The 72,089-nt window shown below is 44.9% G+C and overlaps 1 protein-coding gene across 1 annotated transcript; it reads right to left on the bottom strand.

Annotated features, from left to right (window-relative positions):
- Positions 1-18,793: 18,793 nt before the first annotated feature.
- On the bottom strand, positions 18,794-50,128 carry LOC142759104 (vomeronasal type-2 receptor 26-like). The gene is made up of 6 exons (XM_075860972.1): positions 50,055-50,128; positions 47,110-47,401; positions 39,109-39,930; positions 21,371-21,586; positions 21,096-21,219; positions 18,794-20,975 (listed from the first exon to the last, which is right to left on the bottom strand). Exons 1-6 carry the CDS (start codon positions 50,126-50,128, stop codon positions 20,068-20,070), a joined length of 2,436 nt encoding a protein of 811 aa, XP_075717087.1. The 3' UTR covers positions 18,794-20,067.
- Between the last annotated feature and the right edge of the window lie 21,961 nt (positions 50,129-72,089).

The following is a 72,089-nucleotide window of genomic DNA, read 5'->3' as shown; positions in this document are numbered from 1 at the left end:
CATATCCAGCCTGTTATTATGGGATATCAGAGGACATTACAGGGAGGAGGAGAGGACTACAACTCCCAGCATGTCCAGCCTGTTATTATGGGATATCAGAGGACATTACAGGGGGAGATATAAGAGGAGAGGACTACAACTCCCAGCATGTCCAGACTGTTATTATGGGATATCAGAGGACATTACAGGGAGGAGGAGAGGACTACAACTCCCAGCATGTCCAGACTGTTATTATGGGATATCAGAGGAGATTACAGGGTGGAGGAGAGGACTACAACTCCCAGCATGTCCAGACTGTTGTTATGGGATATCAGAGGAGATTACAGGCAGGAGAAATGAGCAGAGGACTACAACTCCCAGCATTCCTCTGGCTCCAGCTCTCACACAATCACTAACAACCTATAGATCAAGAAAACATTGAATCCTTCACTTCTCAACACAGCACAGGAGCCCCGCCCCCGCACATAGCCCGTCCCCTCACAGAGCCGCGCCCCGCACATAGCCCATCCCCTCACAGAGCCCCGCCCCCGCACATAGCCCGTCCCCTCACAGAGCCCCGCCCCAGCGCATAGCCCGTCCCCTCACAGAGCCCCGCACATAGCCCGTCCCCTCACAGAGCCCCGCCCCCGCACATAGCCCGTCCCCTCACAGAGCCCCGCCCCAGCGCATAGCCCGTCCCCTCACAGAGCCCCGCACATAGCCCGTCCCCTCACAGAGCCCCGCCCCCGCACATAGCCCGTCCCCTCACAGAGCCCCGCCCCAGCGCATAGCCCGTCCCCTCACAGAGCCCCGCACATAGCCCGTCCCCTCACAGAGCCGCGCCCCGCACATAGCCCATCCCCTCACAGAGACCCGCACCCGCACATTGTCCGTCCCCTCACAGAGCCCCGCCCCCGCACATAGCCCGTCCCCTCACAGAGCCCCGCCCCCACACATAGCCCATCCCCTCACAGAGCCCCGCCCCCGCACATAGCCCATCCCCTCACAGAGCCGCGCCCCCGCACATAGCCCATCCCCTCACAGAGCCCCGCCCCCGCACATAGCCCGTCCCCTCACAGAGCCCCGCCCCCGCACATAGCCCATCCCCTCACAGAGCCCTGCCCCCGCACATAGCCCGTCCCCTCACAGAGCCCCGCCCCCGCACATAGCCCATCCCCTCACAGAGCCCCGCCCCCATGTTGCACGATTATCGTGACACCTCCTTTATCCATCAGAAAAAGAAATGGCGACAGCACACTGCGCACACTAATGCCACCTAAGCCACTAAATATAAATAAATATGCATTACTGCTAAATCTACCTACAAATGGGGAGGCTCTTAGTGCACATTTTGATCAAAAAGTGTTAGCCCACCTGCCACGAGAAGGCGACCTCTGTTAGGTGGGAGCCTACGCTGCACATACACCCAGAACTGGGACTAAGGCCGGATTCAGACGAACGTGAGCGTTTTGCGCGCGTGGCAGCAGCGTGACAGCTTCGTGTGTCCTCCGTGAATACCACGCGGGCTGCACGGACGAAAATCACGTTCGTCTGAATCCGCCCTAAGCCTTCATATATATCTGGGCACTGGCGTAGCTATAGGGGTCGCAGCGGTCGCAATTGCGACCCGGCCCCGAAGCCAGGGGGGCCCACGGCCCCCCGCACCACATCAATAAAAAGTTACTATAGTAACTCGGGCCGCGGGCCCCTGTTACTATAGTAACATACTTTACTTACCTTCCTGGTTCCGGATGGCAGCGGAGGTCCTGACGTCAAGCGCTGTGCGCAGCGCATGACGTCACAGCGCTATGCCGCCGCGCACAGCATCGAGACTACAGAACTCCCGCCGCGGCCGAAGAGGAAGGTAAGGTTAGCCCTGACTGGCGGGGTCTGACTCCCGGGACCCGCCAATCAGCTGTTTTGAAGGGGCCGCAGCACTCGTACGAGAGCTGCTCCCCTTCATTCCTGTCACTTCATTCCGGTCACACTGTGAATCCGTGTCGGCGATTCACAGTGTGAGCGAGTAGTGAAATGAAGGGAAGCAGCTCTCGTACGAGTGCTGCGGCCCCTTCAAAACAGCTGATTGGCGGGTCCCGGGCGACACATCAGCTATTGATGGCCTATCCTGTGGATAGGCCATCAATGTTTAGGGACTGCACAACCCCTAAGCCTACGATGTAGCAGGCTTAGGGGGCCCATGAGACAGGATCACAGATTGTGTGATCCTGTCTGCTGGGCCCTGTATCTAAGCCAATCACATGGTAGGCTTAGATACATGGCCCATGCGTGATCCTGTCTGCTGGGCCCTGTATCTAAGCCTACCACACTGTAGGTTTAGATACAGGGCCCCAGCACACAGTAATCTTATACTGTATAAGATTACTGTCTGCTGGACCCTGTATCTAAGCCTACCTTGTGGTAGGCTTAGATACAGGGTCCCACAGACAGTATCACACATGGGCCCTGTATCTAAGCCTTAGGGTATGTGCACAGACACTAATTACGTCCGTAATTGACGGACGTATTTCGGCCGCAAGTACCGGACCGAACACAGTGCAGGGAGCCGGGCTCCTAGCATTATACTTATGTACGACGCTAGGAGTCCCTGCCTCGCTGCAGGACAACTGTCCCGTACTGTAAACAGGAGAAAACAGCACCGTCATTTCAGCCGTAACGGCATGTGCAGGCGTCTTTTGCTGCGTCCATTACGGAAGTAATTGAAGCTGGTTTTCCATGAAGTCCATGGAAAACGGCTCCATTTACGTCTGAAGAAGTGACAGGCACTTTTTTACGTGCCGCCTTTTGACAGCGACGCGTAAAAAAAAATGACCGTCGGCACAGAACATCGTAAGACCCATTCAAATGAATGGGCAGATGTTTGCCGACGCTTTTGAGCCGCATTTTCGAACGTAATTCAATGCTAAAACGCCCAAATTACGTCCGTAAATAGTGTGTGTGAACCCAGCCTTAGTGACGCCCCGGCTGCTAGTGCTGCATTGTTGGGTCACTTAGGAGACCCAGCGATGCAGCTGAAAGCTGCGGACCGTCGGCCATGAGAAGTTTGCGGAGGGGGGGGGGCCCCAGTAAGAATTTTTGCATCGGGGCCCATGAGCCTCTAGCTACGCCCCTGTATCTGGGGATGGGAGAAACCAGCACTAAACTAATTAAAATCAGCCAGGGCAGAATGGGAGGAGAGCAAGAACAAAAATGGAGGCAGCCACTAACCCCACATATATGAATCACATGAACACAACAAACATTTGAACAGCACATTCCAACAAAATGATACAAAACGTGTATACAGGTGCAAGAACACCTGTGACTGCAAATATACAGCAGAAAAAAAAATGGCGACAGCACACTGCGTCCTTTATCCATATCTGCTCCTCTCCACTGATTAGCTCCGCCCCTCCTGCCCCGGTCACATGGTGGTGACGTCATCACAGGTCCTTCAGCTATTGCCATGTAGGAGGTAGACAGCGCTGGTCGGGTGTTCTCTCTGTTATCAGTCGCCCCTGTATGAGTGTATACAGAGAGCTGCCAATCATTGAGTGACCCCGCCCCCTGGACTCCTACTCCCAGACTGAGCCGGGATTTAACCCCTCCAGTGCCGGCCTCTTTGGGGTAAGTTGTTATTTCTGGATTTTGTAGTGGAACGCGTCGTGTTTTGTGATGACATAATATTCGCTACATGCGACTTATTCACTGACCTTTATACGTTTCTTATTAATGTCGTTCACCGTGCGGTTTAACCCCTTTAGGACACAGCCTGTTTTGGCCTTGTGGACACAGCCTATTTTTTCAAATCTGACATGTGTCACTTTATGTGGTAATAACTCCGGAATGCTTTTACCTATCCAAGCGATTCTGAGATTGTTTTCTCGTGACATATTGTACTTTATGTTAGTGAAAAAATTTGGTCGATAAATTCAATATTTATTTGTGAAAAACTTCAAATTTTAGCAAAAATTTGCAAAAATTTGCATTTTTCTAAATTTAAATGTATTTGCTTGTGAAACAGATAGTAATACCACACAAAATAGTTACTAGTTAACATCCCCTATATGTCTACTTTATGTTTGCATCATTTTTTTTCACGTACTTTTATTTTTCTAGGACGTTACAAGGCTTAGAACTTTAGCAGCAATTTCTCATATTTTCAATAAAATTTCAAAAGGCTATTTTTTCAGGGACCAGTTCAGTTCTGAAGTTGCTTTGAGGGCCTTATATATTAGAAAGTCCCCATAAATCACCCCATTTTGAAAACTGCACCCCTCAAGGTATTCAAAACCACATTCAGAAAATATTTTAACCCTTTAGGCGTTTCACAGGAATTAAGGCAAAGTAGAGGTGAAATTTACAAATTTCATTTTTTTTGCCGAAATTCATTTGTAATAAAAAAAAATCTGTAACACAGAAGGTTTTACCAGAGAAACGCAACTCAATATTTATTGCCAAGATTCTGCAGATTTTAGAAATATCCAACATGTGGCCCTAGTGTCCTAATGGACTGAAACACAGGCCTCAGAAGCAAAGGAGCAGCTAGTGGATTTCGGGGCCTCCTTTTTTTAGGAATATATTTTAGGCACCATGTCAGGTTTGAGGCGGTCTTGTGGTACCTAAACAGCCGAAACCCCTCCAAAGTGACCCCATTTTGGAAACTACACCCCTCAAGGCATTTTTCTAGGGGTATAGATAGCATATTGACCCCACAGTTTTTTTGCAGAATTTAGTGGAATTAGTCTGTGAAGATGAAAATCACCTATTTTTCTGTGGAAACATAGAATTTTTTCATTTTTACAAGGAATAAAGGAGAAAAAGCACCCCAAAATTTGTAAAGCAATTTCTCCCGATTACGGCAATACCCCATATGTGGTCGTAAACTGATGTTTGAACCCACAGCAAGGCTCAGGAGGGAGGGAGCGCCTTTTGGATTTTGGAGCGCAGATTTTGCTGGATTGGTTTTCAGTGCCATGTCGGGTTTGCAACGCCCCGGAGGGACCAAAACAGTGTAAACCCCCCAAAAGTGACCCCATTTTGGAATCTACACCCCTCAAGGAATTTTTCTAGGGGTATAGTGAGATTTTGGCCCCTCAGGATCTTTTTTAGAGCTAAGGTGACCAAAAAACAGCGATTTTGGCGCTTTAAATTCTTTATTTATTACAGCGTTCACCGTGCGCAATAAATTACGTTTTAATTTATTCTGCCGGTCGGTACGATTATGGCGATACCATATGTGTATAGATTTTTTTACGTTTTGCAGCGTTTGCACAATAAAATTAAGTTTCTATAAAATAATTTATTTTCTGGGACACGCTATTTTGAGCCGTAACGTTTTTATTTTTTCGGCAAAAAAGCTGTGGGAGGTCTTGTTTTTTGCGGGACGGGTTGTAGTTTTTATTGGTACCATTTTGGGGTAAATGCGACTTTTTGATCACTTTTTATTCTATATCTTGGGAGGGGTGGTGACCAAAAAATAGCGATGCTGACAGTTTTCCGTTTATTTTGTTTGCGGCGTTCACCGTGCGGAAAAATTAACATTATAGTTTCATAGATTGGGTCGTTACGAACGCGGCGATACCAAATATGTGTACTTTTTTTTAACGTTTTCATTTTTTCCCTATAATAAATGACTTATTATAGGAAAACAAAACCTTTTATTTTTACACTTTTATAAAACATTTTTATTAACTTTTTTTTACTTTTTACACTTTATATTTTTGTTTATTAACTTTTTTTTTTACTTTTTACACTTTCTTTTTTTGACCTGCAGCTCTGATCGCTGCTAGAATACATTATACTACCTAGGTAGTGTAACGTATTCCAACTGTCAGTGTGACGTCACAGTCACTCTGACAGTTGGTCTACGAGGATCAACAGAGGCTGATCCTCATAGGCTGACATACATGGCAGACCTGGGGGCCGTTGTCTGGCCCCCGGGTGCCATCACAAGCATCAGAAGCCCCCACGATTGCATGGGGGCTGCTGATGCGCTACAAACCCGCTACATGCGGAGATCGCAATCGAGCCCCGCATGTAACGGGTTAATTGCCGAAATCAGCGGCGATGAGCCGCTGATCGGCAACACTGGAGAGTGTCAGCTGTCGGGGACAGCTGATCTCCAAGTTCCCGATGCACACTGTCGCCGACAGTGTGCATCGGGAACGGCACAGTGACTTTCTGTCACTCTGACAGGAAGCCTATCAGGACCAGCCGAAGGTTGGTCCTGATGGGCTTCTGTCCATGGCAGACCCGGAAGCCATTGTTTGGCTTCCGTTTGCCATACTAACTATCGGCAGACCCCGCGATTTCGGACGGGGGTCTGCCGATATGTTAGAAACCCCTAAAATTCGGCGATTGCACCCGATCGCCGAATTTAAGGGGTTAATGCGCCGAAATCAGCGGCAAAGGACCGCTGGCCGGCAAGAGGGGAGTGTCAGCTGTCGGCGACAGCTGACCTCCTGGTTCCCGGTGCACACTGTCGCCGACAGTGTGCACCGGGATTAACTCAGTAACTGTACGTCCTCGTGCGGGAAGTAACTTCCCGCAACGACGTACAGTTACGTCCTGGTGCGGGTAGGGGTTAAGGGAATGTTCTCACGTAGCGAATACGACCCACAACACGCAAGGAAATCACCCCGAATATTCACCCCAGATGGTGGACGTATAATCCCCCCAAATATCTACTACAGAAATACAACAAGGCCGATCCTCACCTCTCCGAGCGTTACCATAGCAACACGTCCCGTCTCTTCCCGCTGCGTCCAGGTGACCCGTAGAATGACCTCTCTAGCCTGTGATTGGCTGCAGGTGTCACATGACGCCTTCTTTTTTCTAGACGTGTAACCTGCAGCGTTGCTGAGAACACGCGGTGGAGCCGCAGAGGATTCTGGGTATAATGGCGTTTCTTGCGGATCTTGACGTTTCCATTGAACTTAATGGGGGAATTCGGCAACAAATGCAGCGAATCCGCGGTATAAATCCGATATCCTGCGTGTCTATAATCCGCAGCACAGGTTAACCCCTTAACCACCAGGCCGGGTTCTGTTTTTCCCTCTCCGTCTTCTCACATCTATAACTTTTTCGTTTTTCCGTCAATGTCGCGGTGTGACGGATTATATTTTGCGGGATGAGTTGTGGTTTTTCAGGGCGTCTTATAAAATATCACATAATGTCACTGCAACTGTAAAACTTCATTATGGGATGAAATGCGGAAAATTCTGTGATTCCTCCATTGTTTTTTGGGTTTTGTTTTTTCCAGCGTTCTCCGTGTGGTAAAAACGTCCTGAGAACTTTAGTCTGCAGGTCAATGCGATTACGTAATACCAAATTTCTATCGTTTTTCATGATGAAGTGACTTACCCAGACTGATCGTGTGTCCTGTGTGCCCAGAAAATGCCCCGACGCGCGTTTCGCCTGGTCCGCTTTACCAAGGGGTCACTTGATCTACCTGTATTTATAGCCCTATTTCTGGGAGACTATCTCTGTGTTGAAGTGTGAGGGGTCGCTCCCCCATATTACACTGCTTATTTATGCTTACAACATGCTATATAACCTGAGTCATTGAGCAGCGCATAGAACTTACACTTCGCCGCCTCCTCTATAGACTTTCCATGTTTCCCTATTTTTGGCAATCATTTTGCTTTATACCGTGTCGCTGTTCCGGCCCCTTACACTCATTTTTTGGTGTGACATTTCATGATTGTGGCTCCTCCTGATGGGGCGCACTCGCCCTCTGTACATGAGGTTTTGCTGCTACTTTTATGTGTCGCTGTTCTGGGTGTTTCCCATATACAGTTATTAATATGAATTCTCTTATCGTCATTTTAATATGTTTTGTTATTTAATAAAATTGAGATTTTTTTTTCTTCTGTTTGAAATCCCGGCAATAGTATATGATTCCTTTCTAGGTGTATATGAAACAATGACAGTCCAGATGTCTCCGAGCCCAATATCTGGGGGTCTCATGAAGCTGTGCTCAGAGGGGTCTTTATCAACATCCGCACCGGCTTGAAGAGACAAAGGAAACACAAATGAACTCCGTCCTCTCACACATTTCTGTACTAGAGATTCCACATACACGAGCTCAGCGACATTCAGGGCAGGAAGAGCTTCTTATACTGAAATCAATTAAAAGACCTTCTCAGCATTAAAGCTGCTGGAGCGGTGGTCCTGACCAATGACTCGGGAGCCACATGTGACCCGCACCCGCTCCTGTGTGGCTCGCTATAAGAACTGTGAGTAACAACTGTATGTTCTTCATACTATATGACATCCACATTATCACAATACAGACATGACCTAACCCCAGTGGAGTGCCGGTTTGGGTGGTGAAATATCAGTGTGTTAAACTTCAAATTGAGATATTTACCTGCAAATTTAAATTTCATGATTCATAATCGTCTTAGCTGCCGCCATACAGTATAATGCTCCCTTATCTGCCCACATATAAATTGCCAGTGTCCACACAGATAGTGCCACACAACGCCCATGTAGAGAGTGCCACAGTGCCCATGTAGATAGTGCCACACTGTGCCATGTAGATAGATAGATAGTGCCACAGTGCCCATGTAGATAGTGCCACAGTGTCCATGTAGATAGTGCCACTGTGCCCATGTAGATAGTGGCACACAGTGCCCATGTAGATAGTGCTACAGTGTTCCCTGTAGATAGTGCCACAGTGCCCATGTAGATTGTGCCACAATGATCCCTGTAGATCGTGTCCATATAGTGCCAGATTGTTCCCTGTAAATAGTTCCCATATAATGCCACACTGCCAATTTAAATAGTGCCACAACCTCTTTGATTATAGCGCCACCCCCTGCAGATAGCACTACCCCCTGTAGACAGTGCCATTGGGGCTCCCTGTAGGAGTGTAGTCCGCAGCCATAACATTGGCCAAGCTGTGGCCGGGGATTCGGCTCCAGGAGGAGCCCCTGACGTCACTGTCCATATATAGACAGTGATGCCAGGGGCTCCCTCTAGAAGGTGGAACGCTCTGGCCCTGGGATTCCGTTCCTTGAGGGGCCCCTGATGTTAAAGTCTATATATGGACAGTGGTGTCAAGGGATTTCACAAGATAGGAGTCCTAGGCCAGAGAGCTTGCATTGCTCTGGCCAGGGACTCCATACTTGAAAGCCCAACATCACTGTCCAAATATGTACAGTGATTTCAAGGGCTTCCCTGGTCTCAGCACTTAAAGCAGCAATGTGCCTGAGGAGCCCTCGATGACTGGACAGTGAATGCTGCAGCCAGGAGCTGACGGTTTCCTGCTTGAGCATTGGAATCAACTGTATCTGCGTCCTGGGGGCGCAGATACAGTTGACACCAGGACATACCACTGGCCGTCGAGGACAGGGCCCGGCATCCGAGACTGTCCTGCTGAATCCGGGACTGTCCTGCTGAATCCGGGTCGGTTCGGAGGTGTGAAAAATGGCCACTTAGGAACTCGGATTGGTTAGGGAAGCTCTTACCATCTACCCCCAGGGTAAGTCAAAATCAAACATTTATTCCCTATTTCTACTACAGACATCAAATGCAAAGCCTTATATTGTGAGGGTGTAGGCGAGCGAGCTGGACGTGTGAGGGTTAATTTCACACTCTTAACAAAAAATTGTCTGACAATACGGAGCTGTTTTCAGAGCCTCTGATTTTCAGGCGTTTTTGAAGCTGAAAATGAAGCTTCTTTTAATTTGGAGCTTCATTTGAGGCATTTTTCATAGTGTTCAATGGAAAATCAGCTCCAAAAAACACCTCAAGAAGTGACATGCACTCCTTTTTACGGAGCGTCTATTTGCACTCCGTTTTTTTAAAACAGTGGAGTAAAAAGACACCCCATATGAACTAAATGCTGCTTTTCCCATTGATTTTAATGGGCAGATGTTTGTAGGCGTTCAGCTTCCGTTTTTTCAGGCATTTTTCGAGGTGTAAACGCGCCGAAATACGTCTGAAAATACTGCGTGTGAACATACCCTAATTCCCACAGCTGTCATTACAGATTCTCAGGCTGTGTTAGGATTCAAGAAAATTCATCTCAATTGCTTATACGCTGGTATATAACCCCTGTGTTTATGGAAAGATCATATCTGGGCAGTTCAGTCCTACTACTAGCAATGTCTGTCTATGGAGATGACATGACTGTGTGCTGGATTTTATGTACGTGCTAAGCAATGGTTGTGTCTCATACACCTGACCTCAATCATTAGGAGGGGGTGCACATACTTTTGGGCCTATAGTGTATAACTAGTGACTGTTATCTAGTAGTAATATAGACAGACATCAGACATCTTTATATTCCGGCTTCTGCTGACATTTCTGTTACAATCATCATTTCATCTGGAGATTCTTTCTACGAGGTTTGTCTGTGATGTATTTCTGCAGGTTTATCTATAAAAATAAATCTGCGCAGGTGGAGTCTTTTTTCTGGACACTAAACCAGGATTATCCGGCAGCGAGGAGACATCCCTGGTGGCCTCTCATGTAGTTCGGGACCCCAGTCTCCTGATGATCACTGATGAGGACGCTGTTTTCTACATCTCTTCTATATAATAATTGCTCTACAGAATCAGGAGAGGTGACATCCCTGGGGGCCTCTCATGCAGCTCGGGACTCCAGTCTCCTGATGATCACTGATGAGGACGCTGTTTTCTACATCTCTTCTATATAATAATTGCTCTACTGAATCAGGAGAGGTCACATCCCTGGGGGCCTGTCATGTAGTTTGGGACTCCAGTCTCCTGATGATCACTGATGAGGACGCTGTTTTCTACATCTCTTCTATATAATAATTGCTCTACAGAATCGGGAGAGGTGACATCCCTGGGGGCCTCTCATGCAGCTCGGGACTCCAGTCTCCTGATGATCACTGATGAGGACTCTGTTTTCTACATCTCTTCTATATAATAATAATAACAACCTACAAGAGCCGCACAGTTCAAAGTCTTCACATAATCTTTATTATAACATCAATCACAAAATCACAGTAAAAATACCGGAAATATAACAGGAGATAAAATATCACTCTGAAAGCAGTCACGTCCTGGAGTCAATTACTCAATGTATACAGACATATAAAGTGTGATCACTGACATATATCCATACAGTGCAAGATACAATCATGTCTAATACATATAACAGCTTAGTAAAAAAGTACAAATACAAACCAGGGGTGACCGAGTGCCCAATGCGCGTTTCGCCGTTTCTGCGCCTTGTGGCATGCCTCTACTATATTATAAGTGCTCTACAGAATCTGGGGGGGGGGGCAGTCTAAGAAAATGATATTCTGTCCTTACTACATTGTAATAAAGTAACTAACTAAAGCTCCCTTGTAGAGAATCAAAGCCAGATTTGGGGGGTGGGACTTTTCCCGCTTAATTTTGAAAAAAAGAATTAAAATTGGCCGATATCTACTGGATTTGTTGTGAACCAGTGATATAAATTAAGTCTAATAGATCAGGCCGGACATCATATAACAATTCTTACTCCTGGGTCCTCTTCACCTTCGGGCATCGCCGCACTGGGACTGACAGCAGTCAGCATCAAGATTGTGGACTCGTCAGTAAAGAACATTATGTTAATGGCCTGAGGTCTAATTTTCGGGTTCTGGTCTAGAGTCTGAATTAATTTTAAGGTCTGGGGTTTAAATACATTTTGGTGTGTAATCTTGGTTTGGATTAACTTTGGGGTCTAGTGTAAGGTCAACATTAATTTAGGGGTCTTGTATTGAGTCTAGATTCATTTTAGAGTCTGATCTGGGGTTTGGATGGATTTTGGGTCTAGTCTCCCATGACTCTCAGTAACCCAGCCTTTCCCAGGATTACCAATACCAGGCCACGTGCCAGACCTCCAGACCCTCTGTAGCTTCCTTTCCAGACCCACCTATAGGGAATTCCTGATCCTCTCTACCAGGCCACTTACAGAACTCCACCGGGTTTGAACAATCTGCCGTTAATTGTCTCATTCTGACTATCCCCACCACCATATCAGACTTTCCAATGCTACCACGCCTAGAAATAATCTGACAGAACACCGCTTTACACCACAGCATTTTCTGGGAGTCTCAGTACCACACAGGCTTTGTTAACCCTACGGCATCCACCTTTATCCACAGCCTCCAGCTTTCTACTGCTCTGGACCAAGAGAAGCCGCCTCGTTCACCAGATCCTCTGTCTCAATACGCGCTCACTTCTTACTGAGCTCCACTCTCCTCTCTCCCTTTGGGTGACAAAATCCCCTTCCTTTTTTGTGCTCTTGTACTTTCCCCTCCTAACATCATGGTGGTGCAGCGTATCACGTCTGCCCCGCTCTCTTCTGCCAGTACCAGACTCTTTCAGTGCCTATCAGCGCCTCACCTCTTCCCTGTCCTCACTTTAGTCACCTCCCTCCTAATGACAGCACCGCCAGGATCAGCTCTGCAGAATATCACGGCCTGCACCTACCAGGACATGCACAGACAAGAAAAAAGACACAAAAACATATTACACCACACCTGGCGTCCAGACAGCCTCTACAAAGGTGTCCTATTTATAAAATAATACATTTCTCAGTCCATGGGCTGCAGATGGGTGTAGAGTGAATGGGGCAATTATTTCACGTTACTTACAAATTTAAAAATTTATTTTTTACTTGGCTTTTGGGACTTCCTCAAGAATTTACTGTCTTGATATTGTGGACCACACATCGTGTTTATATACAGATGTCAGAAGTGGCTTATCAAGCATTCTACAGCCATATGACCAGCTCCATAGCCTTGTCCTTGAGGTGAATCCCCACAAGTGGTCTTCTCTAATTTGAACCTTTGGGTCACACAAACATGAATTGATTCCGTTCATAAGGATTGTTCTAATTCCCTAAATCGTGTTCCCAGTGTATCATAGACTTATAATTATATTTAGAAGTGACATAAGAATTAATTATTTTATATGACACCCGCGTTTCCACCTTTTGCAATGTGGAAGAAATTGGAAAGTGTAAGATAAGTGAAGATTGTACTGGAGTCGATAATAGAAGAAGCCGCACTTTGTAAGTTCTGTATCTAAAAACATCTGTGTTAGCTACGAAAAATTGGGCTGACAAAATTCTCAAAAGAAAGTATCACCCCTCCGTTATATATCTGAAAAACAACGATCAGTCCTCACTGTCCAGAATTCTGAAATCTCACTTTCCTGGAAGATTATAGTTATTCCATAAAGGAGAAATGGACAGAAGTGACTGATTGAAAATATCCATTTAATTTCTTCCCAAACTCTTTAGAACATAATATATAAAGGATAATTTCAAAACTTTGATCCTCCCAAGACGCCAGATTCCTAAATCGGAAATATTTTTTGGCATTAAATCTGCGGAGTAATATCACATAAATAGGAAGATGACCCCAATAAGATAAAGGGACGGAGGTGTGAGGTCAGGAAGTAATGCTCCAAGTCAGGGATGGAAATCGCCCTCATTCATAGGCGCAGTAAAGTAAAATGGAGTCTCAGCCTTTTTCTCTCCAAATGAACTCAGACAAGATGCTAATAGCCAATCTGAATATCTTCCTATCCAGCCAAGGGGCGAGCTACTGAAAACAAATAATAATTGAGCAAAGACAAAAGTCTTGAATAAACAGATTCTCTCTGCCTTAGATAATGGAAGACTACCCCAGGTCTTAACCCTGGATTTTAATATTTTTATGTAGAGGTCTAACATTTACATCAATAAAAGTCTCTAACCCTGTAAGAAATTAAAAGTCCCAAATATAGAGTGGAAGAACCTGTTTCTACTGCCATTAACTTCAATCATCTCCCACTTCACACCTGCCTATTAGAAAGAGTGTAGACTTTGTCTAGTTTATTCTGAAGCCAGAAATATATAAATCTGTCCACTAGCTGTAATACAAAGTGAAGGTCCTCAGAGGTATTAGAGAGGTACATCAGCAAATCATCTGCGTAACAAGATATTGTTGAATGGAAAACCCTGTCTTGTACCTCTAGAAGGAAAAATAACTCAGACAGTAAACCGTTAATAACTAGCCGAGCCTTTGGATTAGCGCATTGCAACTTGATCCAGCGTACAAAATTATGTCCAAAACCATATTTCTCAAAAACAGCTCAAATTGTAAAGGATCTGCCAGGCACAACTTCTGTGTATACGCCCATAGGTAATCAGTCTGCACCTGAGTCTATGTCTCTGAGACTGACTCCATCTTCCACTACTCAGGATGGCAGGCTAGGAGGCCTCAGAAGTGTTACCTTCTCATAGAGAATACGATTGCGCTATCAAATTGGTACCAGGAGCTAAGCTCCCTAAGGGTAGGATATTTAATCTTTCTTGTCCCGAACGTGAAGCCATGAGAGAGTATATCCAGGAATGCCTGGCCAAGGGTTACATTCGCCCCTCTACTTCTCCGGTAGGTGCTGGCTTCTTCTTTGTAGGGAAGAAGGATGGTGGTCTTAGGCCATGCATTGACTACCGTAACTTGAATAAGGTCACTGTAAGGAACCAGTATCCCCTTCCTTTGATTCCTGATCTCTTTAATCAGGTTCAGGGGGCCCAAAGGTTCTCTAAGTTTGATCTACGGAGGGCGTATAACCTTATCCGCATCAAAGAGGGGGATGAGTGGAAGACTGCGTTTAACACGCCCGAAGGTCATTTTGAATACCTCGTCATGCCCTTTGGGTTGTGTAATGCTCCCGAGGTCTTCCAGAATTTCATAAATTAGATTTTAAGAGATTACCTGGGGGTATTTCTTGTAGTGTACCTTGATGACATACTGGTGTTTTCCAAGGACTTGTCCTCCCACATTGAGCAGTCAGGAAGGTGCTCCAGGTCCTTCAGGAAAACAAACTGTTTGCGAAAACCGAAAAATGTGTGTTTGGGGTACAGGAGATACCATTTTTGGGTCAAATTCTCACTCCTCATGAATTCCGCATGGACCCTGCCAAGGTCCAGGCTGTGGCGGAATGGGTCCAACCTGCCTCCCTGAAGGCGTTACAGTGTTTCTTGGGGTTCGCTAATTATTACAGGAGATTTATTGCTAACTTCTCGGTCATCGCTAAGCCTCTTACGGACCTCACTCGCAAAGGTGCTGATCTCCACTGGCCTCCTGAGGCTGTCCAGGCTTTTGAGGTCCTTAAGAAGTGCTTTATCTCGGCCCCGGTGCTCGTTCAGCCCAACCAAATGGAGCCATTTATCGTGGAAGTTGACGCATCCGAGGTGGGAGTGGGGGCTGTCTTGTCCCAGGGTACCAGGTCCCTCACCCATCTCCGTCCCTGTGCCTACTTCTCCAGGAAGTTTTCGCCCACTGAGAGTAACTATGATATTGGCAACCGCGAACTCTTAGCCATTAAATGGGCATTTGAAGAGTGGCGCCACTGCCTGGAGGGGGCTAGGCACCAGGTAACGGTCCTTACCGACCACAAGAATCTGGTTTTCCTAGAATCTGCCCGGAGGCTAAACCCGAGACAAGCTCGATGGGCGCTATTTTTTACCAGATTCAACTTTTTGGTTACCTATAGGGCTGGGTCTAAAAATATTAAGGCCGATGCACTGTCGCGTAGCTTCATGGCCAGCCCTCCTTCGGAGGAAGATCCTGCTTGTATTTTGCCTCCTGGTATAGTCGTTTCTTCTATTGATTCTGATTTAGTCTCTGAAATTGCGGCTGATCAAGGTTCAGCTCCCGGGAACCTTCCTGAGAACAAGCTGTTTGTTGCCCTGCAATTCCGGCTAAGGGTACTTAGGGAAAATCATGACTCCGCACTATCTGGTCATCCAGGCGTCCTGGGTACCAAACACCTCATTGCTAGAAACTATTGGTGGCCTGGGTTGCCTAAAGACGTTAAGGCCTACGTCACCGCTTGTGAGGTTTGTGCTAGGTCCAAGACTCCCAGGTCCCGACCAGCGGGCTTACTACGTTCTTTGCCCATTCCCCAGAGACCTTGGACACATATCTCCATGGATTTTATCACTGATTTGCCTCCATCTCAAGGCAAGTCGGTGGTGTGGGTTGTAGTAGACCGCTTCAGTAAGATGTGCCACTTTGTGCCCCTCAAGAAACTACCCAATGCCAAGACGTTAGCTACCTTGTTTGTCAAACACATCCTGCGTCTCCATGGGGTCCCTGTCAATATTGTTTCGGACAGAGGGGTACAATTTGTTTCATTGTTTTGGAGAGCCTTCTGTAAAAAGTTGGAGATTGATCTGTCCTTCTCCTCTGCCTTCCATCCTGAAACTAATGGCCAAACTGAGAGGACTAATCAATCTCTAGAACAATATTTAAGGTGTTTTATCTCTGACTGTCAATATGATTGGGTCTCATTCATTCCCCTCGCCGAATTTTCCCTTAATAACCGGGTCAGTAACTCGTCAGGGGTCTCCCCCTTTTTCTGTAATTTTGGGTTTAATCCACGGTTCTCCTCCGTTTCACCTGGTAGTTCCAACAATCCCGAGGAAGAGGTCGTTCATCGGGAACTGTGCACAGTCTGGGCCCAGGATCAGAAGAACCTAGAGGCGTCCCAGAGCGTACAAAAAACTCAGGCTGATAGAAGACGTTCTGCTAACCCCTTGTTTATGGTCAGGGATCTGGTGTGGTTATCGTCTAGGAACTTGCACCTTAAGGTCCCGTCCAAGAAGTTTGTTACCCGGTTTATTGGGCCATATAAGGTCATTGAAGTCCTCAATCCTGTCTCCTTCCGACTGGAGTTGCCCCCATCTTTTCGAATACACGACGTGTTTCATGCCTCCCTCCTTAGACGCTGCTCCCCGTCCTTGGCTCCATCGAGGAAACCTCCTGTTCCCGTTCTCACCCCTGAGGGGGTGGAATTCGAGGTGGCCAAGATTGTGGACAGCAAGATGGTCCAAGGCTCCCTCCAGTACCTGGTCCATTGGAGAGGATACGGGCCTGAGGAGAGGACTTGGGTACCCGCCCGGGATGTTCACGCTGGGGTATTGGTCAGGAAGTTCCACCTTCGTTTCCCCAATAAACCAGGTCCACTTAGAAAGGGTCCGGTGGCCCCTCATAAAAGGGGGGGTACTGAAAAGGATCTGCCAGGCACAACTTCTGTGTATACGCCCATAGGTACTCAGTCTGCACCTGAGTCTATGTCTCTGAGACTGACTCCATCTTCCACCACTCAGGATGGCAGGATTAGGAGTGGGAGAGCCTATCGCAGCCTGGCCAGACGGAGCTAGCTCCCGCCCTCTGTCTATTTATACCTGCCTTTCCTTTTCCTCCTTTGCTTGTGATTCTTCTGGTGTGGTTTCCTGGCCCAGCTACAGCTTCTGTCTATTTGATCCTGCTCCATACTGACCCTGGCTTACTGACTACTCTCCTGCTCTGCGTTTGGTACCTCGTACACTCCTGCTTTGACTCGGCTCGTTCACCACTCTTGTTGCTCACGGTGTTGCCGTGGGCAACTGCACCATTTCCCTTAGCTTTGTGTACCCTCGTCTGTTTGTCTCGTGCACTTACTGTGCGTAGGGACCGCCGCCCAGTTGTACCCCGTCGCCTAGGGCGGGTCGTTGCAAGTAGGCAGGGACAGAGTGACGGGTAGATTAGGGCTCACTTGTCCGTTTCCCTACCCCCAACATTACACAAATGTAGGGCCACTCCACGCTGCTGCAAAAGCTTTTATGGCGTCCAGAGACAGAATGGAGTGGCCCGCTGTTCCCACACGGATCTGAATGTTATAGAACAATCTCCTGATGTTGATGTTTGTAGATTTATTAGGAACAGATTCATTTAGATGAGGATGGATCAGATAAACAACCACTATTGCCAATCTATTGACCGTTACTTTGGCCAAGAGTTTATCACCACAATTTAATAAGTAGATTGGACGATATGCATTCAGTGACAAAACATCTTTCCCCTTCTTAAGAATTAGTGTTATATTTGATTCTACATAGAAGGGGAAGAGCCTCTTGTTCATATGAAGATTCCAAGACACTTTTGAGTTCCGACAACACGGAGGTCTGGAATTTAGAATATAGTTCATATCAGAGCCGATCCCCACAGCAGGCTATGCAATTGATTGCTGCATGGAGTAGGGGTCCTTTAACATTGGCCAATTTTGGCCGTAACTACGAGAGCCGATCAACGAGTCAGCTCATTGATTGGCGCTCGTTTGCTCCTATTACAAGGAGCTATTATCAGTAATGTTTGGGGACGACCGCTCATTACTATGATCACTAGTCGGCATACATTTCTATTGTGTCAGCAGCACGTCTCCCTGTTTACACACCAAGGTGTTCTGCCAACAACGAAAATATCTTATGCTGTATCAACTATACATAGGGCAATGATCAGGAAAAAGCGTTCTGTCAATGCTCATTTGCCCAACTATTGGCCCGTGCAAAAGGGCCCTAGGTCTCCTTGAACATCAGAAAGAGAAGGTCAGGATACATTGTTAAGACACTTCTCCATCTTCCTTGTTTATATCTAGCACCCAGGTCATGTATAGTTCTCTGACAAAAACCAAAGCAATCTTATCCCTATTGTTATGAACTTTATTGTCCCTATCGCTTATTGCCAAGATGTTGTGTCTACCAGCCTGCTCCCAAACATATTAACCAGGAACTTACCTAGCCTCCCGCTTCATCATACCTGCCTCTACAAGAGAAAATCCAAAAACTCAATATAGGAAACCCATGTCAAAAAAGTGAATTTCCGCCTTATTGAGTTTACATTTACGCGGAGTCTCTTCATTAGCGTTTGATATTTTACATTCTACTATTTTCTTGATGAGCAGAACGCTAATAAAGACCAATAATCTCAATAAACTATTTGTCTAGGGGTATCCTCCCATATTGGTATTTAAATTCATACAGTAGATGTTCAGCTTAAACTGTGATTTAACATAAGTTTTACCAAGTTCTAATGTTACCAGTAGAGGGCAGTGGTCGGAAATAACTCTAGATTCATAGGACATATTTTTAATATAAGGTGTCATAAAAATATTTACTAGGGCCATGTCGATACGTGAAAAGACCTCATGAGATTTGTTAAAACAGGATAACATCAATCTATTCACCAGCCATACTCCACCATCATATTTTCCAAAGAAGAGAAATGCATCCTAATGCAAAGTCCCCCCAGCCTTCACCTATCCCTCTCCTCATCCAAAACATTATTAAAGTTGCCTCCCACTATAAGTGGATGTGTGGTCTTGTCCTTTAGAAATAGTTGTAGCTTCACAAGGACCGTAGAAGCAAAGGGCGAAGGGGCCACATAAACACAAGCCATAACACACTTTGTACCCTCTGGGTTGCAGAACAAGAAAATGTACCGGCCCTCATCATATATTAATTGTGAAATAACTTGACACTTGATATCCAGATGTCTTTATACACTCACCCCTCTGGAGGAGTTTGTGTAACAAGAATTTAATAGTTGAATTATCTATCGTTTGGACATTGGGGAAACTCTCTTCCTTGTCAGGTGTGTCTCCTGGAGGCAAACTATGGTCGGAAGGTAGTGTTTTATTAATTCAAATATTGTAACCCTATATATAGTCTACTGCCCGGACCGCGCACTTTCCATGATAAAATATTTATCAACATCTATCATAATAGGAAAAAAAACATACCTCTCCTTCCCTTCTCCTCCCAAACCTTCTCCCCTCCCAAAACTACTAGTTGACCAGCTGGTGTGTTGCCACCAACCACTAGTCCCTACACTGAGCATAACACCTACACTCCACGCCCCACACCAGACCACCGCCAACGCAACTAAGGAGTACAAAACACAAATAGTACGAAACTCCACCTAGTGTCATTATGATAAAAATTCCCTAAACACATCTCAGAAAAACTTTAACAATCACAAACATCCCTTGAATGTAAGAGAGACACGCTGCACTAAACCTGGTAACCAGAACTGAACTCTTGTGTTTTTCCCAATAGAAAAGTTATGTTTAAAATACAAATTACAGAGCTATGTAAAAAACCAACATGTCCAAATATTGTCCAGAGCCTTCCAAGCCTATCATAGAGAATACGTTTTATGGGGTGAAGCTAAAACATTATATTTATCATAGTTATATAAACCACATGTTCTCTATGTTGTCTCATCATCATCCATCATCATCTGAAAGTGCAGACTAAACAATTATCTCATCTGGTTCCTCCCTCCAGTAAATGTGTTCTTGAGTTCAGTTCTGGTCTCCATAGGATAATGTAGCATTTTGGGAAGAATATACACCCTAAAAGTCCAGCACTAGAGGTTAATATGGCAAATATCTCCACAGCCACCATGTATTTCCCTTTGGTACTTAGATAAGCCGGGATCATGGCTACCCAGACACTGCAGAACACCAGCATGCTGAAGGTGATGTACATGGCCTCATTAAAACTGTCCGGTAACGTACGAGCAAAAAAAGCTGTAATAAAACTAACAGCCGCCAAGACCCCCATGTAACCCAGGACCGAGTAGAACCCAATAACCGAGCCCTCATTACACTGCACAATGATCTTTCCCTGATAGGAGTGTATGTCCAGCTCCGGGAAGGGAGGTGCTAGAGTCAACCAACCCATACAGATTATTACTTGGATGGATGAGCAGAACAACACCAGAGAATTTGACCACTTGCTTCCAATCCAGCGTTTCCAGGCGTTGCCAGGCTTGGTGGCTCTGAAAGCGATGCAAACCATGACGGTTTTGGCCAAGACGCAAGAAACGGCTACTGAGAAGAGGATTCCAAATGAGACCTGACGTAGCAGGCAAGTGATGTCCACTGGACGTCCAAGGAACAAGAAGACACAGAGGAAGCTCAGCATGATGGAGACCAAGAGAAGGAAGCTCAGGTTTCTGTTATTGGCTCTCACAATGGCCGTGTCTTGGTACAAAATAAAAGTCATAAGAATCATGAATGTAAGAAAACAAAATATAATAGAAACCAGACAAATAACTAGGACGATTGTGTCATCTGTGTAGGAGAGAAATTCCAGCAATCTGGGAACACAACGATCCTTCTTCTCATTGGGCCAGTCGAGGTCTGTACATTTCATGCAGCTTTCACTGTCTGGGAAATAGAAGAATAAAAAACCTCAATACCACTGAATATTCAGTATCCAAAATGAGGTCAATATACCTTCCCTCCATAATGATCAGTGGAGAACACCTATTTCTAATGTCTTCATACCTGTCAAGTTGGATATTTCTCCCGGGGAGCACTGGACACAATCATAGCAGCAGGAATAGATTCTGGACTTTGAGACTTTCCGGGTTCCTGGTAAACAATTCTCTGAACACTGAGATTGGGGGACCTAAGGAAAAGACAATCAGAACTTATTGTTTGCGTAGATATTTCTAAGATCCTTCTAAGATCCTGAGAACATAATACATTGATCATCTATGATGGAAAGATAAATAGTCTACTGCACATCCTACACTGACCCAGAGCCGCCTTCATCTCACCTTTTTGATGTTGTTCTTCCAGAAGATCCTCTCTACGTTGATATTAAATGTAGAATGATTTTGTATTGGGTTTGTAGATCCAACATATATTAATACAAGCGATCCGTTCTTTAAAATGAGCCAATTCACAATGGAATATTGTGCAGCGAAATCTCCATTTTCATAGAAGAGACGATTTCCATTAATATCTTTTTGGCTTCCCAGATAATGGTGAAGCTGTGAGAATGAAAGAAGCAAATGTGTCTTGTTATTTCCAGAAAACCATTCACATTCATGTTTAATGTCTTTTTCTACTGAAGTGCAAAGAGTCGCTGATAAACCAGAGGGGAACTGTACATGTCCCATAAGACTTACTGTAAAGTATCTGGACAATAAAGAAGCCACTGGTTTGTCCATGTCAAAACATGAAAGTCAAATCTGGTCTTGGCAATGAGATACCTTAAAATATGACACCAGCGAACCTCATCCAGCCACCTCTGCAAGGCAGTGATAGCGGTATGTCACCAGGCTCCGACCGGTACACTGACAGGCAGAGGCTGCTTATCTGGTAGGACATGTCGCTGGATAGGGCTTAGTGTAAGGGATTGTCTGAGCTCTGCGACTGCATATACGTCCGCATCCCATTCTAGGACATGCCCCCCGCTACTACTATAACTTTAGCTATCTTGGAGAACACCGAGGACCACTGGGCTAATACCAATGGTGGATTAAGTAGACCATAGGCCATTGGCTGTTTTCCAAACTAGGCTCTCATTCTCCACCGCCGCCCCGCCATGACTTGTCTACAGTCAATACCATCTTTCTGTGTGAACAATGACAAGTATATGTGTTACGACTCCGCTTTTGAAAGAGCTGTATCCCTACATACTGACAGTCTCCAAGCATGGCTGACCGTGTCGCACTGTGTAGGGACACATCCTCTTGACAATGGGAATGGTAACACACATTTGTCTATTTGCCCTGGACTACACAAAGACTTTGTGGAATACAAGTATTTCCTTTAACAGACATGTCAGGAGAGGTGACCGCACCTCTATAAATTCAGTGACTCACAAGTGACATCTTCTCTGATGGGAATCATTCTTTTTTATTTTCTTCTCCATCTGATTCAAACCATTAGGGCATCTTCTCCTGACCACTGCAGCATTTTCTGCCGAGACCTCTTTTCCCCTCACTACTGCAGCCATTTCCAGCGTCTATATCAGTGATGGGGAACCTTTTTTCTGCCGAGGGCCATTTGGATATTTATAACATCATTCGCGGGCCATACAAAATTATCAACTTAAAAATTTGCCTGCTATATTTTGTTAAACATTTAATTAACCCCTTCAAGACACAGCCTGTTTTGGCCTTCAGGACACAGCCAATTTTTTCAAATCTGACATGTTTCACTTTATGTGGTAATAACTCCGGAATGCTTTTACCTATCCAAGCGATTCTGAGATTGTTTTCTCGTGACACATTGGAATTTATGTTACTGGCAAAATTTGCTCGATACATTAAGTATTTAATTGTGAAAAACACCAAAGTTTAGCGAAAAATTGCAAAAATTTGCATTTTTCTAAATTTATATGTATCAGCTTGTAAGACAGATAGTAATACCACACAAAATTGTTGCTAATTAACATCACCCACATGTCTACTTTAGATTGGCATCGTTTTTTGAACATCCCTTTATTTTTCTATGACATCACAAGGCTTAGAACTTTAGCAGCAATTTCTCACATTTTCAAGAAAATTTCAAAAGGCTATTTTTACAGGGGCCAGTTCAGTTGTGAAGTGGATTTTAGGGCCTTGTATATTAGAAACCCTCGATAAGTCACCCCATTTTAAAAACTTCACCCCTCAAAGTATTCAAAACAGCATTTAGAAAGTTTATTAACCCTTTAGATGTTTCACAGGAATTAAGGCAAAGTAGATGTGAAATGTTCAAATTTCTTTTTTTTTTTTGCAGAAATGCATTTTTCATCAATTTTTTTTGTAACACAGAAAGTTTTACCAGAGAAATGCTGCAACTCAATATCTATTGCCCAGATTCTGCAGTTTTTAGAAATACCCCACATGTGGCCCTAGTGCACTTATTGACTGAAACACCAGCCTCAGAAACAAAGGAGCACCTAGAGGATTTTGGGGCCTCCTTTTTATTAGAAAATATTTTGGCTCCATGTCTGGTTTGAAAGGCTCTTGCGGCACCAAAACAGTGGAAACCCCCCAAAAGTGACACCATTTTGGAAACTATACCCCTTGAGGAAATTATCTAGGGGTATAGTGAGCATTTTGACGCCGCAGGTTTTTTGCAGAAATTATTGGAAGTAGGCCGTGAAAATGAAAATCTACATTCTTTCAAAGAAAATGTAGGTTTAGCTAATATTTTCTAATTTCCACAAGGACTAAAAGGAGAAAATGCACCACTACTTTTGTAAAGCAATTTCTCCCGAGTTAAACAATACCCCGCATGTGGTCATAAACGGCTGTTTGGACACACGGCGGAGCTTAGAAGGGAAAGAGCGCCATTTGGCTTTTGGAGCTCAAATTTAGCAGGAATGGTTTGCGGAGACCACGTCACATTTGCAAAGCCGCTAAGGGACCAAAACAGTGAAAACGCCAAAAAATTACTCCATTGAGAAAACTACACCCCTTGAGGAATCCATCTAGGGGTGTAGTGAGCATTTTTGACCCCACAGGTGTTTCATCGATTTTATTAGAATTGGGCAGTGAAAATAAAAAAATTCCTTTTTCTTCAATAAGACGTAGCTTTAGCTCAAAATTTTTAATTTTATCAACAAATAAAGGAATAAAAGAACCCCAACATTTGTAAAGCAACTTCTCTGGAGTACGGCAATACCCAATTTGTGGTCATAAACTGCTGTTTGGGCATACGGCAAGGATCAGAAGAGAAGGAGCGCCGTTTGGCTTTTGGAGCACAGATTTTGCTGGATTGGTTTCTTGACACCATGTCACATTTGCAAAGCTCCTAAGGTACCAGTACAGTGGAAACTCCCCAAAAGTGACTCGATTCACGAAACTACACCCTTTGAGGAATTCATCTAGGAGTGTAGTGAGCATTTTGACCCCACAGGTGTTTCATAGATTTTATTAGAATTGGGCAGTGAAAATAAAAAAAAACATTTTTCTTCAATAAGACGTAGTTTTAGCTGAAAATGTTTCATATTCTCAACAAATAAATGAAAAAGAGCACCCCAACACTTGTAAAGCAACTTCTCCTGTGTACGGCAATACCACATATGTGGTCATAAACTGCTGTTTAGGATCAGAGTAGGGCTCAGAAGGGAAGAAGCGCCATTTGGCTTTTGGAGTACAGATTTTGCTGGATTGGTTTCTGGTCGCTATGTCGCATTTGCAAAGTCCCTGTGGGAACAAAACAGTGGATCCCCCCCCCAGAAATTACCCCATTTTGGAAACTACACCCCTCAAGGTATTCACCTAGTGGTGTAGTGAGCATATTAACCCCACAGGTGATTGGCAGAAATTGGTGTGCACTGATTTTCGACCATATAGAAGAAGGAATCAGCGTGACTCGCTGAGGTACGTAACTCCCATATATTCACACAGAGAAAAAGGAGTCGGACACGACTATTGAAAAATAGAAAATATAATTTTTATTATAACAATTTAAAAGATGATGACATATAAAAAACTACAGAGGAACCAAAATCAGGTCTGTATAGGGGCCATGTATATAATAGTATAAACACCCCAGATGGTAGTGTCAAAATACACAATACATAGAATTTAACCCCTTAGTGACCACTAATACGCCTTTTTACGTGATTCACTACTGGGCTTTAGGCTAGGCTGACGCCTTTTCACGTCAGCCTAGTCTAAGTCCTGCACGGGTCTCCCGTGCAGGCAGGAGCCGGGGCTCTGCTGTCTGATGACAGCTGAGCTCCTGCTCCAACGCCCGCGATCGAAGTTTACTTCGATCGCGGCCGTTTAACCCGTTAAATGCCGCCGTCAATAGCGACCGCGGCATTTAACTTTGTTTACAGAGGGAGTGCGCTCCCTCTGTCACCCATCGGCGGCCCGCGAATGCAATCGCGGGTCTCCGATGGGGTGTCATGGCAGTCGGGGGCCTGATAAAAGCCCCCAGGTCTGCCCTGGACATATGCCTGTTAGGACGCGCCGGAGGCACGTCCTAACAGATTGCCTGTCAGATTTACACTGACAGGCAATAATGCTCTGGTATACGAAGTATACCAGAGCATTATAGCAGCGATCGGAATATCGCACAGTAAAGTCCCCGAGTGGGACTAATAAAATCAGTCATCAAAGTGAAATAAAGATTATTAATAAAAAGTGCAGTAAAAAAATAAATAAAACCATTTTTTTCCATAAAAAGTGGTTTTATTTAGTAAAAGTGTAAAGTACACATATGTGGTATCGCCGCGACCGTAATGACTCCACTAATAAAGTTAATATGTAATTTAAACCGCAAAGTGAAGACCCTAAAAAAGAAACGCCAAAAACTATGGCGAAATTGCAATTTTTTTCCATTGCCCCCCAAAAAAGTCATAATAAAAATTAATCAATAAGTCCCATGTACCCCAAAACAGTACCATTCAAAACTACGTCTTGTCCCGCAGAAAACAAGCCCAAAAAAATCACTACATTGATGGAAAAATAAAACAATTACGGCTCTTGGAAAGCGACGATGCAAAAACAAATAATTTTAGTTCAAAAGTGTTTTTATTGTGCAAAAGTCGTAAAACATAAAAAAAACTCCACATATGTGTTATCGCCGTAATCGTTCCGACCCATAGAATAAAGGTAACATGTTATTTACGTCGCATAGTGAACGGCGTCAATTTAAAAACGCATAGAACAATGGCGGAATTGCAGTTTTTTTTTATAATCCCCCCCAAAAAGGTTAATAAAAGTTAATATAAAAATTATATGTACCCAAAAATGGTGCTATTAAAAAGCACAACTAATCCCGCAAAAAACAAGTCCTCATACAGCTATGTAGACGAAAAAATAAAAACTTTATAGCTCTTTGAATGCGACTATAGAAAAACGAATAAAATAGCTTGGTCATTAAGGCCTAAAATGGGCTGGTCACTAAGGGGTTAAGATGGAAACACAGGCATTGGCATGGCTTAAATTTACAAGTACTTTTCATTTGAATCAATGCTGCGTATCTGTCTAAGTGAATGAATGTTTGCTAAGGCAATTCTCACACATGCTACATCATCAGTGTATAAGGAATGTAGTCACAGACTAGAAGAATGCAACCTAGCATGGTAACCAGGAATAACTAGCCTAATAGATAACATGTCAAACTTCCCCAGAATCAGGAGGTAGAAAAATGGAGCTACCACAGTATTCAAAAGTAATGAATGGCAGTAACAGAAGCAGCGTACACTGTTTCCGTACCTATCTATGGGACTTAGGGTTTAGCTTAGCTCGGCGAGCTACGCTGTTTTCTTCTTCATGGATGGAATTCACAAGCTCCAGCAGAACACAAAGAAGTAGAACGGAGTTTAGGGGCCCCGTTCTAGAGATAGATCTGGGACCCAGAGGAGAGACACGCATCTATCGGACATTTATTACATATCCTGTGGATATATCATAAAGGTCCTTGATGGAAAAAAAAAACCTTTAAATCACTTGGACGTCACTTTAAGTAGGGTGTGCGGACGGGGCCAAGGAGGGAATGACATGGCGGCAGCGTGAGGTCGGGCGTGCTATGCCGAGATTGGACCAGTCCAGTCACCTGACCTCACGTCACTCATCCGGAGAACTGCATACATGAAAGTCTGTGTATAAAACACTCAAAATGAGGTGCATATAAAGATTTCTGCATACACAGCTCACCCTGAGAGCTGCGTACATGGATGTAGCTTTATATACAAATACAGCAATGCCCTAGTACTGTGGTCTCCATGATCTGCTCTTGGCCACAGAAGGAAAAAAGGCAGTCAGAGTGACCTCGGGGCGTGCTGTCACAGGAGTGGACCAGTCCAGTAACCTGAGCTCACATCACTGATATAAGGTCAGATGACTGGACTGTGCAGGCCCGGGACTGGACCAGTCCGGTCACCTGACCTCACATCACTGACTCCTGTCAGGTGACCGGACTGGTCAACTCTTGGGCCAGCACAGTCCAGTCACCTGACCTCACATCACTGATTCAGGTCAGGTGTCCAGACTGATCCACTCTTGTTTGAGGCTGGCCGGACCAAATGATCCCTCAGGCCTTATACGGCCCGTGTGACGGAGGTTCCCCACCCCTCTATAGAAACACAAACATTCAGACACCAAACCCCCTAAATTGTTCCATAACCCAGACCAGATCCCTAATCAAATTCAGACCCCAGGCCCATACATTAATTCAGACCCCAGACCAGACTCTAGAATACATACAGACCCCAGACTAAACTATTGCAGTTCCCAGATCAGAGTCCCCTAAACAAATACAGACCCAGAACAAGCACCCAAAATAAATACAGACCCCAGACCAGTCCATCTAAATACAGACCCCAGATCCCTAAATACGGACCCCCAAACCTGTCCCCTAAACTAATACGCGCTTCAGACTTGAGTTACTAAATGCAGACCCCCTAAACTTATACAGAACCCAGACCGGCCCCAATATACTTAGCAGCTTAAACTCTTTTATATGTAGTCTTGCTGCTCTACTCTCTTGTTTAAGGACCTGCCTACATGGTCTTATGTCCTTATGTCTGAAGGTCCTTTTGTAGGACATGGGGCAAATGCATGATTTTTAAAAGTGGTTTCCAAATGTATACTTTTCAAACCAAGTTATTTTCGCCATGCTCCCACTACCTTCTGGTTTTTACACCATGACTTATCCACCAGCCAAGTCCTTTATTTTACAAGCTCTAAAACAAAAAAGGGCTAGGCTAGTGGATATGTTCTGACACTACTGGTAGCGTAAAAATCCGGCTAGATAATGCCTGTCATGCCCGTGGCCGCGGGTCGTCAGGTTCACTCATCTCCTGACACCCGCAGCTATGGATCTGCGAGCGATGGCCCCAGTCTCTTCCTCAGGAGACACCAGCGCTCACTTCCGCTCACCTCGGCCGGGTCCCAAAGGGTGGGCGCGCACACTCGTGCACGCTCTTAACGGGGCAGCGTGCACACCACACTTTTATGTTTAATTAGCCCATAGCACCCTGTACTAAAAGAAGGGCCCAGCCCCTTCCTCCAATGCCTGAGCGTTGTTGTCTTACCCTAGTTTGTCTATGCAAATGGTCTTCTAATGTTTCCCAGTTCCCAGTGTTCCCTTTTCCTGTATCCTGTAACCTGTATCCCGTGCTATCCTTGTCAAGTGCTGTGCTGACCTGTAGCCATGCTGTGCTGTATACCATGCCTGTCTGTTACACCACGCCTGACGTCTATCTGCTGCCTAGTCCCAGCCGAGCCTGCCTTGCTACTGTTAGAGCTGCCACAGGTACCCTATATGAACTATAGACTGTAACCTGCAACCTGTTGGCCAGCTGACATACCGCCAAGTCGGTATGGCCCAGTGGGTCCAAGAACCCAACGTGACAATGCCACACTCAGTGCCTCTTGCAGATAGTGCCCCACTCTGCCCCCAGTAGAAAGTGGCACACACTGCTTCCTGTATATACTGCCACAGTGTCCCTTGTAGATAATGCCACACATTGCTCCCTGTAGATAGTGCCGTAGTGTCCCTTGTAGATAGTGCCACACTACCCCCTGCAGATAGTACAATAAACTACTACCTTAAATAGTGCCAGAGTGCCCTCTGTAGATTTTGCCACACACTGCACCCTATAGCTAGTGCCAGAGTGTCCCTTGTAGATAGTGCCACACACTGACTCCTGCAAATAGTGCCACACACTGGCCCTTTAGTTTGTGATACACAGTGCCCTCTATAAATAGTGCTGCACACTGCCCCTATAGATAGTGCCACACATTGCATATGTACAGTAGTTTTAAAAAAAATAGCAGTGAGTTTAAAAAATCAAACAAATTGCAAAATCATTGTAATAAATTGTATTTGCCTAAATGCATTGAAAATCTGATACATTCACTTCCAAATCACAACAATAACAAAATTTCTCCCATTTCTGTTAAGACTTTATAGAAAGTAAAGAAAAGGAATATTAGGCTGTTCAAAAAAATAGCAGTGCCGGCATGTTTCTTTAAAAACATAAAAATGTAATGTAGAAACTGAAAAAATGTTTGAGATTTCACTTTACTGAAGTAATATTTGGTGTCATCACCGTTGTTTCTGAGAACTCTTGACATCTGTGTTGTATGGAGTCCACAACTTCTGGCCCCTCTGAGCAGATATCCAGTCCAGGAAGATTGGACGACATTCCACAGTTCTTTTGCATTTTTGGGTTTTGCCTCATAAACCAAATTTTTTATGTCACCCCATAAGTTCTCTATGGAATTGAGGTCGGGGGATTGGAATGCCACTCCATTACCTCAATCCTGTTGGTCTGGAAACAAGATGTTGTTCTCTTTCTGGTGAGTTTTTGGCCATTTCTAGGGCATTTCTTTTTCGGCATAGGGCAACATAATTCCTCAAGTATTTTTTAATTATTCAAACTGATCCATGATCCCTTGTATATGATAAATAGGCCCAACATCATGGTATGAGAAACATTCCCATATCATGATTTTTGCAGCACCTTGCTTTACTGTCTTCACAGTGTACTGTGGCTTGTAGTCAGTGCTCGGGGGTCGTCTGACAAATTGCAGACACTAGGACCAAAAAGAATAATTTTGCTTTCATCAGTTCACAAAATGTTGCGCCATTTCTCTTTGGGCCAGTCAATGTGTTCCTTGGCAGATTTAAACCTATTTAGGACGTGTCTTTTTTTGCGGGGAGTTCTTGGTAACTTGACTTCACTTAATCGTCTCGTGATTGGAGCAGATCACTGGTAACTTCACATCTTCTTTCAACTTTCTGGAGGTGATCATTGGCTGAGCCTTTACCATTTTGGCTATTCTTCCATCCATTAGATCAGTAGTTCCCCGCTTCCTTCCATGTCTTTCAGGTTTTGGCGCTTCATTCCGTGTATTTCAGATTTTGACGCTCCCTTCCGCATCTTTCCGGTTTTGGCGCTCCCTTCCGCGTCTTTCAAGTTATGGTGGCAATTTCAAGGCATTAGAGATGATTTTAGCTGAGCAGCCGATAATTTGCTGCATTTCTCTTTATGTTTTTCCCTCTCCAATCAACTTTTTAATCAAAGCCGGTTTTTCATCAGAACAATGTCTGGAACGACCCATTGTCCCCAGTATTTCAGAAGGAAATGCACTATTACCAACATGTCCAACATTTGACACCCTCCCGCCTTACATAAGCCCACAATTGACCCCTATCATTCCACAGAATGAAGGACGTCACCAATTTATTTCCTCACTGCTATCATTGTGAACAAGTTCCTTAGAATTAGGCCCCATGCACACGACCGTGCCCGCAATTGCTGTCCGCGATCGCGGGCATGGCCGGCCGCTGACTGACAGCCGCATTTTCGGGCCGTGCTCCCATACAAAGTATGGGAGCACGGCCCGCAAAATGCGAAAGAACGGACATGTTCCATAATTCCCGGAACATTTCCACGGCACTGACACCCTTCCATAGTGCTACTGAAAGGTGTCAGCGTTCAATGAAAGTGAATGGCTCCGTTTTTGCGGACCGCATTTGCAGTCCGCAAAAACGGAGGTTTTTTGCTGTCGTGTGCATGGGGCCTTAATGATTCATTTCCTCAGAATGAGCGGCATTCATGAATTAATTATTTCTACTGCACTTACAAGTAAATGATTTGCTCTGTATAAATATCACTTATACCAAAAACATTTATTTATCAGGTTAGTGACGTTGAACTGCTTTTAAAAAAAAAACACTAATGTAGATAGTGCCACACACAGTGCCCATGTAGGTAGTGCCACACACAGTGCCCATGTAGGTAGTGCCCATGTAGGTAATGCCACACACAGTTCCCATGTAGGTAGTGCCACACACAGTGCCCATGTAGGCAGTGCCACACACAGTGCTCATGTAGGTAGTGCCACACACAGTGCCCATGTAGGTAGTTCCACACACAGTGCCCATGTAGTTATTGCCACACACTGTGCCCATATAGGTAGTGTCACACACATTGCCCAGGTAGTAAGTGCAACAGTGCCCATGCAGGCAGTGCCTCAATTCCCATGTATGCATGGCCACACTGCCCAGGTGGGTAGTGCCACAGTGCCATGTAGATAGTGCCACATACACTGTAGATAGTGCCACACTGCCCACTGTAGATAATGCCACACTCAGTGCCTCTTGTAGATAGTGTCCCACACTGCCTCAATGAAATAGTGCCACATACTGCTTCCTGTATATAGTGCCACAGTGTCCCTTGTAGATAGTGCCACACACATCCATGTAGATATTGCTACAGAGCCCCCTGTAAGTAATAACACACATTACCCCCATAGACAGTGCAAGGGTGCAACCTGTAGCATGTGCCACACATGGCCCCCTATAGATAGTGCCACACACACTGCCCCTTTAAATAGTTCCACACACTAACCATGTAGATAGTGCCAGAATGTCCCCTTGTAGATAGTGACACACACTGCCCCTATAGATAGTGCCACACAGTGCCCCCTGTAGATAGTGCCACAGACTGCCTAAGTGGATAGCGCCACACACAATGCCCTTATAGGCAGTGCTACAGTGCCCATGAAGGCAGTGCCCAAATGCCCATGTACAGCCACAAAGGTAGTGCCAAAGTGACCATGCAGACATTGCCACAATCCCTGTAGATAGCACCACATTGCCCACTGTAGATAGTGCCACAATCACTTGTCCCCCTTCCAGTGCCGTGCTTTCCTCCAGCGATGCGTACCTGGTCTCTTCTGAACAGACTTGCTCCAGCGGAGCGACGCAGGCGCAACAAACTCCATGTATGTATGGCCACAGTGCCCAGCTAGGTAGTGCCACAGTGCACAGGTAGATAGAGCCACAGTGACCATGTAGATAGTGCCACACTCACATATACCCGTTCCAGCACCGTGCTTTCCTCTAGCGATGCAGGCCTGGTCTCTTCTGACCAGGTCTGCTCCAGTGGAGCGCCGCAGGTGGCACTATTACGTCGTCCTGTCGCCTGCATCACAAAAAACACTGTATGGCTTGGAGTACGACAGATGGTTCCCTTGCCTCTCCAGTGGTGTCAATTGCATCTGCGTTCTTAGGATGGGGATACAATTGATTCCCATAGTATGTAAGGGACTTCCATCTCTTTTTACAAGGTGTTCTGGACAATTGGAAACCCCCCTGTGTGTGTCCCATACAGAAAGCAATTCAGTCACGGACTTTGCCGCGATTCATGGGAAAAACAAAATAAATCTACAATGTGCTTTTATTCTTTCGGCTGCCATTGGAAACCTCAGGCCTTGGGCGAGCACCCTAAATGGACCTATGGGAATCCACCACCCGGTGCCCGATCTTCACTCACTACTGTCACTTCTCTGCCCCTTCCGAATTTGCCATTTGACTCAATGCATTAGCAATTGTACCTACAGTAAATCCCTTCTTAGTAAGACTTTTAAAGCCCTTATCTCTTAAGTAAGCAAATGGTGGAGAGGGTGGATTCATTAGAAGAACTTCATGATGAAACTTGTCAATATATTCCTCAACTACAGACCTCTGTCTTCACCAATGCAGGAAGACAATTGCAGCGCGTATAATCTGAGCACTATCTCCGAGATGTTCTGTACGTCTCATACCTAAACCAGACAAGGACCATTTATAGTGACAGAGCTGTAGACCGATTGCCCTTATTAATTCTGATCCTAAGATTTTAACTCTTTACTCACTTGAATTGCTGTGGGGGGGCACAATACTAGAAGGGCAATCGATCTGACAGACATTATACATAGACCTGAAGAGTCCGCCCTCCTCTGAAGTCTGGATGCTGATAAGATGTGTGACCGCTCGGGCTGACCCTTCATGTTTTAGGCTTTAAATATTTATGGGGTAACTGGTCCTTCTTCACAGCTGTTAAAAACCTTTACTCGTTCCCAACTGCTACAATTAAACTTCCCCACACCTCCACTCGCCATCTAGATAAACATGTAACTAGACAGAGAAGCCCCCCGGCCCTCCTTCTATTTGTTCTTTGCACTAGCAGCTGCTCTTCATTCTACCTGGATATTAGAGGGCTGGTAGATAGAGATAAGGAATTGAAATTATCATCATTATTCACTGATGATTTACTGACATTCACTCATCTGCATGTATCCCTTCCTAATCTACATGCCCTTCTATGAGAATTTGGTAGTCTCTCTGGCTATAAGGGCAATATGACTAAGACGGAGGGCCCTCCATTAAATATTCCTACTAATCAGATCCTTATAAGCAACTTCCCGTATCAGTGCCAGACCCCCTCCCTCCGGTACTTTTGTGTCAACTTTACCTTTAGCTCAGGTCCTATATATATATATATATATATATATATATATATATATATATATATATATATATATATATATACACACACTACCGTTCAAAAGTTTGGGGTCACCCAGACAATTTTGTGTTTTCCATGAAAACTCACACTTATTTTTATCAAGTCAGTTGCAAAATGACTAGAAAATATAGTCAAGACATTGACAAGGTTAGAAATAATGATTTTTATTTGAAATAATAATTTTCTCCTTCAGACTTTGCTTTGGTCGCTCCATTTGCAGCAATTACAGCATTACAGACCTTTGGCATTCTAGCTGTTAATTTGCTGAGGTAATCAGGAGAAATTTCACCCCATGCTTCCAGATGCCCCTCCCACAAGTTGGATTGGCTTGATGGGCACTTCTTGCGTACCATACGGTCAAGCTGCTCCCACAACAGCTCTATGGGGTTGAGATCTGGTGACTGCGCTGGCCACTCCATTACAGATAGAATACCAGCTGCCGGCTTCTTCCCTAAATAGTTCTTGCATAATTTGGAGGTGCTTTGGGTCATTGTCCTGTTGTAGGATGAAATTGGCTCCAATCAAGCGCTGTCCACATGGTATGGCATGGCGTTGCAAAATGGAGTGATAGCCTTCCTTATTCACAATCCCTTTTACCTTGTACAAATCTCCCACTTTACCAGCACCAAAGCAACCCCAGACCATCACATGACCTCCACCATGCTTGACAGATGGCGTCAGGAGCTCTTCCAGCATCTTTTCAGTTGTTCTGCTTTTCACAAATGTTCTTCTGTGTGATCCAAACACCTCAAACTTCGATTCGTCTGTCCATAACACTTTTTTCCAATCTTCCTCTGTCCAATGTCTGTGTGCTTTTGCCCATATTAATCTTTTCCTTTTATTGGCCAGTCTCAGATATGGCTTTTTCTTTGCCACTCTGCCCTGAAGGCCAGCATCCCGGAGTCGCCTCTTCACTGTAGACGTTGACACTGGCGTTTTGCGGGTACTATTTAATGAAGCTGCCAGTTGAGGACCTGTAAGGCGTCTATTTCTCAAACTAGAGACTCTAATGTACTTGTCTTGTTGCTCAGTTGTGCAGTGGGGCCTCCCACTTCTCTTTCTACTCTGGTTAGAGCCTGTGTGTGCTGTCCTCTGAAGGGAGTAGTACACACCGTTGTAGGAAATCTTCAGTTTCTTGGCAATTTCTCGCATGAAAAAGCCTTCATTTCTAAGAACAAGAATAGACTGTCGAGTTTCACATGAAAGCTCTCTTTTTCTAGCCATTTTGAGAGTTTAATCGAACCCACAAATGTAATGCTCCAGATTCTCAACTAGCTCAAAGGAAGGTCAGTTTTATAGCTCCTCTAAACAGCAAAACTGTTTACCGCGGTGCTAACATAATTGCACAAGGGTTTTCAAGTGTTTTCTAATCATCCATTAGCCTTCTAACACAGTTAGCAAACACAATGTACCATTAGAACACTGGAGTGATGGTTGCTGGAAATGGGCCTCTATACACCTATGTAGATATTGCATTAAAAAACAGATGTTTGCAGCTAGAATAGTCATTTAGCACATTAACAATGTATAGAGTGTATTTCTGATTCATTTAATGTTATCTTCATTGAAAAAAACTGTGCTTTTCCTTCAAAAATAAGGAAATTTCTAAGTGACCCTAAACTTTTGAACGGTAGTGTATATATATACAGTATATATAGAGTTTTTGTTTGCATTGATCGTTCTCTCCTTGGCCGCATCTCACTATTATAATGACACCCTCCCAAAAGACTTTATCTTTTTTAGACATTACCCATTCTAATTCCCCTAAAACTTCTTACAACACTCCAGGTTGTTTTTCTACAATTCACTTTGGCCCAAAAATTGCCATAGAATTTCAAAGTGGGTTTTGTTGGCCGGTAGGGAAATGCGGGACTTGGCAGTGGCACCACCAAATGTCCTGTCTTATTATTATACTAAATGGATGGAATCCGAGAAATTGTGGCTGGCGCCTGCTCATTCCGACCCTCTCTTATGTAACTCTCCTTATTCTCACTAGCACATACACTAGTTGGGCCTTTAGCTTTTACTGGAGATGTATGAAACACCTGTGTCAAAAGGTTCCCCTCTCCTCCCCAAATTCCCTATTATCCTCTTTCCCTTCTATCAAATAGCCTTACATTGGCCAGGACCAGACATGATTCTCAAGTAGATTATTTCAGTATGATGATATATTTTTTCCTAGGTCTAGAATTTTATACTCTGTTGAAGATCTGCAAGCTTAATTTAACCCCCCCGCCCCCTATTGCAAACTCAGGTTTTAAAATGGGCATTTCACAATGCAAAACAATTTATTACAACCACGCTCCCGCTAGCCTCTGGTTTTTATGCTACGAGTATTGGTCTGCACGCATCCACCAGCCGAAACCTTTATATTACAAGCTCTAATAGATAGTTAGAGCTCTAGTGGATATGTGCTAACCACTACATATAGCATAAAAGCAGCTTACATAGTGCACCACACTGCCCCCTGTAGATAGAGCCCCACACTGCCCACTGTAAATAGTGCCACAATGTCCCCTACAGATAGTGCCACAGTGCTCCCTGTAGTTAGCACCACAGTAGCCCTTGTTGGTAGTGCCACACATTAACCATTTCAATAGTGTCACACACTGTCTTCTGTAGTTAGCACCACAGGATCCCCTGTTGGTAGTGTCACCCACTGCCCATTTCAATAGTGTCACACACTGCCCCCTGTAGTGCCACAACATCCATGTAGCTAGTGCCACACGCTGCCCATGTCAATAGTGTCGCACAGTGCCCATGTTAATAGAGCCACACACTGCCCATGTCAATAGCGCCACACACTGCCCACCTCAATAGCGCCACACACTGCCCCATGTAGTGCCACACTGTCCCCTCTAGGTAGTGCTGCACACACCTGTCCCTGTTACCGCACCTTCCTCTCCTACAGTGATGCTGGCCTGCTCTTTTCTGACCAAGCCTTCTCCATCAGAACGAGACAGGTGGCGTGATTACATAATTCTGTCACCTGAATCGCACACCTGCATCCCTAGTTAAGCCCCAAATGGTGGGGCAGGGAACTGATAGCTCCCTTGCCTCGCCAGAGCTGTAAATTGTATATGCGTCCAAAGGATGCGGATACAATTGAGTACAACAGCATGTAAGGACCTGCTGGCCTGGTCATAGAGGGGTTTCCTGGTAATTGGACACCTACCAGACACCTGCATGCGCCAACACCCTCAGTCCAAAGTAAATTTATTTAGTGTCTAGCTTCTCTTTGAATCCTGCTCTCTAGCTTTCATTGCCTTGATTGCCTAATTCGTCTCACTATTGTGTCTCCTATATAAGCCAGGGGGCCTTGTGGAACCTCCTTTCTAGATTATTAAGCTTCCTGCTTGTGGTCTAGTTCCCATCTGCCTTATGTTACTACAAACTGCCATTTATCTGTGTACTAAACTTGGTCTGTTTCCTGACCACGTCTCTGCCTCATGTAACGACCTATTGCTGTTTATATGTCTACAGAAGCTGGACTGTTACTTGATAACTAGTTGTTTGCAAATTCCTGCCTGATCATTTCAGCCTCTGGACTCCGAACCTACCAAAGTCCCTGACACTACCTGCAGGTTCCCCAATAAATGTAAAGCCACAGGTACCACTGTTATTACCAGCCATAGGTACCACTATAATTGCAAGTCATAGTCCCATATAATTACCAGCAGATGTTCGCCCATGCTTGCCAAACAAATTTCTCTATATAATTTTCAGCCGCATTTTCTCCCCCATAATTGTCAGCCACGGTTCACCATCATAATTTCAAGTTATAGTTCCCCCTCAGTAAAGGCAGAAGAGGTTAGTAGTGCAGGAACTACAGTCAAATAAAGACTTCTAAGCTAACAGACAGTTACCTACTAGCCACGACCAGATCCGGTGATGTTTGGTGGGGTCTAACAAAGAAGAGGGGTGAGGTCTGACTAGAGGAGAGGTGAAGGGGGTGTGAAGGGGTGGGGTCTGACTAGAGGAGGGGTTAGGAGGGTGGGGTCTGACTGGAGAAGGGGTTGGATCTGACTAGAGGAGGGGTGAGGAGGGGTGAGGTCTGACTAGGGGAGAGGTGAGGTGGGGTGTAAAGTGATGGGGTCTGACTAGAGGAGGGCTTGGGAGGGTGCGGTCTGACTAAAGGAGGGGTTGGGAGGGTGGGGTCTGACTAGAGGACGGATGAGGAGGGGTTGGGTCTGACTAGAGGATGGGTGAGGAGGTGTGGCGTCTGAGTAGAGGAGGAGTTGGGTCTGACTAGAGGAGAAGTGAGGAGGGGAGTGGTCTGACTAGAGGAGAGGTGAGGTGGGTCTGACCAGAGGAGAGGTGAGGTGGGGTCTGACCAGAGGAGAGGTGAGTGTGGTGTGAAGGGGTGGGGTCTGACTAGAAGAGGGGTTAGGAGGGTGGGGTCTGACTAGAAGAGGGGTGAGGAGGAGAGTGTTCTGAATACAGGAGGGGTGGGAAATGGTGTTATCAGACTAGAGGAGGGGTGAGCAGGGTAGGGCTCTGACTAGAGGAGAGGTGAGAAGGGGTGGGAAGGCGTGGAGTCTAACTAGAGGATGAATTAGGAGGGTGGGGTCTGACTAGAGGAGGGGTGGTGTCTGACTAGAGGAGGGGTAAGGAGGGGTGGGGTCTGACTAAAGGAGCAGTGAGGAGGGGTGGGGTCTGCCTAAAGGACGGATGAGGAGGGGAGTGGTCTGTCTAGAGGAGAGGTGAGGTGGGGTCTGACCAGAGGAGAGGTGAGGGTGGTGTGAAGGGGTGGGGTTTGACTAGAGGAGCGGTCGGGTTGGACTAGAGGAGGGGTGAGGTCTAACTAGAGGATGGGTTAGGAGGGTGTGGTCTGTCTAGGGGACGGGTGAGGAGGGGTGGGGTCTGACTAGAGGAAACTCTTTGGTTGCTGGCTGGAGTTTTTTTTTACTTGTTCAAACTACCCATGATCAGGGAGAGGTTAGTGGAGAACTTTAGTCTTTATATGTTACTTTTTCCAACGTGTTGGTGTTTGTGTCAGCACCGAGTTCAAACTTACTTTGACCTTACCAGGATTGTGCTACATGCTGACACTTCTAATAAGACATGTTGCCCTTTTCCTCACCCAAGTAACTGAAAATCTAAAATCCTAATACATGGTCAGTAAACACCTCAAACATTGACTACATGGTGAAGGTATCAACACTAAAACCAAACCAAGAGCATTGGGGTCTGTGCCCATCAATGTTATTACTTTTCAAAATCATCTTATTGCAATTTGTTCTATCAAGTAATTACCCGTTGTCTGTATTTATGGAGAAGAGCGGTCTTATCATCAGATCGTCTGTCTGTAGACATGTGTAGATCGTGTAAAGCTTGTGCCAATAAGTAAACAGCTTTATACACTCGGTCAGAGAGTCCTTTGCCTTGAAAGCTAAAAATATCTGTTACCCGTAGTGTCTCAGAACAGTTATGAAGAGACTTCTGGTACATGGATTGATGGATTTTATTCATTCTTGAATCGGTTGATAAACAGCGCCGTCTAAACAACCATATATGAGCCAGTAACATATCATCTGGATGACTTAAGGTATGGAAACTTTCATAGAAGCTTCTCATATCTGGTACAGGCAGTGGAGAAGGTTCAAGAGCCAAACTTCCAGTAAATGCTTCTCTGTGATTCACCACAAGAAATGTCAGTGAAACAAAAGCCGGACCAAAGACCAGAGTCTTATCATGGAGCACACCTCTTATTGCATATAACAAATCTGAAAGAGGTGGAGTATATGTCCCACAGAGTATAATAACCCGGGCTGATGACTGTCTAATAATCTCAGAGGTACTTCTTACAATATTATCTAGAAGAAGTGCGGGCACATACTGTACTTTTATAGTGTAGGCCACACAGATTCCATCCATGGTCAGATATTGTGTCAAAAGCTGCATCTCCTCAGTACCACTCTCATCATCTGAAAATAGGATTCCAACCCATGTCCATCTAAAGAACTGGATCATCTTAGATAACACCAAGTAAAACTTCTGGTCACTTTGTATTGTTCGGTAAAACGTTGGGTAAAGATTTCGATTGTTTAGAACAGAACTTGTAGCTCCGAAGCTGATCTACAGAAGATGGTGACACGTAAGAAATCAATAGAAGAAAAGTTATATGATGTCATCGGTACAACAGCTAAAATATATTTAGAAAAGGTCAGAAGAGTGAACACAATTTATATTAGGAAAAGGGTCTGGAACATAAGGCGTGAACCAAGGTATATGAAATCCCGGGGGTACGGACAAAGACTAAGACTCTGTTCACATCTGCATTCAGAGCAGGTTACAACATACACCTTTTTCCAAATTATTATGCAACTGTTATTTTTAGCTGATTTTCCTAAATAGTCGATGCAAATGACAGTCAGTATAATGTTCAAGCCATCAACCGTTGGAGTATAATGCAAATTTTATTGAACAAATCTCCTAATGATAACAGATTTTTTTTTAGAAGTAATAAACTCAAAATGCACTGTTTCAAATTATTATGCACAACAGAGATCAAAACATTTTAAAGGTTGTAAAGAGAACTAAAATGGTAATTTGTGTAATTTGCAGCATCAGGAGGTCATATTTACAGAAATCAAAAGCTCTTTCAATCAAAAAAAACGTAACAGGCCAAGTTACATGGTAACATAGGACCCCTTCTCTGATATCACCTTCACAATTCTTGCATCCATTGAATTTGTGAGTATTTGGACAGTTTCTGCTTGAATATCTTTGCAGGATGTCAGAATCGCCTCCCAGAACTTCTGTTTTGATGTGAACTGCCTCCCACCCTCATAGATATTTTTCTTGAGGATGCTCCAAAGGTTCTCAATAGGGTTGAGGTCAGGGGAACATGGGGGCCACACCATGAGTTTCTCTCCTTTTATGCCCATAGCAGCCAATGACACAGAGGTATTCTTTGCAGCATGAGATGGTGCATTGTCATGCATGAAGATAATTTTGCTACGGAAGGCACGGTTCTTCTTTTTGTACCACGGAAGAAAGTGGTCAGTGATAAACTCTACGTACTTTGCAGAGGTCATTTTCACACTGTCAGGGACCCTAAAGGGGCCTACCAGCTCTCTCCCCATGATTCCAGCCCAAAACATGACTCCGCCACCTCCTTGCTGACGTCGCAGCCTTGTTGGGACATGGTGGCCATTCACCAACCATCCACTACTCCATCCATCTGGACAATCCAGGGTTGCACGGCACTCATCAGTAAACAACACAGTTTGAAAATTAGTCTTAATGTATTTCTGAGCCCACTGCAACCGTTTCTGCTTGTGAGCATTGTTTAGAGGTGGTCGAATAATAGCTTTATGCACACTTGCAAACCTCTGGAGGATCCTACACCTTGAGGTTTGTGGGACTCCAGAGGCACCAGCGGCTTCAAATTCCTGTTTGCTGCTTTGTAATGGCATTTGAGCAGTTGCTCTCCTAATCCTATTAATTTGTCTGGCAGAAACCTTCCTCATTATGCCTTTATCTGAACGAACCCGTCTGTGCTCTGAATCAGCCACAAATATTTTCACAGTACGATGATCACGCTTAAGTTTTCTTGAAATATCCAATGTTTTCATACCTTATCCAAGGTATTGCACTATTTCACGCTTTTTGGCAGCAGAGAGATCCTTTTTCTTTCCCATATTGCCATATTGCTTGAAACCTGTGGCTGCTTAAGAAGTTTTCCTTTGATTGGGCACACCTGGCAAACTAATTGTGTCTGAGATTGATTACAATGATCCAAAGAGCCCTAAGACACAAGACCATCCATGAGTTTAATTGAAAAACGAATAATTAAATGTTTATGACACTTAAATCCAATGTGCATAATAATTTGGAACAGGGTGTATTTGATAACATAATGGTGAATGCAGTGTTACTTTTGGACACTGGGATGGAACCTGATGGACCCCATTATGAGTCAATGTGGGTCCAGTAATATCCTTGGTGTAAAGAGACATATAGGTATATATATAATCAATACCAGGATAAGTCATGCCGGCCACAGGTAAGTCATTCATCCTGGCAGTGATTATATAAATACCTTTTGGTCTCTTTACATCGAGGATCTTGTTCTAGACATTGAACCTCGGCTGATGGGCCACTGATATATAGACTGTGACTTGATATTTATGTGGCTGGGGCTGTGGTCGTCTTCATCTCAGGTTGTTTCTTATTATCTTCTTTAACTCTTTGTACAGTATATACAGTATTTGCAGGGGCGAGTTTGTACAAATGGATTCATAGAGATTGTTATTTTTGGACTATTTGGTCTGTGTGGTTTATGGTTTTTATGAGCTGAGATATTTTTTTGTCATACTTGTGAAAATATTTTTGTGTCTTGCTTTTCAAGTGATGCTCTGGATATACACAGTGGAGTCCCATTATTATGATCAGCAGCTAATATCCAGATTAACCGCCGTGTGCAGCACGGACAGCAGCTAGACGGACTGGGAGGGACTCAATAAGGTGCTGGTCGGTGGTCTCAGGTATCTGGAGCCGCGCTGACGGCAGTACATCCCACATTAGCTGGAGGGTGCGGGCGGGGGGGGGGAATCCATAGAGCGAACAAGATGATAAAAGATACAGCCACCTTGTGATTGGTTAGTTCTTACCATGTGATCGGGAGTAGTTACACAGCTCTTCTCTTTATGAATGAGCTCACTATACCCTTTTCTATTGGATGGATCACATCATGTGATCGGCTTTGGTTCCATAGATCCCCCTGTTTATGAATTAGTTCATCTTCGTTCCTTTCTGGATGGATCCTACCCCCCGATCCTCTTACTCTGGTATCGGGATATTTGTAGTTCTTTTTAGTGGCATTTACTTATAGAGGTCATCACTTTGTACTATATGGATACATCATGTTTGTCATTTTGATAATTTTTTGTACATTCATTTAGGGGATCTCTGAACATCAATTATGTTTCCTCTGCATATGTCGGTATTTTTATATTATTTTATATCTTTTTATATTTAGTTTTGTATATCGCATATGATGATGTTATACCGCACCTGTTTGATAAGGGAAAATACAATCACATTCACGTTTATTTTATTTATTTTTTTAAGTGGTTTAACCCCTTCCCGCTGTGGCCACTTTTGACCTTCCTGACAGAGCCTCATTTTTCAAATCTGACATTTTTCACTTTATGTGGCAATAACTTCTGAATGCTTTTACCTATCAAAGCGATTCTGAGATTATTTTCTCGTGACACATTGAACTTTATGTTACTGGCCAAACTTGCTCGATATGTTCAGTTTTTAATTGTGAAAAACACAAAAATTTAGCGAAAAATGGCAAAAATTTGCATTTTTCTCAATTTAAATGTATCTGCTTGTAAGACAGGCAGTTACACCACACAAAATTGTTGCTAACTAATTCAGATTGGCATAATTTTTTGAACATCTTTTTATTTTTCTAGGACGTTACAAGGCTTTGAACTTTGAACTTTAGCAGCAATTTCTCACATTTTCAAGAAAATGTCAAAAGGCTATTTTTACAGGGGCCAGTTCAGTTGTGAAGTGACTTTGAGGGCCTTATATATTAGAAACCTCAAATAAGTCACCCCATTTTAAAAACGTCACCCCTCAAAGTATTCAAAACAGCATTTAGAAAATGTATTAACCCTTTAGATGTTTCACAGGAATTAAGGCAAAGTAGAGGTGAAATTTACAAATTTCATATTTTTTTGCAGAAATTTATTTTTAATCCAATTTTTTTTATAATACAGAAAGTTTTACCAGAAAAATGCAACTCAATATTTATTGCCCAGATTCTGCAGATTTATGAAATATCCCACAAGTGGCCCTAATGTGCTAATGTACTGAAGCACCGGCCTCAGAAGCAAAGAAGCACCTAGTGGATGTTGGGCCTCCTTTTTATTAGAATATATTTTAAGCACCATGTCAGGTTTGAAGGGCTCTTGCGGTGCCAAAACAGTGGAAATCCCCCAAAAGTGACCCCATTTGGGAAACTACATACCTCAAGGAAATTATCTAGGGGTATAGTAAGCATTGTGACCCCACAGTTTTTTTGCAGAAATTATTGGAAGTAGGCCCTGAAAATGACAATCTAATTTTTTTCAAAGAAAATGTAGGTTTAGCTAATTTTTTCTCATTTCCACAAGGACTAAAAGAGAAAAAGCACTGCAAAATTTTTAAAGCAATTTCTCCCAAGTAACATAATACCCCATGTGTGGTAATAAATGGCTGCTTGGACACACGGCAGGGCTCAGAAGGGATGGAGCGCCATTTGGCGTTCAAATTGAGCAGGAATGGTTTGCGGAGGCCATGTCACATTTGCAAAGCCCCTGAGGGGACAAAACAATGAAAACGCCCAAAAAGTGACTCCATTTAGGAAACTACACCTCTTGAGGAATTCATCTAGGGGTGTAGTAAGCATTTTGACCCCACAGATGTTTCATAGAATTTATTAAAATTGGGCAGTGAAAATAAAAACAATCCTTTTTCTTCAATAAGTCGTAGCTTTAGCGCAAAATTTTTCATTTTCTCATCAAATAAAGGAAAAAAAGAACCTAACATTTGTAAAGCAATTTCTCCTGAGTACGGCATTACCCCATTTGTGGTCATAAACTGCTGTTTGGGCACACGGCAGGGCTCAGAAGGGAAGAAGCTCCATTTGGAGTGCAGATTTTGCTGGATTGGTTTCTGGGCGCCTGTGGGACCAAAACAGTGGAAACACCCCGGAACTGACCTTATTTTGGAAACTATACCCCTCAATGCATTCACCTAGGGGTGTAGTGAGCATCTTAATCCTGCAGGTGTTTTGTAGAAATTAGTGTGCACTCGATGTTTCAGAGTGAAAATGGGATTTTTTTCAATAGATATGCCAATATGTGGTGCCCAGCTTGTGCCACCATAACAAGACAGCTCTCTAATTATTATGCAGTGTTTCCCGGTTTTAGAAACACCCTACATGTGGCCCTAATATTTTGCCTGGACATTCGACCAGGCTCAGGACTGAAAGCGTACCATGTAAAATTGAGGCCTAATTTGGCGATTTACACAGTATTGGTTCACATTTGGAGAGGCTCAGATGTGAAATAATAAAAGGAAACCCCTGAAAAGTGACCCCATTTGGAAACTACACCCCTCAAGGCATTTATTAAGGGGTGTAGTGTGCATTTTCACCCCTCAGGTCTTTTCCATAAATGATTGCGCTGTGGATGGTGCAAATTATTTTTTTTATATTTTTCCCTAGATATACCATTCAGTGGCAAATATGTCATGCCCAGCTTATGCCACTGGAGACACACACCCCAAAATTGTTAAAAGGGTTCTCCCGGGTATGGCGATGCCATATATGTGGGAGGAAACTGCTGTTTGGGCACGCTGTAGGGTTCAGAGGGGAGGGAGCGCCATTTGACTTTTGGAGAGCGAATTTTGCTTGGTAGTAGATTTGTTTGAGTATTGCTGGTGTTTCCATTTATAATGTGGGGGTACATGTAAGCCGGGCGGAGTATATAAGGGGCATAGTCAGGTGGTATAATAATGTGGGTGTACATGTAAGCCGGGTAGAGTACATCAAGGGCATATTCAGGTGGTATAATAATGTGGGGGTACATGTAAGCTGGGCAGAGTACATCAGGGGCATAGTCAGGTGGTATAATAATGGGGTAAAAAAACAATAAAATGATCCATTGATGTGTGTTACGCTGTGAAGCAATCCTTTCTGCCGGTGTCGCACTGATATATGGCGTCCTTTCTTATGCCCATTTCGGTCCACACCCCGCACTTTTGCAGTTTGGGGAATTTTGCTGGGAAAGTGTTGCCCTGGTATAATACAGGCACTGTCGCTTCCAGCGGATATGTTTGGGCCCTCCCCTTCCTGGTTCCCTAATTTTAGGTCCTCGATAAATCGCCTCTTGAAATGTTCCCCTCGGGCCGTCAAAACTGCATATTTTTTATTTCCTTCATAGACGTAGTGGTATGATGGCTTTTATTTTGTGGGACTAGCTGTAGTTATTATTGGTACCATTTTGGGGTAAATGCGACTTTTTGATCACCTTTTATCCTATTTTTTGGGAAGCCAGGTGACCAAAAAAACGTAATTCTGGCATCGTTTTTTTAGTTTTTTTTATACAGCGTTCAAGACGCGTTATAAATTACATGTTACCTTTATTCTGCGGGTCAGTCCAATTCCGGCGATACATATTTTATGGCACTTTTTCATGTTTTACAACTTTTTGCACAATAAAATTACTTTTGTAAAAAGAATGTATTTTTTGTGTTGCCAAGTTGTGAGAACCACAACTTTTTAACTTTTTTGTCCATGGAGCTGTAGAGGGGTTGTTTTTTTGCGAAACGAGCTATAGTTTTTATAGGTACCAATTTTGGATTTGTGCGACTTTTTGATCACTTTTTATTCCAATATTTGTAGGGCAAAGTATTTTATCTGGTATTTTATGGTATTTCTGGTATTTTATGTGTTTTTTACGCTGTTCACCGTTTGCAATAAATAATAGAATATTTTTATGCCTCAGGTCGTTATGGTTGCGGCGATACCAAATATGTATAGTTTATTTTTATTTTTTTAATAATAAATGACTTGATAATGGAACAGCTAGCTCCGGTTCCTGCCATTACAGGTGGATGTCAGCTGTAACATGCAGCTGACTTCAACTGCTGATGACGTTGAATCAGCTCCTGAGCCGGCGCTATCTTGCCGGCTGCTACGGAAGCCGGGCGGATCTGGACCGGCTTCCGTGCTAGGCAGACCAGGAGGCCAGTATTAGGCCTCCGATTGCCATTGCAGCCATCGCGTTTGAGCGCTGCATTGAAGGGGTTAATGGCGGGGATCTAAGCTAATTTTGGTCCCTGCTATTACAGCCAGATGTCAGCTGTAAGATACCGCTGAGATCCGGCGATGATGGCACCGACTCAGCTTCTGAGCCGGTGCCAAGCATTTGGCGTATGGATATGGCAAATTGTGGGAAGCACCAGCTTTCCATGGCGTACCCACACGGCAAATGTCCGGAAGGGGTTAAAAGGCATCTGTGATACCCATCTTGCATGCCCCAGAAGAAGCTGACAAATAAACCTTCCATTTTTACACTCTACGGGCAGGATTACTCTATTTTTGTTGGCTCATTTGGAATATCTTAAAGGCTGTAGAAATGCTAATCCCAGCAGTTCTTACAAGTGTTCCTTCATGAATCTCCAGGACCTGATTCTACCAATCCCTTAGTATTGACCAGTCATTACAATACATAAGTGAATGCCACCTACTTGTGAGTATCGGTATAATGCCAGTATCTGAGCCATGGACACGGTATTCACTGAACCGTGATCTCCAATAAAACCAGCTACCTTCCTCTGCCCGATACAGGAATAATTGGGGACTGTCATTCTCGGTCCTGATAAAATCTGTAGGACACTTTTCACAGCTTTCCTGCTATCGGAGCACGAGTCGTATACGTGATATCCCAGAGAGATATTAGGTAAAATTGTCTGATCTCGGTTAATTTCCTCAATGGCGAAACGGAAAGTCAGAAGATACTTGTAATACAGAGGCACGGGTCTGTGGAGATGATAGAAAATGATATAAAAGGCGACAGTGATAATGTAAAAGGTTCAATCACACACAGATCAGAGAAAAATAGAAATTAAGATTTGTGGTCAAGGATGATAGACACGGACTCTAATAACAGTATAGAAATCCTGGTAGATCACAAAGTGACACGAAGACTACCAGCTCCACTAAGTAACTAACCCCATGACCAATGTGTGTCCAGGAGTCAGTGAGACAGTCCCCAATACCTGGCACCTCCCAGAATGCAACACTTGTCCTGATGGAAGGATCAATCATAGATTGCTTGTGCCTGGACTCCAGTGCTGACCTACGATATGAAGTTGGCACAAGAATGGAGAACTAGACCTGAATAGAGAACAGTGGAGGACAATGGGGAGTCAACCTGACACATTTGACTGAGACGTCCTGACGTCTGCCGTAAAGCAAATCTCTAGAACTGCAGCAGCTCAGACAAGATGGCCGCCCCATGACCATGTAAAGAAAACAAAAAAAATAACAATCAGAAAAATACACAGATTAGAAATACATTTTTCAATATAGATTAATAATTAGTAAATAAAAAATGATGCATCTCCTTTAAGATCAGGTTGGTATTGGAGGTGTGGCCAGAGTTATAATGGGTGGGGCCAGGCTGGCGCCTATGTCTGATACATTTGCTGTAGAGTGTGTTCCTCCTCTGGCTCTTTGGTTGGGGCTCCTCCATAGCAGCTAGTCATGATAGTGACCACCAGTGTAATAACAGATGCCTCTAGCAGCGGCGGGGGGGGCTACTTCTACTCCTTAGCTGGTATCTGGGTTTGTCTGTCTGCTGTATCATCCATAGCTGTGGTTCTGGGTAGTCCTGCTGTTCCTCTCTGTTGTCACCTGTTGGTCCAGGCTTGTGTATATACAGGATCTCATGTCTCCTGTTGGCTCAGTAATCATGGCGTGTGTCGGAGGTTCCTTGCTTTCAGCGACCTGCTTTGGTTTACGTTACATTCCATGATATTAAACAAGACTAATACATAAATGAAAAATAAATTGTCTGCACACTTCCGTGCTCGAGTACCAGTCACAGTCAGGAAACACACCGTGCCCAGGCAAGTCCAATACAAGAAATACTAAACATCACACTGAACATTTCCTTAAAAAAGAAAGTGTGGGCGTAAATGAATTTCCCAGAAAAAATGATGGTGACACTGATCGCTTACACTTAACGCTCGTTTGTTGGCTGATCGCCGTACCGGCATCTTTTTGAAAAGGGGGTTGTATTCATGAGACAAATAGAGAGGACATTTTGTCTGTAATGAGCACTTAGATAATTTTGCCTAAACTACTAATAATTAAATTATTCAAAAAGAAAAAAACAAAAAATATTTTCCAAAACATACCAGGCACTCTTTGGGATAAGAATAATTTCATATAAATTTTTATTAAATTCCATATAAAAATATATTTTAAAGATTTTTCATATATAAATATATCTCTTTCCTCTTTTATCCATAATACAAAGATTTTTTATAGGAAAAGAAAAGGGTTTGAGCAAACACATTTGTTTCAAACTAGATGTACATAATTAAAAAAATGTCTCCTGGCCAGGATACCAACACAGACTTTTATAACATTACTGCCATTAATTTATCCCCCTCTACACACAATGACATGTCATGATGAGATATCTAGGTAATAGGTGTTCTATACATAAGCCAAAATCAGACCCATATAAGAGATTAGCTATAAGAACCGGTTCTGAAGATTTTTTATCCAGACGCCATTGGTCTCCGTTCACACTTGCACTTTTTTCTTTTTACTCCTTCTTTTCTAATTTTGGTCCGAAACCAACAGAAACAGTTCCTCTTGTGTAATAGCAATGCAATTGTATATAAGGAGTTAAATATTTAACTTTAAATCTTCCTATACTCGGGGGCAGCCGAGATTTCACCCAAAGGTGAGCAAATCTAAGCAATGGAGCACGCTCCTACATTGAAGAGTCGGAATCCTGCTATGCTGGTATCCACGTTAAATTTTTATTCAGACACCATTGGTCTCAGTTCACACTTGCAGTTTTTGCTTTTTCCTCCTTCTTTTAGAATTTTGGTCCGAAACCAACAGGAGCAGTTCCTCTTATATAATAGCCATGCAAATATAGATAAAGAGTTGAATACTCATCTTTATGTTGATCTCGCAACTCAAGGTGGACTGAAAATTTCTGAAAGAGATATATTTATATATGAAAAATCTTTAAAATATATTTTTATATGGAATTTAATAAAAATTTATATGAAATTATTCTTATCCCAAAGAGTGCCTGGTATGTTTTGGAAAATATTTTTTTGTTTTTTTCTTTTTGAATTGTTGCTCTCCGAAACGGCACCGTGCTATATATGGATTGCATATTTTGGGATTTCTATTAGGTATGGTTTATAACCATTTCTTGTGTTTAGCTCATAATAATTAAATTACCCTATTAAAAAAAAAAAAAAATGGTGTTAGGTCTGTATCTACAACAGTATTGGAATATGCACTAGAGGAGTGAAATATACCACAATGGAGAACGGAACACGGAAACATATTTTTAAACTTTCTTTTGATCAATAGGGGTAAAACAATGTCTACAGTTTCTCTCATCCCTTCCCTTTCTCCCATCCCTTCCTTTTCTTACATCCTTTCTCTTTCTCTCATCCCTTCCCTTTCTCCCATCCCTTCTCTTTCTTCCATCCCTTCCTTTTCTTCCATCCTTTCCCTTTCTCCCTTCCCTTGCCAACCAGAGGAGTCCAGGGGTCAAGAAGGATTTTTTACTTCTGTGAGACAAGCTCGGTCTGAGAAAGACTGAACCTGAAGGACATCATATAACAGTGTGGAAGCCCAAGAAGATTTATAGCAGCAGAAGTTCTATAAAATGGGATGACCCTCTACTGGACAGTGTCAGGAGCCGTCATCTCACTGGGTAGACTGCTCTGGAGCCTCTGTCATCACAATGATGACTTGTCATATGAGCTGACATCCACTGCTGAGTAATAGTAAATGTGAGAGACTGCAGCATGTCAATGAATGAATCTATTATTCCATTATAACTCATTCCCCCCATCATAATATATAACGGACATCAATGTAGGTAACGAGAAAACCTCCTTTATGCTGTAAACAGTGTAAACATTTCAGCAATTTTTGGCCACAAATTGAACTGACTGACTGGATTCCCATAAATGACACTACAGCACATCTCTGCAAATAATGGAGTAAGGGAGCGACAAGTGCAGATTCTTGGCTGCCTACGTCTCCTAACACTGACTGTACATGAGGGTCCTGAACACTGATCTGTTCTCACTTACCCCAAACAGATGTAACAATGAAAACTGCCATCCTGGCTAAATCCATTCATAAAAATGTTGACAGCGAAAACTCCTCCGATAATGATGTCTCCATCCTGAAAATATTCATTATCCTCAACAGTCCTGGCTAGGAGCAGATGACAGGCTGGTGGAGGATTCTGGGATCTACAATGTGTCACATACAGAATCAGTATACGTAACAGGGCAGTCCTGGTGTGTGCTGAGAGTAGAGGTCTGCGCATGAGGCTCCCAAATAACACAGAGCACCCCCATATAACACAGAACAGGAGAGTGTCAGGGTCATGAAGCATGGCGTGGGACAGGGCACCCCAATATAACACAGAACAGCAGCGGGTGTCTGTAGAGCTCAGGATCATGAAGCATGGTGTAGGACAGAGCACCCCAATATAACAGAACAGAAGCAGGTGTCTGTAGAGCGCAGGGTCATGAAGCATGGTGTAGGACAGGGGACACCAATATAGCACAGAACAGGAGCGGGTGTCTGTAGAGCGCAGGGTCATGAAGCATGGTGTAGGACAGGGGACAATGTACTAGATATCAGCATCTCCCCCCCTTTTATACACTTCAGTATAACACATCTCAGTGTGGCCTGGATTTTGCTGCAGCCGGGGTGTCACCTGTTCTTTATATATAATAGTTATTATCTGCTTCTTATTTGTATTAACAGAAATAAGGGACAATAATTTATAGCAGAGACTCGTTACAGAAATATTACACAGCATTTATTGTCCAGGGGATAAGTGCCCCAGTCTCCAATGTCCAGTGGATAAGTGACCCAGTCTCCAGTGTCAAGTGGTTTAGTTCTCCAGTCTCTGGTGTCCAGTGGATTAGTACCCCAGTCTTTTGTGTTCATTGGTTAAGTGCACCAGTGTCTGTTGTCCAGTGGTTTAGTGCCACAGTCCCTCTTGTACAATGGTTTAGTGCCCCAATCTTTAGTGTCCAGTGGTTTAGTTCTCCAGTCTCTGCTGTCCAGTGGATAAGTACCCCAGTCTGTTGTGTCCAGTGGTTTAGTTCCCAGTCCCTGCTTTCAAGTGGTTTAGTGCCCCAGTCTCTGGTTTCCAGTGGATAAGTGCCCCAATATCTGGTGTCCAGTTTTTTATTGTCCCGGTCACTGGTGTCCGGTGGTTTAGTACCCAAGTCTCTGGTGCTCAGTGGTTTTGTACTCCATTCTTTGCTGTCCGGTAGTTTAGAGCCCCAGTCTCTGGTGTCTAGTGGTTCACTGACCCAATCTTTGGTGTCTAGTGGTTTATTGCCCCAGTGTCTGGTGCCCAGGGGGGGTATTGTAATCCAGTCTTTGGTGTCCAGTGGTTTAAAGCTCCAGTCTCTGTTGTCCGTTGGTTAAGTGCACTAATCTCTGGTGTCCAGTGGATAAGTGCCCCAGTCTCTGTTATCCAGTGGTTTAGTTCTCCAGTCACTGTTGTCCAGTGGAAAAGTGCCCCAGTACCAGTATCTGGTGTCCAGTGGTTTATTGCCCCAGTCTCTGGTGTCCGGTGGTTTAGTGCCCAAGTCTCTGGTGCCCCGTTTTTTGGTACTCCAGTCTCTGTTGTCCAGTGGTTAAGAGCTTTAGTCTCTGTTGTCTGTTGGTTAAGTTCACTAGTCACTGGTGTCCAGTGGATAAGTGCCCCAGTCTCCGGTGTCCAGTGGTTTAGTTCTTCAGTTTATGGTGTGCAGTGGATAAGTGCTCCAATATCTGGTGTCCAGTGGTTTACCCAGTATTTGGTGTTCGGGGGTTTAGTGCCCAAGTCTCTGGTGCCCATTGGTTTTGTACTTCAGTCTCTGCTGTCCAGTAGTTTAGAGCCCCAATCTCTGGTGTCTAGTGGTTCAGTGACCCAATCTTTGGTGTCTAGTGATTTATTGCCCCAGTCTCTGGTGCCCAGTGGTTTTGGACTACTGTCTTTGGTGTCCAGTGGTTTAGAACCCCAGTCCCTGGTGCCCAGTGATTTAGTTCCCCAGTCTCTGGTGTCCAGTGATTTAATTCTCTAGTCTCTGGTGTCCAGTGGATTAGTGCCCCGGTATCTGGTATTCAGTGGTTCATTGCCCCAGTCTCTGGTGTCCAATGGTTTAGTGCCCCAGTTACTGGTTTCCAGTAGTTTAGTGTCCCAGTCTCTGGTGTCCAGTGATTTAATTCTCTAGTCTCTGGTGTCCAGTGGATAAGTGCCCCAGTATGTGGTGTACAAAGGTTCATTGCCCCATTCTTTGGTGTATAGTGGTTTATTGCCCCAGTCACTGGTGTCCAGTAGATTAGTATCCCTATCTCAGGCGTACAGTGGTTTACTGCCCCAGTCTCTGGTGTCCAATGGATAAGAACCCAAGTCTCTGGTGTAAATTGGTTTAGTTCTCCAGTCTCTGGTGTCCAGTGTATTAGTGTCACGGACACTGGGTTTGTGGACCAACTAGGCCGCTCCGCCGTAGCGGGGAGGCAGCTGACCAGGTCACAGTCTATGTGAAAGCAAGATAGCAGACAGTAATGCTTAGGTACCTGAAATAGTCCGGACGGTGACTGTGGCTTCAGCACGGATGAAGGCAGGTGCGGAAAGTGGCGCCAGACGTGGCGGGCAGTATCCGATGAGCAGATGGCACTTGACGTGGCAGATGGCACTTGACGTGGCAGATGACACTTGACGTGGCAGATGGCACTTGACGTGGCAGATGGCACTTGACGTGGCAGATGACACTTCACGTGGCAGATGGCACTTGACGTAGCAGATGACACTTGAACACGGGTAGGCACAGGAACAATGCGGAATACAGGAACGGTAACAGGGCACGGGTAACAGCTGGAACGGGAGACACTAAGGGACCATTTGCGAGACAGACAGGGAAAGACTAACAACGCTCAGGCAAGGATCAGAAGGGCTGGGGCATTCTTATAGGGCAGGAAATCATGTGGGTTAATGAACATTGTTTTCATGTGCGCGCGCTGGCCCTTTAAGAGCGGGCACGAGCGTGCGCGCACCCTACGGGACCCGGCCGGACGGAGCGGAAGTGAGCGCTGGCATCTCCTAGGAGGGACACGGAGGCCAGCGCTCACAGATCCATGGCTGCGGGCGTCGGGAGGTGAGTGAACCCGACGTCCCGCTGCCATGGGCGCTACAGTATCCCCCCTCTTACGCCCCCTCTTCTTGGGACCAGAGTGAGTGAGGAACTTTTTAATAAGAGTAGGGGCGCTGAGGTTCTCTTCTGGCTCACAGGACCTCTCCTCAGGACCAAAACCCTCTCCAGTCCACCAGATAGAAAGTCCTTCCTCCAACCCTCTTGTGGTCTAGGATCTCCTTTACCTCGAATACATCAGAAGGACCGCTGGAAGCAACTGTGGAACTAGAGGTCTTGCTGTAGCGGTTCAGGACCACTGGTTTCAGGAGGGACACATGGAAGGAGTTAGGGATTCTGAGGGTAGGGGGCAGCCGCAGCTTATAGGAAACAGGGTTAATTTGTTGCAGGATCTCGAAGGGACCATGGAACCTGGGAGCAAACTTGTATGAAGGCACCCTCAAGCGAATGTTTCGAGAGGATAGCCAGACTTTAGTCCTAGGAAGAAACTGAGGCGGCTCTCTTCTTTTGGTATCTGCCTTACGCTTCATGCGATCTACCTCCTGCAAAATAGAGGACCGGGTCTGTTGCCAGATTTGCAGGAAGTCCCCATATGCAGAGTCAGCAGCGGGTACCTGAGATGAAGTCGACACTGGAAGAGGAACCCTGGGATGCTGACTGTACACGATGTGAAACGGAGTGGAGGTGGTGGACTCACTTGTGTGGTTATTATAAGAAAACTCCGCCCATGGTAGAAGCTGTACCCAGTTATCGTGCTGTGAAGAGATGAAGTGGCGGAGATAATTTTCCATGATCTGGTTGATCCTCTAAACTTGCCCATTGGACTGGGGCTGATAGGCAGAGGAAAAGTCCAAACTCACATCCAGGAGTTTACAGAGGGCTCTCCAGAACTTGGAGGTAAACTGAACCCCCCGGTCGGACACAATGTGAAGAGGCAAGCCATGCAAGCGGAAGATGTGCTGAATGAAGAAGCTTGCCAGTCGAGGAGCAGAGGGTAGGCCGGTCAGCGGGATAAAATGTGCCATCTTAGAGAACCGGTCCACCACCACCCAGATGGTGTTGCATCCTGCCGAGAGAGGAAGGTCCGTGACGAAGTCCATAGCGATGTGCTTCCAGGGGGCACTGGGTACAGGCAGGGGTTGAAGCAGGCCGGCAGGCTTGCTGTGAGCCACCTTGTTAGAGGCACACACCGTGCAAGCAGAGACAAAGTCCAGAACATCCTTAGGTAGCGTGGGCCACCAGAAGTGACGAGCGATCAGGTCTTGGGTCTTACGGACACCGGCGTGCCCAGCTAGTTTAGAACTGTGTCCCCAGCGGAGAATTCTTTTTCTGTCTGCCGACCGAACAAAAGTTCTCCCTGGAGGGATATTTCTAAGCTGCAGAGGATTGGCGGTGACAATGCAGGATGGGTCTATGATCGTCTGAAGGGACTCCACCGTGTCTTCCATTTCGAATGATCTGGACAGGGCATCGGCCCTCACGTTCTTGTCAGCGGGACGGTAGTGGAGCAGAAATTGGAAACGGGTGAAGAACAGTGACCACCTGGCTTGACGAGGATTCAGTCTTTGAGCGGACTGAAGGTACGTGAGATTCTTGTGGTTGGTGAAGATCAGAATGGGGTGAGCAGCGCCCTCCAGAAGATGTCTCCACTCCTCCAGGGCAATTTGATAGCCAGTAGCTCCCGATCTCCAATGGAATAATTGCGCTCAGCAGAGGAAAACAGTCTTGAGTAGTAGCCACACACTACTGCCTTTCCTTTGGAGCTCCTCTGGAACAGAAGTGCGCCTGCACCAACAGAGGAAGCGTCCACTTCCAGTGAGAACTGCCGAGATATGTCAGGGTGATGGAGGATCGAAGCTGAAGTGAAGGCTTTCTAGAGGCTAATGAATGCGGACTCTGCCTCCGGAGTCCACACCTTGGCGTTCACACCCTTCTTGGTAAGGGTAGAGATGGGGGCCGTCAGAGAAGAAAAGTTCGGAATAAACTGCGGTAGAAATTGGCGAAACTAAGGAACCGCTGTATGGCCCTTAGGCCTTGAGGACGTGGCCATTCCAGGACAGACTTTAACTTCTCAGGGTCCATCTTAAGGCCTTGATCTGAGATGACATAGCCCAGGAAGGGCAGAGACCTCTTTTCAAAGGTGCATTTCTCTAACTTGGCATACAAGCGATTCTCTCTTAGTCGCAGAAGAACTTGACGAACGTGCCTCCGATGGGTCATCAGATCTGGGGAGAAGATTAGAATATCATCGAGATAAACTACAACACATGTATAGAGGAGATCTCGGAAGATGTCATTAACGAACTCCTGAAATACTGCGGGAGCGTTACACAGTCCGAAAGGCATCACTCGGTATTCGTAGTGCCCATCGCGGGTGTTAAATGCCGTCTTCCATTCGTCACCCCGGCGAATCCGGATTAGATTATAGGCCCCTCGCAGATCTAGCTTGGAAAAAATGTTGGCTCCTCGTATGCGATCAAACAGCTCGGAGATGAGTGGCAACGGGTACTTGTTCTTGACAGTGATCTTATTGAGACCACGGTAATCAATGCAGGGTCGGAGAGATCCATCTCTCTTTTTAACGAAGAAGAATCCTGCCCCGGCCGGGGAGGAACATTTTCGAATAAAGCCCCTCTCCAAGTTCTCCTTGATATAGGCTGACATCGATAAAGTCTCTGGCAAGGAGAGAGGATATACTCGTCCACGGGGAAGAGAAGCATTGGGAACCAGTTCAATGGGACAGTCATAATTCCGATGTGGAGGCAACGTCTCAGCCTCTCGTTTGCAGAAGACATCCGCAAAACTGGCATACTGAGAAGGTAGATTGGAGAGTGACTGCGGCAGAGGGGGCACAACAGGACGGACTTGTGACAGGCAATGGCTATGGCATCTGGAACCCCATTGAAGAACCTCTCCAGAACTCCAGTCGAGTGTCGGGGCGTGTAGACGGAGCCATGGCAGACCCAGCAGGATAGGATTGATAGCCTTGGGTAGTACCAGGAAGGAGATCTGTTCTGAGTGAAGAGCTCCGACCCGTAATGTCACCGGCTCAGTGATGAGCATGATTGGATCAGGCAGCGGTAGACTATTCACAGAGGCAACAGCCAGGGGTCTCTCCAGACGGACTGTGGGTAGTTGAAACCGATCCACTAGATCTTGGTGGATAAAATTAGCAGCCGCTCCAGAGTCAAGATAGGTGGAGGAAGGATGTGATGCCTGTCCGGTGACGATGGCCACAGGTATCGATAATTTGGAAGAGGTTTTAACGTTTGGAGACGTTCCACCTAGAGTTGCCTCTCCAACCAACCCTAGGTACTGGAGTTTCCCGGTTTCTGTGGGCATTGACGCACAAAATGACCCTTGAGGCCGCAATACATGCAAAGTCCAGAGGAGCGTCTGCGCTGCTTCTCCTGTTCAGATAACCGGACTCTGTCTACCTGCATGGGTTCCTCAGGTAGCGCACTAGGGGTGGACAATTGTGGTCTCTGGGCAGGGGGTGCTGGTCTGTGAGCCCGGCTCTCCTCACGAACCTCTTGAGAGCGCTCCCGGATTCTCATATCAACCCGGGTGGCTAACAGGATGAGGGCATCCAAGGTAGAAGGAAGGTCGTGGGCTGCCAGTTCGTCCTTGATGTGAGAGGACAGTCCCTGCCAGAAGGTCGCCACCAGTGCTTCATTGTTCCATGCCAGCTCGGCTGCTATGGTACGGAAGGAGATCAAATACTCCCCTACTGTGGAGCCTTCTTGCTTGAGGGTCAACAGAGTGGCTGCGGCAGAGGATGTTCGACCCGGCTCCTCGAACACGGCACGAAAGGACTGCAGGAACAAGGCTAGGTCCGCGGATACAGGTCCTTGTTGCTCCAAGATTGGGTTTGCCCATGCGAGGGCCTTGCCAGCGAGGAGGGAGATAATGAACGCTACTTTAGCCTCCTCGGAGGGGAAGAGATGAGGCCGTAGCCTAAAATGCACCGTGCATTGATTGAGAAATCCTCTGCATGCTCTGGGGTCACCGTCATAGCGAGGAGGAAGAGGCAGAGGAACTGAGGATCCGGAACAAACAGGGGGAGCAACAGGCAGTGGCACGGCAACAGCTTCTGGAGGAAGAACCGGGGGTGGAACAGCGAGTAGATCCAGGCGGACCAGAATAGAATTAACCGCCTCAAGGAGTTGATCCTGACGAGTGCGTAGGTCATGCATCTCTGTCTGAATCGTCTGTAATGGGGTCTTGGGCTGGCCAGCGGGTTCCATGGCCTGAGCGTACTGTCACGGACACTGGGTTTGTGGACGCACTAGGCCGCTCCGCCGTAGCGGGGAGGCAGCTGACCAGTTCACAGTCTATGTGAAGGCAAGATAGCAGACAGTAATGCTTAGGTACCTGAAATAGTCCGGACGGTGACTGTGGCTTCAGCACGGATGGAGGCAGGTGCGGAAAGTGGCGCCAGACGTGGCGGGCAGTATCCGATGAGCAGATGGCACTTGACGTGGCAGATGGCACGTGACGTAGCAGATGACACTTGAACACGGGTAGGCACAGGAACAATGCGGAATACAGGAACGGTAACAGGGCACGGGTAACAGCTGGAACGGGAGACACTAAGGGACCATTTGCGAGACAGACAGGGAAAGACTAACAACGCTCAGGCAAGGATCAGAAGGGCTGGGGCATTCTTATAGGGCAGGAAATCATGTGGGTTAATGAACATTGTTTTCATTGTTTTTGCATCTCCTAGGAGGGAGACGGAGGCCAGCGCTCACAGATCCATGGCTGCGGTCGTCGGGAGGTGAGTGAACCCGACGTCCCGCTGCCATGGGCGCTACAATTAGTACCCCAGTCTTTTGTGTCCATTGGTTAAGTGCACCATTCTCTGGTGTCCAGTGGTTTAGTACCACAGTCTCTCGTGTACAATGGTTTGGTGCCCCAATCTATAATGTCCAGTGGTTTAGTTCTCCAGTCTCTGGTGTCCAGTGGATAATTGTCCCAGTCTGTGGTGTCCAGTGGTTTAGTTCTTCAGTCTCTGGTGTTCAGTGAGTTAGTGCCCTATTCTCTGGTGTCTAATGGATATGTACACCAGTCTCTGGTGTCCAGTGGTTTAGTTCTCCAGTCTCTGGTGTCCTGTGGTTTAGTGCCCCAGTCTCTGGATTGCATGGGTTTAATAATCCAGTCTCTAATGTCCAGTGGTTTTAATACACCAGTCTTTTTTGTCCATTGGTTAAGTGCACCAGTCTCTGGTGTCCAGTATTTTAGTGTCACAGTCTCTGGTGTCCATTGGTTTAGTTCTCCAGTTCTGGTGTCCAGTGGTTTAGTCCCACAGTTTCTGGTGTCCATTGGTTTAGTTCTCCAGTCTCTGGTGTCCAGTGATTTAGTGCCCCAATCTTTAGTGTCCAGTGGTTTAGTTCATCAATCTCTGATGTCTAGTGGATAGGTGCCCCAGTCTCTGGTGTCCAGTTGTTTAGTTCTCCAGTCTCTGGTGTCCAGTGGATAAGTGCCCCAGTATCTGGTGTCCAGTGGTTTATTGCCCCAGTCTCTTTTGTACAGAAGTTTAGTGCCCATGACTCTGGTGCCCAGTAGTTTAGTATCCCAGTCTCTGGTGTCCAGTGGTTTACTGCCCTATTCTCTGGTGTCCAATTGATAAGAACCCCAGTCTCTGGTGTACATTGGTTTAGTTCTCTAGTCTTTTGTGTCCATTGATTAAGTGCACTAGTCTCTGGTGTCCAGTGGTTTAGTGCCACAGTCTCTCATTTACAATGGTTTAGTGCCCCAATTTATAGTGTACAGTGGATTAGATCTCAGTCTCTGGTGTCCAGTGAATAAGTTCTCCAGTCTGTGGTGTCCAGTGGTTTAGTTCTCCAGTCTCAGGTGTGCTTTGGTTTAGTGTCCCAGCCTCTGGTGTCCAGTGGTTTAGTACCCAAGTTTCTGGTGCCCAGTGGTTTTGTACTCCAGTCTCTATTGTCCAGTAGTTTAGCGCTCCAGTCTCTGGTGTCCTTTGGTTAAGTGCACTAGTCTCTGGTGTCCATTGGTTTAGTTTTGCAGTCTCTGGTGTTCAGTGGTTCATTGCCTCTGTCTCTGGTGTCCAGTGGTTTATTGCCCTAATCTCTGGTGCTCAGTGGTTTTGTACTTCAGTCTTTGGTGCCCAGTAATTTAGTTCCCCAGTCTCTGGTTTCCAGTGATTTAATTCTCTAGTCTCTGGTGTCCAGTGGATAAGTGCCCCAGTATCTGGTGTTCAGTGGTTCATTTCCCCAGTCTCTGGTGTCCAGTAGTTTAGTGCCCCAGTCACTGATGTCCAGTAGTTTAGTGTTCTAATCTCTGGTGTCCAGTGGTTTAGTGCCCCAGTCTCTGGTGTCCAATGGATAAGTGCCCCAGTCTCTGGTGTCCGGTGGTTTAGTGCCCAAGTCTCTGGTGCCCCGTGATTTTGTACTCCAGTCTCTGTTGTCCAGTGGTTAAGAGCTTCAGTTTCTGGTGTCTGTTGGTTAAGTGCAATAGTCACTGGTGTCCAGTGGATATGTGCCCCAGTCTCCGGTGTCCAGTGGTTTAGTTCTTCATTCGCTGGTGTGCAGTGGATAAGTGCCCCAATATCTGGTGTCCAGTGGTTTATTGCCCCAGTATGTGTTGTCCAGGGGTTTTGTACTTCAGTCTCTGCTGTCCGGTAGTTTAGATCCCCAATCTCTGGTGTCTAGTGGTGCAGTGACCCAATATTTGGTGTATAGTGGTTTATTGCCCCAGTCTCTGGTGCCCAGTGGTTTTGTACTACAGTCTTTGGTGTCCAGTGGTTTAGATCCCCAGTCCCTGGTGCCCAGTGATTTAGTTCCCTAGTCTCTGGTGTCCAGTGATTTAATTCTCTAGTCTCTGGTGTCCAGTGGATTAGTGCCCCGGTATCTGGTATTCAGTGGTTCATTGCCCCAGTCTCTAGTTTCCAGTGGTTTACTTCTCTAGTTTCTGGTGTCCAGTGGATAAGTGCCCCAGTATGTGGTGTCCAGTAGATTAGTATCCCAGTCTCTGGTGTCCATTGGTTAGATGCACCAGTCTCTGGTGTCCAGTGGTTTGCTGACCCAGTCTCTGGTGTGCAATGGATAAGAACCCTAGTCTCTGGTGTCCATTGGTTTAGTTCTCAAGTCCCTAGTGCCCAGACGTTTTGTACTCCAGTCTTTTGTGTCCGTTTGTTAAGTGCACTAGTCCAGTGGTTTAGTGCCACAGTCTCTGGTATCCAGTGGTTTAGAGCCCTACCCCTGGTGTCTAGTGGTTTTGTTTTTGAGTTTCTGGTGTCCAGTGATGTTGTTCTCCAGTCTTTGGAGTCGTGAATTAGTACCCCTCTCTCTTGTGTACAGTAGTTTAGTGCTTTCGTTTTTGGTGTCCAGTGGTTTAGTGCCCCATTCTCTGGTGTCTACTGGTTTAGTGAGCCAGTATCTGGTATGTAGTGGTGTATTGTCCCAGTCTCCTATGTCTAGTGGTTTAGTGCCCCAGTCTCTGGTGCCCAGTGATTTATTTCTCCAGTTTCTGGTGTCCAGTGATTTAGTTCTCTAGTCTCTGATGTCTAGTGGTTTAGTTCTCTAGTCTCTGGTGTCCAGTGGATAGGTGCCCCAGTATACGGTCTCCAGTGGTTTATTGCCCCAGTCTCTGGTGTCCAGTGGTTTAGTGCCCAAGTCTCTGGTGTCCAGTGATTTAGTTCTGCAGTTTCTGGTGTCTGGTGGTTTAGTGCCCCATTCTCTGCTGTCCAGTGTTTTAGTGTCCCATTTTATGGTGTCTAGTGGTTTAGTGCCCAGGTACTTGTAGTTCATTGGTTTAGTGCTCTAGTCCCCGGTCGGTGTTTTAGTGCCTCAGTGTCTCCTGTATTAGTGTACTAATTTGAAATATCCAGCAGCTTATTGCTCTAGCCCCTGGTGGCAAGTAATTTAGTGTATTAGTCCCTGGTGTGCAGTGATTTAGTGCCCCATTCCATGGTATCTAGTGGTTTACTGCCTTGGTCTCTGGTGTCCAATAATATCTATGTTCTAGTCTCAAGTGTCCAGTAGTTTAGTGTTCATGGTTTTGGTATACAGTGTGATCACTGTATGCTCTAGTGTCCAACAATTTTATAATTTATTCCCTAGCAATGTTTTTTTTTTTGCTTTCCAGTGCATGATGTTATTTATGTTAGTGTTGTAGTCTTGATGTCCAGTAGTTTAGTGTCCTAGTAGCTGGTGTAAATTGTTTTAGTGCCTTATTTGTTAGTGTTCAGTGATTAGTGACTCAGTCCCTGGTTACCAGTGGTTTAGTGACCTATTTTCTGGTGCCTTGTTCCTTAAGGCCTTGATATCCGTGTCCAATGAGATTTGTATCATAGTTTCAAGTGTTTTTTTTGTTTATTGTGTCAGTTAGCACTTACAGGTGACCGGAACAGATCTAGCATTTAATAAAAGCACTTAGAGGTGACCGGGGATGATTGAGCATATCATAATACTTACAGGTGACCAGTACAGATCTAGCAGATGATAATAATACCACTTACACGTGACAGGACAGATCTAGCAGATAATAATAGCACTTACAAGTGACCGGGGCAGATATAGCAGATAATATTGTTACATACAGATGAACAGGTATGATCTAACTTATAATAATAACACTTAAAAGTGACTAGGGCAGATTTAGCATATAATAAGAATATTTACGAGCTTACAAGAGACTGGACCAAATCTGGCAGATATTAATAAGAATTACAGGTTACTAGGGCAGATTAAGTAGATAATAATAACAACACTTATAAGTGACTGGGCCAGAAATAGAGAATATTAAAAAGGCTACTATGTACCAGGGCAAACCTAGCATATAATAATAACACTCATATGTGACCGGTATAGATCTAGCAGATAATAATAGCACTTACAAGTGAACGGAGCAGATCTAGCAGATAATAATAACACTTACAGATGATCAGGGCAGATCTAGCAGATAATTTTATCACCTACAGGTGACAGGGGCAGATCTAGCAGATATTAATAACGCTTACAGGTGATGGTGGCTGAACTAGCAGATAATAATACTTACGGTTGACCGGGGCAGATCCATCTGATAATAATAACACTTACAGATAACTAGGGCAAGTTTAGCAGAAAATAATAGCACTTGCAGGTGATAGAGGCAGACCTAGCAGATAATAATAGCACTTACATGTGAACAGTTTAGATCTCACTGGTATTAATAGCACTTAAAAGTCACCAGGACAGTTCTACTAGATAATAATATCCTAGTGTCAAGTGTTCTTTGTTTTTTTTGTATGTCCGTTAGCGCTTATAGGTGAACAGAACAGATCTAGCATTTTGTAAAAGCACTTAAAGGTGACCGGGGCTGATAGAGCAGATAATAATACTTACAAGTGACCAGTACAGATCTAGCAGATGATAGTAATATCACTTACATGTGACCGGGGTAGATCTAGCAGATAATAATAGCACTTACAGATGACTAGAGCTAAAAGCAGATAAAACAGACACGGCGCCACATAGTGCAAATAAAAGCGATAAAACCACAGGGGCAATTAAACAAGAAGAAAATTGCTCACCTAGGGTTGTGGACACCGGTTAGATGTCACAAAAACAAAAGAGCTGCTGCCAGATCCGTGCACACACAAACCAAGTTTGTTGTCAAGAGGTAACTGTAAAGCCACAGAGAAAATTAGCTTGAAACTTAGAAAAAAAGAAAAAAACCGCCAATATGGGCGGGTCAGAGGTCAGACAAAGCAAATTATACAAGCGTTTCATCAATGATGATTACAAAACATGCTAAAATTGCTATAACATAAAAACATAATTATATTAAAATGCCTCTAAAGAAAAAAAGATGTTAACAATTATACAACAGAAGAAACATTTAAAAAAATAAAAATAAAAAGTAAGTACTCACATACTATCTGTTGGCGGTTTTTTTCTAAGTTTCAAGCTAATTTACTTTCACTTCCTCCATGTATATAAACGTGCAACTACCGCACTGTATGTATTGGCCTGATGAAGACGCCGGACCGGCGTTGAAACGCGTAGCCCTTTCTTCATAATAAATACGTTATTTATTTACATTCTATTTTGACATCTTTACGAGCAGCGCCGTTTGGTCCCTTTTTCTCTGTGGCTTTACAGTTACAGATGACTAGGGCTGACTTATCAGATATTGATTACACTCTAGCTGATAATAATAACAACACTTACATGTGACCAGGGTCCATTTTGCAAATTATAACAGCACGTAAATGTGACCGGGGCTGATATAGCAGATAATAATATTTACAGGTGACCAGGGCAAATAATAATAAAAGTTTCAGATGACTGGTATAGATATAGCAGGTAATAATAGCATTTACAAGTGACCAGGGTACATTTTGCAGATTATAATAGCACGTAAAGGTTAACGCGGCAGATCTAGCAGATAATATTAACACCTACAGAAGACCGGGGAAAATTTTGCCAATGATAATAACACTTACAGATAAAAGGGCAATTCTAGCAGATAATATTAAAAATGACTAGTGACCGGCCCAGAATTAGCAGATATTCATAACCCTTACAGGTGACTACAGCACATTTTTCAAAAAATAATAACACAGATAGCTAAGGAAGATACGGGAGATGATAATAATAACACTTAAAGGTGACCAGGCGAGATCTAGCAGATAATAATAGCAGGACTTCCGGAGCCGGGGCATCCTGAGTGGCCGCATCTTACCTCGGCTCCGGGCATCATGCAGGGAATCCAGCTGTCATCGCTGCCATCGGGGGTCCGCTGTCTTCCTTCTTGAGTTGGGTGAAAGGACATCCTCCCCTGCAGCGTTGGAGTCGCTCATTTCCTGCTCTGGGAGTCCTTAGTGTCGCCAGGGAGACACGCCGCCCCAGTGACTGTCGGCCATCTTTGGGCCTGCTGCATTGCCGCGAGTGCGGTCGGCTGGGAGGCTGCGTCGGCGCTGCTGCTACATCCCCTCTTCTCAAAGGGGGTCTCGGAGCCCCTGTACCGCTCCCCGGGGACACTCTCTTGCCGGTACACACTGCGGGCATCGCGCTGCGGGCGTCACCTTTGCCCGCCACGTGGAGTCGTCGTCCATCTTGGGGCCTTTCATCTGGGGCTGGCTGGCCACTGCTGCTGGTCCTGGGATGGTTGGAGGGTCTCTCCGCTACATTTATAATCCCCAGTTGCCTCACGGAGGGGGACTGTGAGGAGCACATCATCCCCACTCATAGGGGTCGCAGGAGGGAGCTGGAGAACCTTTACCTGGCGCTACAACGAGGTGGATCTGTGTGGCCTGGCCTCCTCCCATCATCAGGAGGTTGGCGGCCATTTTGAATGTCTTCACCTTTTACAGTAAAGCACCCGGACCGGAGGTATCGCCTGGTACTGAGTGAGTACAGTGTCTCCCCTCTCATGGACTGAGTATAGTTTTCTGCTGAATACGAGGGCCACATAGAGACCTGTTGCGTGCCCATTTTGAACTCTGCTTGTTTCCACCCTGGGCTGCACGCTTGTAATTTGGCATAAATACCATCTGGATAACTACATTGCCTGTTTACTGGCCTGACTGCTTACACTTCACTATCACCTGGCTTCAGTAATAGCTGAATGCGTCTGACATTGCTGCCACCTAGTGGTCATCCTAGTCCTATCTGTTGCACCACTTTTTTGATCTATACATTGCAAATTTTGATACAATACTGATGCCGTAACCCTAAAATGTAGGAGACCCGCCCGACCTAATCCAGCCCTTTCATCTCTCTCCCTGTCTTGATAATGGACAAATTTCTTCATAGACACGCTCAACCTCCACGTCTTACTAGGCAATCTCAAGGGACTAACTCTAAAACAGAAACAATGCCGAAGGGAAAAACCGGTAAAGATAAACAGGGGCCTAGACCCCCTCAGACTCCGTCTGCGTCGCTGTCTTTGTCCTCATTCACCTGAACTTCTACACTCCGGAGACATCATTCCACAGAACCTATCGCCGGCTGACAGTCCTATGTCCTCTCCGCTTATGGATCATCATCATGCCACTGCAGTGGCGGAAGAGGTGTCTCGCTTAATGATGCCTTTATTTGACAGGAGACTGGATCTGATTCGGCACTGGAGCAGATTACTGCAAACGCACAAAAAATAGCGGACCTGGAAAACCGTGTGCTGGCATGCAAAACTACAGTGTCTGATCTGGAGAACTCGGTGGCTCAGCATCAAAATGCAGAAATCATTCTGAGAGACAAGCAGGAGGACCTGGAGAACCGGGACAGGTGGAACAATCTCCGCTTTGTAGGAATTCCTGAAAGGGTTGTGGGCGATGATCTCATGCAGCTTCTCACGGCAGACCTTCCATCCGCCCTCCAACTGGATCTTGCACCGGACCCATTCAGCATTGAGCGTGCTCACAGAATTGGCTCTCCGCGGAAGAGAGAGAGAGCAGACCTCGCCCAGATATTGCGAAATATCTGAACTGGGCGATCAAGGAACGTGTCTTAAGGGCTTACAGACAGGCCAGGAACTTTTCTTTTTCTATGCCTTGCATTGCTGATTTTTGTTCTTATGTGGTGCACATATTGTTCACCTTATTTACACATGTTTTTTTCTTAACTCAGGTTTTTCCCTACCCCCTTCTTCCCCGGACACGTGTTATCCTCCTAGGTTGCTACACCATGGGATCTACTGCTTGCTGGGACAGTGGACCCCGATTTTGTAACGCTTCGCACCTCCACTCTAAGATTGCCCCTACTGGGATAGGATGAGTACCCTTTATAGCACTCTAGACACACCTGTCGTCACGCCTTCCACACTACGAATGGTCAATTGGAACGTTGCCGGCTTAAACACTGTGGTCAAGCGTAAAAAGGTTGTAACTCACTTAAAGCGACTGAGACCTCATGTCATTTTTTTTACAGGAGACACACTGGCGAGAGGGCGATGGGGGTTCACTGAAAGGCCCCGTGGTTGGGTGACTGTTACACGGCCTCTTACACTTCCAAATCTAGGGGGGTGGCGACTCTCTTTCATAAATCTCTGGACCTGACGGTTCATGACACATACTCGGACCTGGGGGGACATTTCCTCTTCATTGACGCTACTATTAACATGCACAGATATAGCCTGGTTAACATCTATGCACCTGTGTACCCGAACGCTGACTTTTACTCCTCTCTTTTCACTTTCCTACTACAGAGACAAACACACACTTTGATTTTGGGAGGCGACTTTAACCTCACCTTGAATTCAGACATTGACTGGTCCAAACCGACCACACAGGACCGCGCGGGGGCCTCGGTACTCCTTACACTCATGGAACACCTATCTTTGTATGATCCTTGGCGTGTAACCCACACCTCCTTACGAGAATACATGTATTTTTCGCATGTTCACAACACTCAATCTCGCATTGATTTTTTCTAGTGCCGGATTCCCTTTTCCCATCACTCACTTCAGTAGACCTGACGCCCATATGTATATAGGATCATGCTCCAGTATGCATGGAATTTACCACGGGCGCTCCAACGTCCTTTAGTCGTAATTGGCGGTTCCCTTCCTATCTGTTGTCCTCTGAGGATTTCTGCAAATACCTGACTGTCCACTGGTCTCATTATGTAGATGACAATATTGCCCACCTAGATCATACGGCTTTTTTTGGTCCGCATCTAAGGCGGTTATGAGAGGACACATTATTTCTTATGTTAATTTCAAACGATGGGAATATCGTAAGAAATTTCACTCCTTGAATACAGACCTTATCAAGGCTCATAAATTACTGGTGGATACCTGTACTCCTGAGGCTAAAACAGCATATCTAGCAACTAAGTCTCTATTGGAGACCTACCTACAGGGTCAGGCTAGATGGGGCGTGGATATGACCAGTAACAGATATTTTAGATGGGGTAACCGTATCGGCTCTCTGCTGGCAAAGATTCACAGACCTAAGCGCTCAAATCACAACATTGTGAAAGTAGTGGATCCAGTGTCTCGCTCTGAGATTCTGGACTCTGATCTTATCCGACGGGAGTTCGTGAATTATTTTATGGATTTCTATCAAACGACGACATATGATCAGGAGGAAACTAAATCAATTTTATCCAAGCTTCATCTGCCCAAACTGACTGAAGAGAATAGAACAGTGTTAAATACTGATATCGCGAAGGTTGCTTTACCAATTGCTAACTTACCCAATAATAAAGCGCCGGGTCCTGACGGTCTATCGGCGGAATATGACAAACTTTTTCCTGATATTGTACCGACATTGACGAGGACCTTACAAGCCATATTTAGTGGGGAGATCGACATGCCTGACTTCCTTGAGTCCAGGACCATATTGCTTCCCAAACATAATAGGGATCTAACTCTCCTTTCTTCTTATCGCCCGATCTCCCTTTTAAAGCAAGACTATAAGCTCCTAACAAAGATCTTGGCTGACCGCCTCCAAACCATGCTAGGCCCTATCATTGCCCCAACCCAGTTAGGTTTCTTGAGGAATAGACATTCCACTAAAGGTATTCGCCAGACTGTAGCAGCCACGGTGTCTGCCCTAGACCCCTCCTCCCCAGTGACCATGTTGTTGGGACTTGACGCGGAAAAGGCCATTTCTCACAGCAGTGTTGCAGTCCCGGGACTTCGGGGATCGTTTTCTAACCTTCCTCTCACGCTCACAGGCCTGCTCTGTCACATCCCTTACCATTAATGGGCTTAACTCGCCTCCTATCCCTATTTTCAGGGGCACGCGTCAGGGGTGCCCTCTCTCACCGTTACTTTTTAACTTGTCCCTAGATCCCCTTCTCCATCACCTTCAGTCTCTAGCATGTTTTCAGGGTATACAAATTGGAGGCTCTCAAATTAAACTATCGGCATTTGTAGATGATATTTTGCTGTTCATATCCAACCCTGCCTCTATGCTACAACCGATCCTCCAGGATATCTCGTTTTATGGCGCCTTGTCAGGTTTTAAGATTAATATACAAAAATCAGAAGCCCTAATTCTCAGGGGTCCCTCCAGGCCGCTCTGGTCTTCGAAACATGCATTTAATTGGAAATCTGACTACATTCCCTATTTGGGGGTATGCATCATGAGACGACCATTACGTTTATACCAACAAAATCTTACTTCATATGTAGCATGTTTGGAATCCCAGTTTGTGGCTTGGAGGCACTTTACTTTATCATTTTTGGGTAGGGCCAATCTATTAAAAATGGTTGTCTTCCCTAAATTGTTATATTTACTACAGTCATTGCCTATATACTTGAGACCAGTGGACGTTAGATGGCTGAATGCTCTTTTCCGAGGTTTCATTTGGAACCAGAGGAGACCAAGAGTGAGTCTATGTATACTGCAACGACTCTGTGAACATGGTGGGATTAACTTTCCCCAGATTCATTTATACAACATGGCAGCTCAATTGCAAGTGATTGGAGATTGGATAACCGGCAGCTCCTGTTTTACAGATTCAACATTAGATCTACAATTTTCCAGACCCATTTCCTTAACATGCCTTTTACACACTCCTTACTCGGCTCTAACGCCTGATCAACGGGCTAATCCCCTAATCATGTCCGCCTGGACGACATGGACCAAGGTTAGACAGCATTTAGGATTAAACCCTAGATTCTCCCTACTCCTTCTGTGGATCCAAAACTCTGCCTTCCAAAACGCCAATCCCCATGTGGTCTTTCGTGGATGGGCTCGGAGGGGGTTGACATGTATTAGTCAGATAATTAACATGCTCACTCGCCGTCCCTATTCATTTAATGAATTACGTATACAATTTGTTTTTTTGGGCCAATACCCCTTTTACTACATGCAGGAATGTAGCTATGCTCATAAGGTCATTAGCCACTTACAAGACCAAGAAAGGGATGACTTCTTCTGTCACTTAACTCCATCTCACCAATGCAGAAAGAGACTAATCACTACATACTCTAACGTTTTAAGGCATCTCCTGGACTACGATAAATCGCAATCGGGAGTATCTTACTGGGTTGACCACTTAGATGACATCACTCATGATGATATTCTATCATCTGTAACCACAGCTGCCAAATACCTCCCATCAGCCATGTACTGGGAGATGTCTTTTAAAATAGCACATAGGGCTTACGTGTCCCCTTACAGGGGCTTTCTCATGGGTAACTCCTCTGACCATTCGTGTTTAAAGTGTGGAGCGCCGCATGCAGATCTGTTACATCGCCTCTGGTCATGCTCAACTATTGTTGACTATTGGCGAAAGATTAAGTGTTTTATGTCAAATACCCTGTCCATACAATGCCCCTCAACCCAAACGTGGGGTCTTTTTGGGATTCTGCAACCTTCCATGCACTATATCCCTAACCATCATAAAAAACTGCTGTACTATGTCTCTGCGGCTGCTATGAAGGCGATTCTCCAGGTCTGGATAACTAACACCCCCCCCCCCACACAAAAACTATTTTACATTTTCCGAATGGATTGGGTGGAAACCTCCCTTTGGAAAGAGCACAAAACTGTGGGATTTTTTAAGCTGTGGGTGAATTTTATACCTCTCTTGCCACTTCACATTAACCCCTTCCCGTCGTAAACAACTTTCAGATTTTCATTTTCGTTTTTTCCTCCCCACATTCCAGAAGCCATAACGTCTTTATTTTTCCGTCGATATAATACTATGAGGGCTTGATTTCTGCGGGACGAGTTGTAGTTTTTCGTAGCGCCATTTTGCTGTATAATATACTAGGAAACGGGAAAAAAATTATTTGTGGGGTAGAAAATGAAAAAAACAGTGATTCCTCCATGGTTTTTTGCGCGCTGTTTTTACAGAATTCACTGTGCAATTAAAACAACATGTTAACTTTATTCTGTGGGTCAATACGATTACGGAGATTCCAAATATATATAGTTTTTTCTATATTTTACTACTTTTACATGTAAAAACCTGTGTAAGTGTAAAAAAGAAAATTTATTTTGCGTCGCCAAATTCTTAGAGCCACAACTTTTTTATTTTTCCGTCGATTAAGCGGTATGAGGGCTTATTTTTTGCGGCATAAGCTGTAGTTTTTAATAATACCATTTTGGTGTAAATGCGACGGTTTAATCACTTTTTATTTCATTTTTTGTGGGAGATGAGGTGACCAAAAAAATAGACATTCTGGCGTTTACAATATTTTTTTTTTACGGCGTTCATACGGCATTCATAATAGGTGTACAAAGATGGCGGACCTGGGGGCGTTCATTAAGCCCCCAGGCAGCCATAGCAATCATCGCCCCCTCGCGATTGCATTGCGGGGGGCGCGATGAGCTGTTAGAGGGGGTCGCCCCCCTCTTTCTGACGATTTAAATGCTTTGGTCAGTATTGACCGCTGCATTTAACGAGTTAAACTAGCAGGATCGCGCTCGAGCGCGATGCCGCTAGTTACTCTGTAGTGTCAGCTGTAACATACAGCCGACACCGTCATCGTATGGAGCGAGCTCACTTATTACATATACCCTGATGTACTCCTCACATATTACATATACCCTGATGTACTCCTCACATATTACATATACCCTGATGTACTCCTCACATATTACATATACCCTGATGTACTCCTCACATATTACATATATCCTGATGTACTCCTCACATATTACATATATCCTGATGTACTCCTCACATATTACATATACACTGATGTACTCCTCACATATTACATATACCCTGATGTACTCCTCACATATTACATATATCCTGATGTACTCCTCACATATTACATATACCCTGATGTACTCCTCACATATTACATATACCCTGATGTACTCCTCACATATTACATATACCCTGATGTACTCCTCACATATTACATATATCCTGATGTACTCCTCACATATTACATATATCCTGATGTACTCCTCACATATTACATATACCCTGATGTACTCCTCACATATTACATATACCCTGATGTACTCCGCACATATTACATATACCCTGATGTACTCCTCACATATTACATATATCCTGATGTACTCCTCACATATTACATATATCCTGATGTACTCCTCACATATTACATATATCCTGATGAACTCCTCACATATTACATATACCCTGATATACTCCTCACATATTACATATACCCTGATGTACTCCTCACATATTACACATATCCTGATGTACTCCTCACATATTACATATACCCTGATGTACTCCTCACATATTACACATATCCTGATGTACTCCTCACATATTACACATACCCTGATGTACTCCTCACATATTATATATACCCTGATGTACTCCTCACATATTACATATACCCTGATGTACTCCTCACATATTACATATACCCTGATGTACTCCTCACATATTACATAT

The sequence above is a fragment of the Rhinoderma darwinii genome, chromosome 4, assembly GCF_050947455.1.
Source record: "Rhinoderma darwinii isolate aRhiDar2 chromosome 4, aRhiDar2.hap1, whole genome shotgun sequence".
Lineage (NCBI taxonomy): Eukaryota > Metazoa > Chordata > Amphibia > Anura > Rhinodermatidae > Rhinoderma > Rhinoderma darwinii.
This window is presented reverse-complemented; position numbering and strand designations above follow the sequence as displayed.

What these genes read in the sequence shown, in the direction of transcription:
- LOC142759104 (XM_075860972.1), bottom strand. Translation starts at nt 50,128, where the DNA reads ATGGAAGAAAAGGAAGGGATGGAAGAAAGAGAAGGGATGGGAGAAAGG. An exon ending in ATGAGAGAAAGAGAAAGGAT is followed by an intron (nt 47,402 to 50,054) that starts GTAAGAAAAGGA and finishes TCATCTCCACAG; the next exon opens with ACCCGTGCCTCTGTATTACA. An exon ending in GGAAGAACAACATCAAAAAG is followed by an intron (nt 21,220 to 21,370) that starts GTGAGATGAAGG and finishes TCTTTTCCTTAG; the next exon opens with GTCCCCCAATCTCAGTGTTC.